General features: G+C 33.4%; 1 protein-coding gene across 1 annotated transcript; it reads right to left on the bottom strand.

The window, feature by feature from the left end:
- Window positions 1-15,075: 15,075 nt before the first annotated feature.
- LOC124364914 (E3 ubiquitin-protein ligase MARCHF2-like) lies at window positions 15,076-69,286 on the bottom strand. Its single transcript, XM_046820721.1, has 5 exons — window positions 68,821-69,286; window positions 49,147-49,312; window positions 39,055-39,218; window positions 30,665-30,882; window positions 15,076-16,110 (listed from the first exon to the last, which is right to left on the bottom strand). The coding sequence occupies exons 1-5, from the start codon at window positions 69,070-69,072 to the stop codon at window positions 15,966-15,968; spliced, it is 945 nt and encodes a 314-aa protein (XP_046676677.1). The 5' UTR covers window positions 69,073-69,286; the 3' UTR covers window positions 15,076-15,965.
- Between the last annotated feature and the right edge of the window lie 2,803 nt (window positions 69,287-72,089).

Below are 72,089 nucleotides of genomic sequence, written 5' to 3'. Positions count from 1 at the left end.
ATCCAGTCCGGACTATCACGATGAAATGAACGCTGAATCGTTTAGAAAATGGTTTAAAAAATTGCTATGCATTTTGGAAGAAGGCTCGATCATCGTTATGGATAATGCTCCATACCACTCAGTACTCGCCGAGAAAATTCCAAATTCATCGTGGAGAAAGGAAGAGATTCAAAATTGGCTGTCTCGAAAAAACATACAATACTGTATGAAAGAAACGAAACCAGAACTTATAATGAGGGTTCTCCCATATAAAACCCAACAAAAAACTTATGAACTCGACGTATTAGCCAATGAAATGGGACATACAGTTGTCAGGCTCCCTCCTTATCACTGCCAGTACAATCCCATTGAAATGGTATGGGCTCAAGTGAAGGGAGATGTAGCACGTAATAATAAGACATTTAAAATAACCGACGTTGAGAAACTTGTTCATGATGCTCTGGACAAAGTGACTAAAGAAGACTGGCAATCAAGAGTTCAGCACGCAGAAGCCTTGCAGCAAGCTGATTTTGAAAAGGAATGTATCCGCACAAGTGTTGTAGATCAAATAATTATAAACTTAGCAGACAATTCTGACACGAGTAGCAGTGAGGCAGAAAGTGAAAATGAAGAAGACTCCGAGGTTTTGGCTACGATGTTGCCGCCTGAGAGCGAATAAATAATATACAAGTGCAAAGGTAAGAATATTATTAAGTCAATCATGCTTTTTAACGTATTTCATTCTAAAATAGTAGGCCTAAAAATTATTTAGTGGAAAATTTGATTATTTCATAATTTAAAAATATAATTGTTCGATAATTTTAAAATTGATTATCTTGTTATATTGTTTTAATTATTTTTAATCAAGGAACACGTCATGCAGTGTCCAATATAAGCAACATGTATATTAATTTTGTGTGTGTTTAGTAATCGTTTAAAATCACTGAAAAGTTGTATGGAAATAAGCAAGTACTTTACTCTGACTAACTGACGGGACGATTTGTTTGTTTTAATCGATAGTTCGTTTGTAATAACATTAATAAACTATACAAGTAATTTAAATATAATATAGCAAACTGTCAACGCATTTTAAATATTGTTTTTCAATTATACTGATAAGTTTTAAATGTTCAGTGTCAGTGTTAGTTGTGACAGCGCAGCGGTTTATCAGCCACAATGCGCCAGCCGTGCCGGGCGGCAGCGGCAGTTGTGTGGCAACGTCGCGCAGGCCAGTCCATTCTATTGGTCGCCGCCAACTGCACTCTCTGGTGGTTCCTTGTATAGATACCAGCCAGAGACTGAACACACTCCTTGTAATGGTTTAGGTCCTTGTCTCAGATATAGTGGTTGTTCATACGTCTTTATTAAGGTAATTTGTCAGAGTTAGGATTTATCTTTGTCAACATCAGTTTCACCAGACTGGAAATATAACATAGATCAATCTCTTCCAAAATTGAACAAGTGAAAATTTTGTCAATAGTAAATCTGAAAAATGTAGTTATTATTAGTAATTTTGTAATCATTGTAAACCTGTATCATAAAAAAATTAAAAAATAAATAAAGCAATACCATGTTGTACAAACACATTTTCTTTGATATAATGGACACTACTAAGAAGATAAAGTTCATAAGAACTAATCAAGAGTATGTTTAGTAAAATAACCTATAAAATATGTTTCTTGTATTTTTACAAGAATAATTAAAAATACTTAATATACAATATACATTATAAGCAGTCATATTAAACAGAACTCACCTTTCATAGGAAACTGTAAATGTAGGCCTTGGCAAAAATGAATCAGAAAAGGGCATCTAACCTCACAAAACCTTCACAAAAACAAACTATGTGCTCACTAAATTCATAAAACTGTCAGGGAACTAGTAACATCAACATTACATTCTAAAATTTAAAATGACCAGTAATATAATTAGACTACTCTGCGACTGATTAATCATATTCTATTGACGACCGCCTTACATGGACAGACCACATGGACTGTCTGTGCAAAAGTTGAGCACAGCATTATATGTACAAAAAGTACATGTGACACAGCAACAGCTAAGACTGCTTACCACGCCCTATACAAAAGTCACCTTCGTTATGGGATTGCTGCCTGGGGAGGCACCTCAGCGAATAATATGCAAAGTCTCCTAGTTCATCAGAAGAGAGCGATCAGAATCTTTAGCAACCTCCAGCAAAGGGAATCCTGCAGGCATCCGTTTAAAGATCGGATAATTCTTACTGTTGTCAATCTCTGCATCTTGGAAACTATCACCTCCATATTAAGTCAACTGAAGCAGCAAGAACCAGTGCACATAATCACAATTACAATACTAGGCATGCCACCTACGCAGTACCTACGAAGGAGCAAAGTTATGGAACGCCCTCCCAGACCACCTTAGAGACTGAAAAACAGCAGTTTGTACGAAGACTGAAGAACTGGTTACTGGAGCATCCGTTTACCAACTGAAAGAATTTTATGAATGGACTAATAGCAATGAAAGTCTAACTGTTTTATATTAACTTTACAAAATTTTCCATACTATACTTCCATGACCCTTGTTCTTATCTACGAGATATATGATAATGCACAACAGAATGTAAATAAATAAAAAATAAATAAATATGCACTAATGGGTCAATATTGAGTCTTCTGGTTCATCGCATTGTCTATTTTATCACTTATTTGTTTACAATTGAAATCCCAATAGATTGTTTGTTGACTAATTAAAACATTATTGAATTCTTTTGTACTGGCTTTCTAGTATATTTTTCCTTTTCTTAAACAATTTAATTGGTATGTAAATGTAATATCAAATATGTACAACAACAATATCTTTTATTCAGCTGTGACCTTGAGATTTGAGCTTAATAAGCTAATTGATAAATTACACAGACAGTTAAAAAATAGTAGAATTAAATGCACAATTCTTTCAACAATGGAATGATATCTTTAGGGTGAAAATTCACTGTTTACATGAATATGAAGAATTAAAACAGAAAAATGCTGATCTTAAAATGCAACTTTCGAATACAGATTTTAGAAACAATTCCCTATTAGACGAAATACAGGAATGAGAAAACAATGAATTCGATAGCAGCTTTGAGTTTTCATCCTTTTTTACACTCTACAATTAAACATATAAAACAAAAGAGGGATGAAGTAGATAAGTTATTGTATTTTCTAAACAATACTATCAGGGATAGTGAATCTTTACTAAATAGCCGTAAGCATAAACTCAAGACATCAAATCTCAAAATTCAAGAAGATGAACAGTAATGTAAAAATTAGCTTTTTAGCCTTAATGCGCTAATTCATTATTATGAATAATGATAAAAATTTGTGTCAGGATGAACAGAAAAGTTCCTTAAACAAAATTACTATATTAAGCCCTTCTGTGGTACATCTCATTAAACTTTGAGCTGACCAACCAAGTAACATAACAAATTATTGTAGAACTTCAACCTGAGATGTATGGTTTAGTGTTCTTTTCCCTCATAACGGTGCATGCATGGAGGACAACAGTTGTACACATTAGCCACTTCTTGTTTTGGATATGTCCAAGCCTTCTTGTATCATTTTGATTCTTTAAGTGGTATGAACCACAAAAGTGTTCTAAACCTGAGTAACATAGTCAACAAACATCTTAAGGAACTGGGCATTACTTAAAGTTTTGTGTTCACAAAAACAAACTATGACTGGAATATCTGCAACACTCCATACATAGTTACTTACTGACAATATCATGCATAAGAAGTGTGTTCTCCCTGATGACAATGTACTATTAATACTGATCAAGTGATTTTGAAAAAGAAATGAAATTTTTTTCAATCAATGTTACACCATTTGAAGGAGTTCCTTACTGAACCCAAACTATCTCAAGTAAATGAAAAATAAACTTGAGTTCAAGACATACTCTTGTGTTTAGTGATCAACAAGGTAATCATTTTGATCATAAATATCCTGAGGTGACAGAACCTACCTCTATCGACACTGAAACATATACAGGTCTATGCCTATTTTAGGTTTTTTTACTATGCTATTGACATGAACTAACAATTATCTTAACTTGTTAATCAACACTTTTTGTCCTATAACTGTGATAAATCCTGTTAGTTCAAGATTTTTATTAAAGATGCGAAACTTATTCTGCAACATAATTTTATTTTGATTTAACTGCTGTCTGCTTTTCCTGACGCTGGAGTGGAGTCATCTACTAACACTGCCTACTGCTTTCCTTGAAGCAACACTAAACATCCTTCCACTGCTTTCTAGATAATAGTGCCTACTTCTGACTGATTCATTGTATGAAGTATATTTTCTTCATTTGTACCAACTCTGAGGTGGTGGATCGAGTAGTTGCCGTTGGATTGGTGTAGAAATTCCAATACTTCAATCTTTTTGTCTTATTCCCTACTTGTTTTTTAGCATGGTTATACTTTACTTTCTTCAAACTATTTCCTAAATCTCTAAAAACGCCTCCCGAGCAGAATGATGAAATCTGTTGCTGCTTCTGTTACAAATATGTTAATAATGAGGGCATCGGTTTTGATGGCTCGTATGCCCAATGGGTTTCATCCGGATTGTGTGATACTAAGCAAGACTGAGTACAATCAATTTTCATATGATAATAAACTAAAATGGTACTGTAAAAGCCGATTGTGCGGTACAGACTCAGAATTCATCACAGTTGCCTAATAATACAGTGGAGTTACTGGAAGTCAATGATGTTGTAAAGGTGCATTTTGATAAGTTATCAAAGCAAACATTTTATTTTGATTCTTGTATGGCTGAAGTGGATAGCAGAATATTGTCAGTTGAGGAGTCAGTGATAAATTCTGCAGCTGGATCAATAATTAGACCCAAGAATGTTATCAGTGAGCTGCATGATTGCTTACGTAGGACAAGGAACATGATGGTTTTTAACCTTGCCGCGGGCTCTGGTGTTAGTAGGGATGCGGAGAAATTGCATGATAAAAGATTAATAAGAGGTATTTTTTTTCAGACAGTTTTGTGCTGGAAGACTGTTTGACATTTTTCCATATTGAAAAAGGGTCAAGAAACACTCCACCTCCAATCAAGCTGGTTTTTGAAACAAAATGAATTAGCAATACAGTTCCTAAAAACTTTTGAGCCATATAATAATAATTCTGAACTCCCTAAAATAACTGTAAGTATTGATAAAACTCCTCAGGAGTGGAAGTATCTTAATGAGCTTAGGGAAGAATTGGAATGCCAAAATGCATTCAGGTTCTGAGGTAATAGCTTGAATGTGTTAGACGTATTGGGAGTAATACTGTATAGTTAGTGTTAAACATTGTTCTCTGATTAGAGAAAACTGTAAGTAGATGTCACGATTCTGGCTATTTTCGTACGCTTCATAGAGGCATTTCTTTAAAATAACCAGGTTCTTTAAGTTATTTGAAAGCAGTAAGGAAATTCCTTAGATCCACTTTCTTTCATTGGAGTATGAACCTGGGCAGATGACCTAATCTGTTCACAGAATTCCTTAAACATGTCTTCGACATCACTAGTCGGATAATACAAACAGTCCACCTCACTCAGCACATTGTAAACTACCTGCAATTGACATCTTCGAAAGTCAGGTGCTCTAAAGATAGTAGGATTGGACAATTCCCTATTAAACTGGCATTCTGCATGACAATTAACAAGGTCCAGGGACAAACAATGGACTGAGTCGGAGTATACTTACTTGAACCACTGTTCAGTTGTATGTGGCCCTACCACACGGAAAATCGTTCAACAATGTTAAGGTAGAAATTAAACCTCACATCCAATGTCGTTTGGAAGGAAGTATTGTGAAATTAGATTATCCTTTTTTGTGAACAAGGTTGGAAGTACACGTCAACTAATTAACATTTTTTATGATATGTGACTTTTCATGCAGCATTAAAAATATGAGAACGTATTATCTTGTCTAAGTATGTTACTTCTCATATAATATGTTTTTCCTTTTAAGAGGTAACCAATTACTAACACACGCCCCTCCCCACACTAATTACAATATCAAGTAACACGGGTCTACCAGTATTGTATAACGTTTAAATGTAAACAGATGTTTCAGCCAATTTGATGAACTTCAGATGAAAGTGTCGACAGCTGTTTAGTGCCAGTTAAATTTGGATTAAAAACATAAATACTATTATTTTTTCGGAATTCCAAGATATTGCATGTACTTTTCTATAATCTTTTATCTTTATAAACCTTCCTCGGATTTCCACAAATATTTTACAAAAAAAAACTAGCTGAATTAGTTCAGCTGTTCTCAAGATTAGCATTTAGCAACAAATGTTGTTATTAATTTTTATTGATAAGACTAGTTAAATTTAATATGAGTAATTATTACAGTCACAATAATGATCAACTTTGCTTTAGTTATTATTAGACACATAAACCTTAGTGGATTAAACTGTCATGGAATTTTATTTCAAATGTTTCACTTGATTACAATGTGGGATTATTATTCAGATAAACTTATTGACAACTGATCTTTGTTAGGATCCCAGAAAAGTTATAACAGCTTGACTAGTGAGTTTTTTTATTGAAATTGAAAAGTTGTCTGACTGCAGTGTTCCACTTAGAATTTCTTGGCATTTCATGCCCGTTTTATTAGAGTGAAACCTGCTTGGCTCATTGTTTGAACTAATTTTATATCTGATTGATAAAGCAAGATTTGCACTGTTAGATCATCTACATTTTGTAATATCCTTGCCATTTCAGAAGTTTGCTTCTTAATACAGTGGCGTAGCTGGACAGAGTGGTGCCCCCCCCCCACAGCGTATTGAAATGCGCCCTCCTGTCTGTTCCAGTACCCCCTCCACCTATTCCAACCTACTAATATCTTTCTCTACTTCCTTGTCAAGATACATTTGTTCTCATGATGTATAAACACCAAAAGATTGTTTTGATCGATGTCTAAGATACAACTATTTCTTTATCTATCTATATTTTCTTTATCTTAATGTCTAGACTCACGGCTGGTTGTTATTTGTGAATTAAGTGGATTTTTCATTTTCAGTTTTCATGGTAGGTATGTTGAAACTTATTTCACTACACCAACACTAACAAAACCACTTTCTTACCACATTTTTTCCAGAAGATTTATATTTAGAGTTTCATCTGCTTTAGAAGTAAAAAAATGTATTACATCTAGTAGAAATTTATGTTGCGTTCTCATTTTTGAATTGTAAATTAAGATATGCCCTACATCTGAGGTATTAGAGGCTTTTTTTCCTTTCACTATTTACCAGGGTGCAGATAACTTTTTCTATTGACAGATTTGTCAAGATAGTCAGTATTTGCTTGTCATTTTAAAGTATTTAGTTAAGTCATAAGTTTTTTTTAAGGTGATTTGCCCTCATCTTATCTTCTTCTAGGCTCTGTGAGACAGGTACTTGTACTGGGCCTGCACGAATTGCTCTTCCAGATTTATTGCTTCAGCATTATACTTGTGTTTTACTGAAGAGATGGTTTTACTTTGAGAACGTTTTCTCAAAGAGCTTCATTAAGGGATGCTGTCAATATATAAAGAAAGTAATCAAAGCTTCTTCTGCCAGGGTCGCCTTAAAAACCTGTGACGTCTTGAGTAGCAAGAAGCGTTTTAAAATCCCCAAACTCTCATCATTGTATTGCCAACATGTGGATGAAGTTGGTATAGTCATAGTTGCTTCAAACTCTAAACTGTAAAGTTGTCCAGTGTGATCTGATATAACTGTAGGAATTATCTGAACATTAATATCATCCCTGAAGGCTGTAGATATGCAAACTATATCGATGGAAGAGTTGTGTCACAGGTAATTCTTGTAGGCGGCAGCAAAAGCCTTTTAATATCAAAACTAATCATGAGCTCATTTAGTGTCTGAATTATTAGAAGTTTTTAGGCAATCAACCTTGAAATCTCCAATAAGTTTATGGTATTGAGAAGGTCATGAATCAAAGATGGATGTGAGTGTCTGGAGGGTAAGATAAAAAAACTCCCTTGCCTGGGAGGTTTATAAGCTTCCATCACATACAGTTGTTCCTTCTTTTTAACTTTGATTGCAACTACAGACACTTTAAACACCAAGGGAATGTTAAGATGTTCAATATCTAAGGTACTTACTTCATTGGAGAGACCACTATGCTTGTATACAACTCCTCCCTTTGATGTGTTTATGCTGCTAAATGCAGAAACAATTATGCAGTTCAGAAATATTGTGTTTAAATATTCTCTTTGCTTTGCCCGTGCCCTGTAATTACTAGAATGTCAAGGTGGAGAGAAAGAAGGTGATTAAACTTTTCCATGTTATTCCCCACTCTGTCCACATTTTGATGTAAGATTGTCAAAACTGCTACTTTGCTGAGTAATAGTGGTTTGACTTAAATTCACTTGGTCATGAAAGATTTTCACAAATTTCATCCAACTGCGCATAAGGAGAATCATGGCAGACATCTTCCACCTCCCAAAACTGCTGTAATGTGGTATTGAGTTTGCTACACACAATAAACAGGCACAAATTTGGATACATGATCATCCTAAGCTGTTTTTAGGAAACATTTAGGAACCTAATTAACCCTCCATCAGTCGCTTAAAATTAGAAACACCATCAGACACTCACGGAGGTTTCCTCCAGGTTAGCGAATAATGGGTATCATAGTCGTTTAAAACTGTTTTTATTTGTTTAAATATTCATACTGATTTAATTATAATGTAATATATTCATTTTTAGAAATTAAATAAAAATTACTCTCTTATGTAATGAATTTTCCAAATAAGAAATTCAAAATTTAAAAAAATTTTATTGTATGATAACAAGATGATTTATTTTAAGGAATAATGCAATTAATTGTAAAAATGTTTAACCTATTGTAATAATATAAGGAAATTATCTTAGTTTTTACTTCTTACAAAAACAACTTACTTCAATTCTTGAGATATTATACAATTGTAATGTCAATTATTACTCTAAAATCTAAATGTATTCTTTACTAAAATTTTTTTAAACACTACACAAAGTTTCAAAACATTTTCCTTCTGGTTCTTATAACGACAATGTTCACTCCATAAACAGTACTGAAATGTTCCCTAGCACACAGGTACTGTACTGACAAGTCTCTCGTCTTCATTCTCCATTTCACAAAATTCAAATAAAATATGTTGTAAAACTGAAAAAGAAACCATCACAGGTCACACATTTAGGTGCACACGGATTATTACTCCATAAAAACTAAACACTATAAGGCGCTCACAGAGATTTCGTCCAAGCACTACAAACACAACATCAGGCGCTCACGGAGGAATCGTCCAGTCTCGCACGGAAGTAGACCTCATACTGACAGATTTTGACAAAGATAAGCGGGAGGCTATTGTTTCGCTTCCCCGAAAGATGCTCGTGAAGTACACTGCGGGAAACGACTGCCAACATCAGAAAAGTAGTACTATTTTTAATAATAAAAAATACACGGAGGAAAACTCCGTTTAGCGCCCGATGTAGGGTTAAAAATACAAGATATAACATTTTTGGGACTTTTTGGATGAATAGGCGATACAGTTTATTGTGTCACTACAAGAAGCGGTATATTGAAGATGTGTCTATAGTAACAGGTCTGTAAAACTATCATTGCAAGTGTTTATATAACTTCTAAACCTATTGCACAAACAATACGTTTCCATTGGGGAAAGCCATTTAGAACTAAGGAATTTGAGCAGGTATTAAAAAAACATATCTTTTAAAATGATAAAACATGTATTTATATTTTACAAAAAAATATACTGGACACATAACCGTTATGATACAAAGGCCTCAAAAATTTTTGTTTTACAATATTCACATGATAAAATATATATTACACCACAATCACAAGGAAGCACTTTTAAATTCTGTGAATGGACAATCTTTATTGCACTTTGACACTGCACATCCATAAAACTAAAATCTATAGTCTTTTTTATGTTAATTCATTTATACAAAACTTCCTTTTGATGGAAAAAATGTACAAAATGAGGCATATACATGATGGAGGGTAACTCAAGACAAGGAATATAAATTGTTAAAACAGAAAATAAGGACATCAAGCACACAACATATTTACAGCAATAGAATAAGTATGGAAGAACTAACCACAATACAAAACCAGTCAGTAATGTTTTATATATATTTAGAAACTTCTGAAAGTTCATTACAATTTTATATGATCATATAATGAATGTACAACCAAAGAACGTAATAAGTAGGCATACAACAAATACTTTTTCAATGGCTCAAAATAACTTTTTCCATAACAAATATGTTTAGCCATTTGCAATTATTAATATTATAATAATTGTAGATGCTTCGATCTTATGGGATTTTAATTATTAATTCATTTAAAAATGAAACATTTGTCCACAATTGTTTTTATTTTTTTGAGGCATTTCACTTTAAGTTTGTTTTCAGTTATGTGGGTCTGATTATCCCCACACCCCATTCCTCGAAATAAAATTCCTCACAAAAATAAAATTTTATAGACAATAAGCTTTATTTCTACATTCTTAAAGAATTACAATTGCGTCAAAACAAACGTATTTGTTACTAAGTAACTATTATTACTGAAATATTTGATTTTTAAATAATGAATAGTTATAATTAAGGTTGTTTTTGCATAGAATTGTAAGACAATTTCTAAAAATCGGTTCATGACAAAATAACCATATCAAATGGATCAGCGTTTGAATCCTGGATTAGCTGGTAAGTTTTTCTACAATTCCAAGAAATTTCGTCCGCTATTGCAAGCTAAATAATTTTAAAAAATTCATTAAAAATATGTCATTTGATATTAACATAGTTTTATGTACAGTCTTTTTAGCTAATGATGTTTGTCTCATGCCAGAAGTGTGTTAAAATTAAGAATAATTTAGTTTTTTATTCCATAATGGTTACTAAAAAATCAAATATTCTAGATACCAAAAATGCAATAAATGTAATGTACTTATGGGATTAGTAATAAATTAAAGGCATAGAACTCTTTTACACAAATGAGAAAATATTTTTTCATTGTACAGTCTACAAAAATGAGTTGTAGGAACACTTGTAAATATAATGACAAAAGTAAAAACTACGACTTTTACAACTATAGAACTTGAAATAGCTGCATTCAATATTTAAAGCAACAGTAAGACAAGTATATAATAATTTGGCTTAATAACCTCAAACCATGGCAGCAACATTTGACCTTGTCTCATACTACGTGGCATCACAGTTGTTCAAATATGAAACTCGTAAACACAAACTCAAGTGGTATACAATGGAATAACTTAAATACATGTAGGCTATAATGTATGCATTTGAGAGTTGCTATACAGATTTTGATGTGGAACTTCTGAATAACGTTTGAATAAATGTGAGAATACCATACAATACTGATGGCATTTTAGAAAGGGCGATGTTGGTACCAGTGGTAATAACCGGCAGCTACAGGGTTAAGAGGCAGACGTAATCAATTTGTGTCCTTATTGCTTTGGCGATAGCTGTGCTGAGAAATAACAGTCTTAAATGTTATTGTGTCAGAAGTGCAATAAAAATTGTGTCACCTTCATATTGCTTAATTGGATATGACTGAAGCATTTTACAGAAAGAACCATGTTCCAGTTGCTAACGTCTTAGTAAAAATGTGTGTAGCACATGGGTTTTAACTCTTTTAGTGCTAATAATGTTCTCTTGTACAGACACAAAATTAATAAGCAAGATTTAAGTGAATTTTCCACATTTGCTGCAGGAGCAATTACTCATCAACTAAGGAACTGTAATTGTTTTTGTTATTTAGTTGTGAATGGCAAGAGGTTATTTTTTTTAGTACAGTGGAACTTAAAATAAATCACACTTCAAGAAACAAGTAAAAAAGTTAGATTCACAAACTAAAACTACACAAGTGTCTTAAAACAGAGGCTGACAAATAACTTTAATTTTATGGTGTATTGATATTAATGTTTAATTGCATGTTTAAAGGACTATCTTACTATAAACTTCGAGGGATGTCTGGAAATATCTGATATTTTTACATTAGTAAAAAACTAGGATTGCATCCAAATATTAGTGTCCTTCAAATTACTCTCCATTAGACAAGATGCATTTATCAAACTTCCACTTTGAGAAGCAAACTGCAATGTCCGTCTTCAGAATTACCATTAGCTCAACCGTTAGTCAGTTTGACCCTTGTAACTGTTTAAAATCTGGTTTCTGCGAATGGAGATTTTGATTTCGGGAACAGACAGAGATCGCGTTCAGTGGTCATAATTCCGTACAAATCTTACGTCACTCAAGCTAATGTTTCCTTTGATTTTCATTGAGCTAAATTGGAACAAATTTAACAACCTATTGTTTCAAACCTAAATTCTCAGAATTTCCACAACAATGATTTTTGGTATGTTTAAATCTACAACTAATGCACTGTTAAGCAATTATCCGCTTTGATCAGTACTGTACACATTCAATGTTTGTTAGAGTTTCAATACATGAAGGATGATTAGAACGTGGATCACTTTCAACAGAATCACGGCCATTTAAAAAATGGAAATAGGGACACAGCTTTTCCCTGAACAGTTTGCTGAATTACTTTGAGTTGTCTTTACACAAGTTTTCCCTAGTATGAAACAAAACTTGATGTAAATTCACTGATCTTCACGTTTTGTCATTTTTAAGCTATCCTCCACGCAAACAACAGAACAAAGATAGAGCATGCTGAATCTGATAACAGTAGCTGCCTTAGATAAAGAGCAATCGTCGAATATCAGATACTTTCAGACAACCTTTATAGTATAGTATATAGAATAACTCAAAAAAATTGTAGCGAGGTGGAGGAAAAGTTATGCGTTGGAGGGTAGATGATGGCATACTGATTCTGAGAGATAAAAGACAAGGCACGCATTGCTAAATTCGTGGAAATCAAATAGGCACTGCAATAGTATGATGGGGGGAGACTCCTATAAAATCATGTGACTTACTCAGTCAGTATAGCAATGGCCTGTGAAGCTGTAAATACAATATTCGGTTAACTACATTAACAGGCATTCTATTATAACATTCCATTATAATTTTGCTTAGTTTGCTTTTAAGAATTATAGCTCAACGATTCCAAATTGTAAACGATAAACATAAACATATTATATTTCCCAGTTTAAAGTTTGAATGAACCATCTTCTTTTAACATTAACCATAGTAAAGATTGTAAAGAGACCATAAGAAAATTTCAAATTTTCCGTGTTCACTGACACAAGCTGCTAAAGATTTCAAATTAACACACGAAATAAAAGCCTGCATTTGTCACTGGGCAAAGTAAATTTAATGTCAGTGTGATTGTGATAATTTATTAAATGTTTCCTCGGAATATTTTAATAATCCGAATGTATCGAGCAAACGAATATTTGAATTAACGTTGCCCGCCTATATAGCTAAATTAGACACAGAAAATCAATAATTAAACATACATTAGAGCTCAAAAGCTCTAAAAAAATACTGTAGTTCTATGACTTTTTGAAACCTCCACAAAAATAGTCTGATGACATTTAAGACGGAGTTGTCATATCGCTGACGACTACCACTTGTTACCAATATGACGTGGCAACGTTCATATACCGCTTACTTGATTTACATGATGTCTGCAAAACAGATAAATGAAAACAAATGGTTATGTACGTATATTTGATTATGGTACAGCTATTGATGTTTGTTTATTGAAACAGATGTTTAGAAGGATTAATAATTTTCTATACATTAAAACCAGCAACAGTGTTGGGTGCAGGCTTTAGAGGGGGGATTAATACACATCAGTCTTCATCGGACTATTTTCGTGTAGGCTGCTCTAGTATAATAGCAATTAGCTTTTACTGATTTAACCTACGTTACAAATATCACAAAAATATGCCAATTCGATAATGTTGTATTAAAAATTAACAAACACTCTTGCACACAAAACACTGAATCATTCTTCGTTAACCATATGTTCTAGCAATAACCAGTCTAATCCAGAAAGACAAAGTTTCTAATTTTATTGAAACATTATATTACTTATGTTAGCTATAGAGCCATTAGCGTTAACAACAATGAAAATGGTTTAATTCACGGATTATTCCGTAAAATCCTATTTACCACAACACAATAATTAAATGTATGTCTGACAAAAAGCATTACTACATGACCAGAATGCTTCTTAACTTTACTTTGTTAAATCCATGGCAAGAATGATCCGTTCTCCCATAATAACAAAGTTTTAAGATTTTAAAATCATTGTTTAATCTGGTAAGAAGTGTATGCAGTTACTTACTTCACAAAGACATATTGATTGTCCATGTATAAAGGCACTGTGGGAACAATATAAACATACAAACTACATTAGGACACCCAAAAACATAGGTTACAATATGAATATTATACATTATTCAGCCATGTACTACAGCTTGATTATACTTGACAACTCACAGACAACCTATTAAATGTTTATTAAGCTTACTAAATAATAAAATACATGTTTGTTTTCAAATAGAAACATATTTTTTAAAGTAATTCCTAAAAATCAATATATAATGTTATTTTTTTTATGAAAGATTTACTAAAGGAACTATACAATAAATTCTCAAGTGCAATGTATCATTCTGTACTACTTTATTGAAAGCAGACCATTTTGTTGTATATTCTTTAATAGGAAGACAATGGTGTTTGTGATTTATAGTTAATATTTATGAATTTACAGTTAATCTAGGAATAGCTAGAATTATATTTCTTTATTTATTTAAAAATTGATTTATTTAATTGTTTGAACTTCTTATAAAAACATTTTAGTAATCCTTTAGTAAATAAAAATCAGTCCAATGTTGGATTATATATTGCAATTATTTTAAATTATGAATACATTTCTGTTTGGTTATACAATTAAATAAAAGCCACTGTGTGTGAATTTAAAACTGTTAAAACAATTCACCAAGTTTAAACAACAATAAGTTTCAAAAGGGTAACTTTTTCGTATTTTGAACTGGACTATTTGAACATGTTTAAAAGTTAACTAAAGAAGTTGTTACAATATTGAGATTAAGTTTCAAATCTGGATAGTTCATGGAAAGGTATTTTCACTCATAAAATATATTTATTAAATTAATTCCACTTCACATCAAATTTTCTATGTTTAGTCTAAAAATATGTTTTTAGTTGTTGAACAACTTTACACAGAGCTTATATAGCACTAACACAGCCTGATACTCTCAACTTGCTTATATGTTGAAATAATTAACAAACTAAAATGTATGGCGCAAAATAAAGCAAACTTAATTGAAATGCTTATTTAAACAACATAATTTAAAAGAATGCACAGAGATAATATTTTATGTAATTCATAAATTTCTATAGATACACATAATGCTTAGTTTTAAGTATAATAAATAATAAAAGATCATATTTACAACAAACCGGAAACCTTGAGCAAGCGATTTTAAATCACAGAGAGAAAACACAAGGATAAAATTGTAAAACACAACTCATAATGAATAAAAATATCAAACTTTTTCCGAAATCTCTCCTAGCTTGTATATTTTAGTGTACAAAACAAGCTATGGCAGTTTAGACATCAACTATAAAATGGCTCAATCTGGAACAATCTTAAAGAAAGTTAAACACTTAAAATCTCATAATTATAAAACATTTTACTGTTATAAACAAGAGCTGTTATGCTTTTAGCTTTTATCAGTCAAGAAATGAAAGCTAAAAACTTATTCACCACTATCTAACTGAAATTACATGAAAACCTACAGAGATAATTAAGTTATTTTAATAAGAGCACAAAAATACAGTTAGATGATACTATGGTTCTGGGACACAGATATCTATAACTATAACTCCTGACAGATCAACAAATATCTTATACATTTTTACAACCGAATGACTGGTTTGTCTATAGAGGGTACTACAAGACACTGCCATGCACCATGGTAGATTGAGCATTGTTCCTTAGAGACTGAGGCTATATGTGGGAAGGCAGAGCAGGGGTACGATGGGCATTACATTGTGTTGTGCCGAGCTGACGCCGCCGCCGCGCCTTAGCATGGTCCACCAGGTGTACCGTCTGGTTGCTCATGCGCCACCGGTTCATGCTCTGCCACTGGAATCTATGAGTAAGGTGAAAGTTAGTGCAATACTGAAAGTAATTATATTGCCAGGTAGCAGATATATTAATGGTGCAAATCAAAGTTATAAGGTCTAAATTATTCAACAGACCACACTAGTGCATTGAAGTTCAACAGATCTTAGTTGAGCTGATAAAATATTACATCGTTTTAGAGTAAAACTGTGAAGTAATATATTTGAAATGCAAATTTACTTCAATTTAAAAGGTTTGAGTGACTGTGTGAGTGATGTGGTACCACAACCCATTACAGTTTGGTCATTTTTTGATAAGGGAACAGTCTAGGACCCTTCAATCAGTCCCAAAAAGGACCTTTGCGCTTCCCTTATATTTAACTCTAAAATCGGAGGCTTCTGCAAAACCCAATTAGATTTTTGTGTTCTTCTCTTTTTTAATATCCTTTTGGCTTAAGAGATAAACCCCTAGGAATTGTCCCTGGTTTTGCAAATAGTAGGATAGTACAGCCATAAGTAATCCACTGATTCGTATTAATATAAATAATAATATAATAATATAAATTTTTCGGCCTCAAACATTTGACATTATTGGCGTATCAGAATCATGGCTTAAGCCGAGTGTTTTGTCAGGTGAGGTGGCCCTCTCTGGCTATGTGCTGCTAAGAAATGACAGAATTCTAAAGATTGGTGGCGGTGTTGCGGTTTATGTCAGAGAGGGTCTGAGGTGTAGGCTTTTGTCCGCATCTCCCTCTGAATACTCGGCCAGGCCTGAGTTCATGTTTATTGAAATTGGTTTATCTGTGTCGCATGTCCTATTGATCGGTGTGTGCTATCGGCCTCCCAGAATAGGTCATCTGATAGACTTTGAAAATGCTCTCTTACACCACTTGCCTGGCTACAGTCGAGTCTTGATCATGGGCGACTTTAACACAAACTTACTAAAAAAGACAGATTATAAAAGCCTAGTAAGGCAACTGATAACAATGTTCGACTCTACTAACATGACTATACTGCCACTAGGCCCAACACATCACACTGCCGAGTCAGCCACCCTTCTGGACCTTCTAGTTGTTACTGACCCCTCTGACGTGACGCATCTAGGGCAGCTTCCAATTCCAGCAGTTTCACGTCACGATCTGGTGTACTGTGTTATCAAGGTCAAAGTTCCAAAGCCAAAAGTAAAATTTATTAAATACAGAGATTTTAAAAATATGGACGAAACCTCTTTTATGTATGATGTTTATTCGACCCCATGGCAGAATCTACAGACATTACAATCTGTCGATGACATGGTTGAAGCTTTTAACACCACCATTCTGGGGCTATACGATAAACATGCACCAGTTGTTACCAAACGCATAACAAAGCGGCGCCCAGTGCCTTGGATCACGTGTGAAATTCTTAGCTTGATGGCTCAACGTGATTCCCTGTATAGGAGAGCTCGTCGAGCTAGTGACCCCGTTTTAATAGTTCAATATCGACAAATTAGAAATAGAGTTAAACAACTTCTACGAAATTCCAGGTTGAGATACACGCGTAAACTGTTTGAAAAGAAACAGTCATCTAGCGATTTGTGGCGCAATGTTAGGAAACTTGGTTTGGGCAAAGACCGCGCTTCTCCTCCGATCCAATTACCCTTAAATGATCTTAATGACTATTTTGTTTCATGTTGTCAGACTGTCAATACAAACCAAGTTACGGATTATGCTAAAGAACTTCTAAATATGCTTATCAATCGGCACGAATATGAAAAATTTACTTACAAACCTGTAATACAATCAGACGTTTTGAAAGCCATTCGCCGTATTGGCAGTAATGCTGAAGGGTCTGACGGCATAAAAATTCAATTAATAAAAAACATTCTTTTTGCAACCCTCCCAATAATCACATACATTTTCAACATGTCACTGAGACAGGGTATTTTCCCTTCTCTTTAGAAGTCTGCTATTGTCCGCCCATTGAACAAGACCTCAGTTCCAACATTTTGCCAACACTTCAGACCAATTAGTATTCTGCCTGCTCTATCCAAAGGCCTTGAAAAAATTGTGCACTGCCAGATTACTGATTATTTAACACGAAATAACATTTTAAATCATTTACAATCCGGATTTCGAACAAGACATAGTACTGAAACTGCTTTACTGAAAGTCACTGACGATATACGATTCGCAATGGACCAAAAACTAAGCACAATACTGACACTCTTCAAAGTTTTTCTCAAAGGCTTTTGATTGTGTAAACTACAGACTACTATTGGCTAAATTGAGAATAATTGGTTTTTCAGAAAATGTCCTGCAATGGCTGAGGTCTTGTCTGTCTGGCAGAAGGCAGTGTGTACAAGTAGGTGACATAACATCCGACTGGCTGAGTGTTGAGTCCAGATATATCTCCATGTTAACATACACCAAATCGATGATGGCATTACCACGATCAACTCTGACATAAAAAATGTACTGGACTGGACTAGTAAACACGGACTTAAACTAAACCATGACAAAACTAAACCAATTGTGATATCTTATTACCGCTCTCGATCTTTGATCGATTTTACATCTATACGTAACGTTACAGTGAATGGAACTGTACTACCTTATTACGATAAAGTTAGGAACTTAGGGCTGACAATAAACTGTACTCTTAGCTGGACTGATGCAGTGACAGAGACCTGTAAGAAAGTTTTTGCATCAATGCATTCACTGAAAAAACTGCAGAGGTTTTTGCCTCTTCACATAAAACTGTTGTTGGTTAAAGTACTCATAATGCCTCATTTATCTTACTGTAACAGTGTGATGAACGACATGACTGTGGCTTCGGGTGAAAAACTCCAGAGAACCCAAAATTATTGTATGAGATATGCATTTGATCTCAGGAGAGATGAGCATATAACACCCTATTATATTAATTCAAAGATTTTGAAGTTGAATGACCTCAGATCAATAAAAATCTTAACATTGGTCCATTCAATTTTAAATTCTGGCTTTCCAAATTATTTCTTAAACGATTTCCAATTTGTCTCTCAAAGTGGTGTGGATAGAACTTGCTCTGGTTCGTCTGTGCTCCGCATGCCGTTGCACAGAACTACTGTATATGACAAGTCTTTTGTAGTAACGGCATGTCGTCTGTGGAATTCCCTTCCTCGTACTATAACATCCTTGGAGAGTTGTCCTCGGTTCGTGGCGTCGCTGAGAGAGCACTATCTGGGGCGGATGGTTGGGGCGGGGTCGGCATAGGTCTCTTCGCTGTGGTTGCACTGGCATGAGTAGAGAGTGTGAGTTGTTTCTTATATTCATTATATACAAGTACATGTTATTATTTTGCGTGTGAGTATGTGATTATAAATATGTTTATATACCTTTTTATCGTTATACATTTTTTATTTTATATTCTTAAATAAAGTTGTACTTTTTGTTCATATTGAAAATGTTTACAATACAATATTTAGTTTTATTATTATTTAAAAATAAAAATATTTTGTTCTAGTTTGTATATGAGGTTAAATGGGGCCATGAGGCCCTAATTTTGCCTCAAATAAAGAAATATTTCATTTCATTTCGTATGTCTCAACAAAATCTGCATTCATCAGTTTGGGTTAAGCAATAATTCATTAGATATTTCCGAAGAGAGCTATGACCTATTAGAGTACTTGCTCAGATCTAAGAGAGTAGTCCAACCGTAAGCATATGAAGAGATAAACATTTCTGATGTTCTGAGTACTGAGACCTTCTCTATGTCTCAAATCAGATCCTCTTTTCTCAGGCATTTAAAAGAGCCTTACTGTAGAAGATGGCTAATCCACAGCCTGGTTTGGGCCCTACCAAAAGGCTTTCAGAGCCGATCTTGCCCAGAGTGTCTCCTGTTTCATTCCCTAAAATGCTTTGATAACCCGGCACCCAACCCAGGACAACTTTATTCCTCTTTGCTAGTTCCATCAGAACATTCTTGCACTCCCATAGCACCTCTGAGTCAAAAAGCAGAGAAGTAAAGCACTATTAGAGTTTCATGACTGTCTGATATAGTATTAAAATAATCTGCACCTTTAGGTTTACCCTGTGTGAGCCTTCTTTGTTATTGCTTCAATTGCCAAGACTTCTGCTTGGAGCACAATGGCACATTTTCCTAAGGCCACTGCCAATCTGGCATCTGGCCCGTATACATCAAACTCTGCCCCTGAGTCCAGGAATAAACCATTACTACAAAACTACAGAACACCTTTGGTACAAATCTTCATTGCACTTAATGTGACTGCCTCTATAATCTCCTGTCCCAATAGAGTGTATCCTAGTAATGGTTCAAGTGCCACAGTTGGACAGCAGCTCATTGATCCAGTAATACTAACACTTGCTAGCTTCTGAGGACACTGTAGCCTCTTCGCTGATGTGCTTTTTTCTATTTTCCACCACACAAAACCTTTATATGTAACCATTTGTTTTGTTATAGCTTCCAGATCCAAAATATCATTTTCGAATTTAGTCCCAATTTATATCCAAAGAGTTTTTTACAACCACCAAGAGCTATTGTTGCTTTGGATATAATATTTTCCATGTGTGGATTCCATGTTAGCTTATTGAATATAATAAGTCCTAGATTCTTAGCCACGTTGGAATATATTATTCTAGGACTTACAGAACAGGTGCTTGGGAGTGCCGATGGCCGAGCGGTCTGAGTCGTTGGACTTTGAGTCTGAGTTAGAGATAGCGTAGGTTCGAATCCTGTCTGTGACCGTTGCACTTTTTATCAGTACATTGACCTTGTACTGTATCAACTCTCCCCCTTATTCTCTTTGGTCATCGCCCATAGGCTAGTGGCCCATGAGGACGGACAGAGTAAGGCTTAAAAGGAAATCGGCTTCTCCTTCAAAATAAAAAAAAGGTTGAGGTAACTGAAATTCCTTTTTCTGGTGAAGATTTGTTATATACTTAATGTTAGATGGGTTAATTCACAGACTCTCACAATGACACCAGTTGCTTTCAAGCTCAACTGGAAAGTAAGGTTCATTCATGGTAACTATTCCAGCGATGGGCGAACATCGCAATGAGCTAACTCCTAGCATGCTTCGATACGAAATTATGCCATTTGCAGTGAAATCAATGTAGAGTGCTGTTTTCTGTGCGAATTTAATGTTTTGAAAACAATTGATCAACCTGCCAACTGCGAAATACGATTAGTTTATCCGGTTTTTTACCGCAAGGATTGTTCCAGCCACTGATATTCATTGAAGGTAAGTTAAGTGTATACCCCTAATATTATGTGAATAACAGCAAAGTGCGGAAATGGGTGTGAGCTTTCAAGGATGGACAGGAAAATATCCATGATGGACCACAATCATGCCGGCAATCAGTGATCATGGAAGATTTTGTTATGTATCATTGATGAAAAGATTTGTGAAGATCAGAGATTTATCATTTAAAGATTATCATTGGAATTTCCGACCATAAGTAAAACAACATTGCACTGAATTATCTCTGAAAATTTTGAAACTTCGCAGATTGTGCTCACTTTGGCTACTTACTAAGAAACAGAAAATGAGAAGAATGGATTGTTTCTCTTGAGATTTTGGTCCTACATCAAGAACAATAAATGCAACCACTTATTGCGATACTCTGCTATTATTTGACGTGCAATACAGAATAAACGATGTGTCCTATTGACATCTAGAGTCCCTCTAGTTTCATAGCAATGCAAGACACCACTCTACTATCTAAACCCAAAATCTCATCAGATCGATTGGTTGTGAACAGATAGACCCCTTCTCCTTCCCCCTGTACAGCCCGAACATGGTGTAAGTGACTTTCACTTGTTTCATTACCTAAAAAAGTTTTCCTTCTAAAGCGGTAAGTGCTTCAACACTTATGATAAGGTGAAAAAAGCAGTTAAAGATTGATTTATTCTCCTGCAGATCAGTGGCGTTATAATGAACCTACTACTTCTGGATTGCTAAAATGTTGAAACAGCTGATGGAGCACCTCCTTCTCATAGACATATAACTGTTTATGAAAGAGCAGGTGTTTTATAAAAGATAGATTATTTAGTAAGAGTAAGCATTATGATCCTTCGTGATACGCTATTATTTGGCCATGTGGTGAAAATGGTTTGGCACATAGATATGGGAATTCAAGGTGTGTCAAACTAAAATATGAAAGACTTTTACTATGTGAGAATATGTTTTCTATTGAATTGCAGTCCGAGAAAATAGTCCTGCAGGTGACTTTTTCTGCAGTCCAGAAATAAATGCTGGAAAACTTACTCGGCAACTTTTTGTGGACTATTACTGCCCTACTGAAGGAGGTAGACTGAAGTACAGGGAACAAACTAAATTGCGTATAGAAACACACATTGCGTATAGGCTTAACGGATGCTTTACATGTGAGGACTGAGCATGAAAAATTGAGAGTAGGTAGGATTGTAGTTCTGCCTTCATCTTTTTATTGTGAGTCCAAGAAATATGATGCAGAATTACCAAGATTGCTATGGCATTAGTGAGAAAGTTTGGAAAGCCACACATCTTCATAAACATTTACTTGAAATCTTAAATGGTCTGAAATAACTGATAGTATTCATTCTTGGGAGACACCAAATAATAGGCCAGACATTGTGGTATGAATTTTTCATGCTAAATATGTGAGGAAGAATTGATACAACTAATTTGTAAAGTAGAAATCTTTGGAAAATTAAAAGTGTTTTTGTACACTGCGGAATTTCAAAATGTGGACTGCTCCACATTCACCTGCTTTTAACATTGGAAGATAATTTTAAGTTTAGAAGACATTGACAAAGTTGTATTTGCTGAAATTCCCAACCCTTCAAAATAAACAACTCTATGAATTAGTAAAAGCTCATATAGTACATGGACACTGTGGTCATCTCAATCCTTCCCGTGTTTTGCATACAAGAAGGGAATTGTATGAAAGATTTAAAAAAAGTTCACAAGCCAATTCAAATTACCACTAAATTTAGATGAACATTCTGTATCCAGTTTAAAAGTGAATAGTAAAGAAGCCACCCTTTAATTCGTTCTGCAAAGTTGAATCATCTGGGATGTGGCACAAAATGCCCGCAAACATTCTTTAATGTGTATTAATCGACTATTGAAAGATATAATGGATAATGATGTACCATTTTGTGGGAAAATCATCATCTTAGGAGGAGATTTCCGGCAAGTATTGCCAGTTGTACCTCAAGCATTTAGAGTTGCTACTATACAGAAAAAACTCAATTAAATTTTAAAACTCTATGGTCTCTTTTCAAAGTTCTTAAACTTACCAAAAATATGAGGGTTAACGCCGATGAATGTGAATTTGCTAATTTCCTGCTCAAAATCAGTAATGGTCAATATCCTTCCAATGATGACGGTTTAGTGGGGTTGCCTTTGTCCTTGATTTCAGACTCAGAGATTGTCAGTGACATATATGGTCAAAATTCATCATTCTCTCTTGATGCTTCCTACATTTCAAGCAATGCAATTCTGGCACCTAAGAATGAGCACTGCAATGAGATCAATAAACGGGTTTCAGACCTCCTTCCAGGTTCATTCCAGAACTTACATAATTGTAAATACTTATTATACGGACAAACAATTGACCAAGTCGTAGTTTACTTAACTGAACCAATGTTCAGTCATGGTCAGTTGTATGTGACTCTATCGCATGAGAAATCGATCAAAAACGTTAAGGTAGAAATTAAACCTCAAGGTCGGCTCACATCCAATGTCGTTTGGAAAGAAGTATTGTGAAACTAGATAATCTGTTTTGTTAACGAAGGTTGGAAGTACATGTCAAACTAATTAAAATGTTGTAGATATATGATTTTTCATGCGGCATTAAAAATATGAGAACGGATTTCTTGACTAAGTATGTTATCCCTTATATACTATTTTCTCCTTTAACAATTACGATAGTGCCCCCCCCATACCCCACTAATTACAATATTGAGTAACGCTGCGGAGCAACACGGGTCTACTAGTCTTTATTAAATTTTCTACCATTTGAGCTAACTTTTCCAGTTTCATTGGAATTTTTTGATAGGGATCAATCACTAATGACTTTTCTGCAAGGGAATATCTGTATGTCCTCCAGTTAGTCTATTTAACCTTGCTGAGACATAAATAATTTATACCTTAGAGTGCATGCAATCAAATAATTCAATCTGCAATGAGTCAACATGTTTCAAGTGTGATCTTTTTCGTATTCGGTAACAGTCTTTGGTTTTAATTGAACAGTTCATTATAATGAGTAGGCCAATATTCTGAGTGGTCCCAATTATGTAAACTATATTGACTATTGCGAATAGCCTTTATAAGGATCAATAATAGAAAAACTGGATTGGCGAATAGGCCAGCACTAAATGATAGCCAAAATATTTTGAAAGGTTGATCCACACACTGTATAAACAATATATTTGTTTTGGAAGTTAATATGTGTCAGACAATCATAGTAAATTTTTATCAACTTCTCTGAATGCCCATTAATGAGCCAATGTCCCTCCTCTTTTTGATCGTTCTATTGCATAATATATCAGTAACTTAAACAGACATTACAACCAGAGGGCATACTTGTCTAAAGATGAAAAAGACCTAAGTAGGCCACATATAATTTCCTTTGTTTTGTAAAAATTTAAGTTATTGTTTGAGTACTTTTAGAACAGCATATACAAAGTCTTCAATTTTCCAGAATTAACCCTATTTTCCATAAACAGGTTTATGTGTGTGCAATACCAGTTAAAAATCATTCCTCATAACCACTATTTAGAAAAATAGTTTTCTTCGAAATCTTCTCAGTAATTATTGAATTTATAAATCATGATTGTGGCTCATCTTATAACCCAGGCAAGCAACATGCCACAATCTGCTGTCGAAAGGAATAATTTTGTCAAATTGCATTTTGTATTGATTAGTTATATGCTAAAGTACATATGACCTATTATAAAATAATATATGTTCCCACCTAAAATTTATATTAGGATTTAATCAAGTGGTATCAGCAATTTCAATTAGAGCAAATACTCCAGAGAGGAAACATAGAAGCAAAAGCTGGTTTCAAAATATTGCATTGATTTCAAATAACATACACATAGTGCAATGGCAATGAATGCCATATTTATTCCAAGTGTGACCTGGTTGTATATTGTTATCTTCTTATCATTCTGTGAAAACAACAGTGATGTTTAACTTTAGTTTAACTTGAGCTGGTGAGTTATTTGTTTTTTGCATACCTTTGTATGTATTAAAAGTCATATACTATAATGTTACTAATTTAAAAAAAAAAAAAAAACAAAGCAATGGTATGTTTATTATATAAATATCACATATCTTAAGATTTACAAATATTTATTTTATAAAAGTAACAATTTTTTTAACTTGTAAAACTCACGTATCAACATGAGATTTTTTTTTAGGATAGGTTGAGAAGAATGCTTAACTTCCTATTAACATAAATATATATAGAGATATTAAAAGAGAGATTTGTTTTTTGTTCTTTTCTGTCAAACTCCGTGTTAAAACATAGCTTTACCCCCTCTTTAATCATTAAACTCTGTTACATAAGCCTTAATCTTTTATAATAAAATTTAACTAATTTTTTGTAAATTTGAGATATAACCCTTAGCTCAATTTTTAACAAAAATGTACAGTATATTTCTATGAATACTATGACCTTCCTGTAAACTGCATTCATTAGTCTGGCTTGTTATACATATATATATATATATATATATATATATATATATATTAGTGAACCGGAGGGAGTTCTAAGCATTATGATGGGAACACACTTTCCGGACTGTATCGTATATACGAGGGCTGTTTTTTTTTTCAAGTTCCGTTTGTTTCTCCAAATAACCAGCGTAGTGGCGGGAGGCGGGGCTGCGTGTTGTGCAATTGCGCCGCTCCCCCACTACAACCAACGCCGTTGCCGGCTCCAATCCATCAGTCGTAGCCGAGCTACGGGCGAGTAAAGATGGCCGCTACGATCAATTCTCCCGCCAGTTGTGAGTTGCGAAGTGTGATTCGTTTCCTTCAAGCTGAAGGATGTAGTGCTGCTGAAATCCATCGCAGAATGAGTGTTGTGTATGGTGAACACTGTATGAGTGATAGCGCGATAAGAAAATGGTGTAGGCTATTTGCTGAAGGTCGAACAGACGTCCATGACGAAGGCGGTCAAGGACGCAAGTCGGTCGCTACTGCAAGTTTGGTTGAACGAGTTGACCAAGCGATCCGGGAGAAACGGAGGTTTACAATTGATGAACTTTCTACCGAATTTCCAGCCATTTCAAGGTCTTCCTTGTACAAGATTGTGACCACCGAGCTAGGGTACCGAAAATTGTGTGCCCGTTGGGTACCCAAAATGTTGAGTGAGGATCACAAAACGAAGCGAATGGCGTCAGCCCTAACTTTTCTGACGCGATATGACAACGAGAAAGACAGTTTTTTAAAGTCTATTGTTACTGGGGATGAAACTTGGGTCCTGTATGAAAATCCAGAAACCAAGGAACAATCAAAGCAATGGATGCACACTCACTCCCCTAGCAAGCCCAACAAATTCAAGCAGACTTTGACCAAAAGGAAAACAATGGCTACAGTGTTTTGGGACCAAAAAGGTGTGCTTCTGGTTGAGTTCATGCAACAGGGAACAACGATAACAAAGGAATCATACTGTGAGACTCTACATCGCCTCCGGAGAGCAATACAAAACAAACGGAGAGGAATGCTGTCATCCGGCGTGGTCCTGATCCACGATAATGCACGACCGCATAGTGCCAATGTCACAAAACAACTTCTGCAAAAGTTCAAATGGGAAGTTTTCGACCATCCGCCGTATAGTCCTGACTTGGCGCCCAGTGACTATCACCTCTTTCGAGAAATGAAGGCGTGGTTAGGTGGACGACGCTTCGCTGACAACGAAGAGCTTCAAGCAACTGTAAGGGTCTACCTGAGCTCACTGGCGGCAGACTTCTTCGAGGAGGGTATAGGAAAGCTTGTCTCTCGCTACGACAAGTGCCTCAACATTTTTGGTGACTACGTAGAAAAATAAGTAAGAAATTACGAATCTTTTGGTAATAAAATCATCTTTTTATCTCAATGTGTTTATTATTTATGGCCTATCGGAACTTGAAAAAAAAACAGCCCTCGTATGACAACGATCAATCACTCAGCTGTAGAAAGACTTACAAGGCTTGCCACTCACTCACAATGGAGTTTGGCGTGTCGTGTGATAACCTTCAGAAGGAAGGAGTGGGGAATTAACCCTTTTAGTCCATATAAAGCTCCTGGGGGAGACATAGTGAGACCGGTTGGCTTGCAGCGGGGGTTGGATATTCTCCTTCCTCAGCTGTGCAGATTGTTCAGGACCTCTGTGGCCCTCAGGTTCATTCTACTCTACTGGAGGGTATCCAGAGTAGTATTTATACTGAAGCAGGGGAGGAATAGACTGGATCGACCTAAGTCCTTTAGGCCAACATGTCTGTCCTCCTTTCTTCTCAAAACCATAGAGAAGATGGTTGCTAAGTTGTTTGGGAGGGATCTCTCTTGGAGCCACCTCTTCATTCAAATCAGCATGCCTAAACTCCAGGAAGATCATGCGACTCAGCACTCCATCAACTAGTATGCAAGAATGAGAAGATGCTGACAGCAAAAGAAGTAGCCATAGGTGTCTTTCTGAACATCGAAGGAGCTTTAGACGATATAGGCATTCAGGCGATTGTCATTGTGGTCTCGGAACCTGGTATTGATGGTCAAATAACTGGATAAGCTTTAATCACAGACAGGGTGGTTACTACCACTTGTATGGGAGTAAGCGTCAGTACAAGGACTATGAGGGGCTGTCCCTAGGGTGGCGTCCTTTCTCCTCTCCTGTGAAACCTAGCTGAGAATGACCTACTCGTGTCTTTGCACAGGAGTACGCAGATGACATTGTGATTTTTGTGAGTCACAAGTCACGGAACTGACCAATGCTGCTTTGAAAATGGTGGAGAACTGGTGTGATTGGATGGGCCTTAGTGTCAACCCCATTGAGGCTTCTTTGTTTGCATTTACTAGGAGGCGTTAGTTGGAGGGTATTGGTCCATTCTTACTGAGAGGCCCTTCCATTGAGTTAAAGTTCGAGGTTAAGTACCTGAGCCTGATCTTTGATAGGGTCCTAAACTTGGGACTCCATCTGGAAAGGATTATTGCCAGAGGGAATTGGTCTTTAATGCAATGCAGACATGTGATAGGTCAGTTATGGGAACTCAGGCCGAGGCTTTTGTAATGGCTTTATGACAACGTGGTCAAACCTGCACTAATGTTTGGAGCTGTTGTCTGGTGGCCAAAAATGGAGGCCAAGATGGCTGTAGCTGGTTTGGCTGGCATCCAAAGGATTGCCTTGACTATTACCTCAACCTTGCCCCCTTGGATACTGCCATTCACGCTTTGGCCAGGAGGAATGCCAACTGTCTTCAGCAGTCGGGACTTTAGTCTGCCTGCAACAACCTAGTTTGTAATTATGTGTTAGGTTATAGTTATTTGTTTGAAGAAGAGGTAAGATTGCAGATCTCGACACGTAGTGTTATTGATTTATTGTATCACTGAACGAATGCAAATGTCCGGAAAAATCCTGTTTCAAATTAAGATTTTAACATAAATATAACTGTGTTATTAACCATATATCTGGAGTCATGCTAGAAGTAAAAATAGTTGTGCTGTTATTAGCACTTGAGAAGCTTTTAAGAAATTTCCAAAAATAACTAACTAGACTAACTAGCAGTTGCCCGTGGCTTCCCATGCAATTTACTAAGTTTTGTAGATCAGCACTTCTAGTTCAAGTGAATTATAACTCCGACGTCAATGTTGAGTTTACCTTGTTGCCACTATCAAGAAAATATGCCCATAACTTTATATTTATGGTCATTTTAATTTACTCCGGTCTTGGTAACTTTTTATCCCATGGTTGATTTTACCTTGTTTCCCGATCAAGAAAATTAAAAAATTGTAATAAATCACTAATTTATGAAATTGTTACCGAAAAACTGAAATTCAATACAAAATAAGCGCTGATTGCTGTCCAAAGGTGTTTTTTTTTCTTCACGACAACGCACGACCACACACCGCAAATGTGACGAAACACCTCCAACAAGGATTTGGCTGGTACGTGTTTGACTATCCTCCGTACAGCCCTGACCTCGCTCCTAGCGACTTTCATCTGTTCTTACATCTCAAGTCAATTCCTTGGTGGTCAACACTTCAACAATGACGAAGAGCTGACAGAAAATGTTTCCAACTGGTTGAAGACACAGGCGGCAAACTTCTATGAAGCAGGTATACAAAAACTCGTGCTGCGCTATAACAAATACCTGCAAAATTTCAGCGGTTATGTGGAACAATTGTTGAAGAGTTGTAGAAATTTGTGCAATAAATAATTTTTTGTATCTCTACAGGCTTTAATTTTATTCCCAAACGGAACTTACTTTCCTGGACCTACCTTATAGATTGTTTGGCTTGTTGAAATTTCCCTAGCTAAATGCCTAAGACATTACGATAATTGGTTTGGTGAATACTTGTGCCTAACTTCATAATTATTGTTATATGATGGGTGCATATCAACCAAATTACATCCTTGAGTATTATCACATATCTGTTATCATAGTAACCTACATTATTAAGCAACTAGTGGAACTTATTTATGTTAATACAACTAGTGGAATAAGCATAAAATTTCAACTTATATCTGTTTGGTGGACAAATACATTTTAAGATCAAATTTAATAATTCTAATTTTAAAATATCACATAAACAGTTTTCACTATTGTTTTTTATTTTATTTCTGTATACTGCCAATAGCACACACTTATATTGAGGCCTAAAAACAATGTCCTGTATGAATTTCTACAATAAACCGAGGGAGAAGAAGTTGGCAGTGATTTCTCCTTTGTTATTTTATGGTACACTGGCACTAAATTACAACAGTCCACTTCTTTTAGTTCAGGTAAATATTGCTAGAGTCTTCAGTTCACTATTTTAATGCTGACAGGCGTAACGTAATCACACAGTTTTGGAAACATGTGCCCCAGTCATTCACAAACCCATTCATATCCAGAAATGACAGTTCAGTGGTTAAAACATGTATCAATCTCAAGCATTTTCAATGTTGCTTCGATACAATTGTTTTCTAAAAGTTAAAGATTTATTAGTTTTGTATTCCTCCAATCATTGGAACATATGAATCAAGAATCAAGAATCAGTCTTTATTACCCATAAGGCACAGATTTACATGCATGAGGTATAGTCAAAAAAACAGAAAGCATGTTGTTCACAATTGTCAAAGGAACTATAAAATTGAGATTAAAAGTACACAAAATATGAAAGTTTTGTGGTTGAAATTTACGAAAACAACCTTAATTATTTGGTAAATTAGAACTAAATAACAATGTACAGGCAGTGAGAGAAGTGAAAACCTTAGGTTAATTACTTACAGATTTCAGCAGCAGGAAAGTCAAGAAATTCTTTTACATGATAAAAAGGATTACTTATTAGCCAATTTTGGAGTTTTATTTTAAATTGTTTGGTATTGTTAAATGGTATTGTATATTACAACTACTGCACTACAAACGTACCTGACGGTAGTAAAACCCCAGAGGAAGAAGGTGAAGAGCACTATTAGGCTGAGGAATGCAAGACCAACACCTTCCCATGCCCCTCGCTGCAAGTAAGCCAGGGAGCCCATGCCACATAGGTACACGGAGGTTAGGCAAATGGGAGTGAGCAGGATTAGACAGAGAGCGTCACCACAAAACCCGTGTGGTCCATCACGACTCTGTCTGCTGAACAGCCACTGTAAAATAACACCATATTCACACAATGTAAAATGTCTAAATAATAAGTACCTGTATCCTATGTCCTTAATTGGTATAGTGTGTCTTTAATTAACATTCAATCTATGGATTAAACAAACATTTATATGGTTATAACAAGAATTTCCATTGTTCCGTTTAAAATGTATTGTTTATTTATTAGAAGGCATGTAGAAAGTATGAAAACTTTTAAATAAATTTTATTTAAATCCATTTAGTAGCTTTGGATATTCCATGGTTAATAGACACGACAAGAAGACAATTCTTTATTTTCACATTCATCAAGAAGGAAATGGCGTCAAATACATATCATCTTAAAATTTGTCTCAAGTTTGTTGTCATTAGCTGCCTAGGTCTTCACATTCTCTGCGAGTCGGCTCTCCAATTCAAGAATTCTTTTACTGAGTAAAAGGGTCTTTCTTGTAACCAGGAGTGCAGGCTTTTCTTCAACTTCCTTCCTTCCATTTTCTTCAGCTCATCAGGGAGATTATTGAAGAATTTTGCTGGCATAGGTTGGTTTTGTTTCAGAGAGAGTTAACTTGTGGATCGGCAAAGTAAAGTTATTGGCATGCCTAGTATTGTAAGAGTGAATGTCTTGGTGCTGTTGGACATTATGAGTTGTAGCTATCACAATACACTCTACAATATAAAGGCTGACTACTGTTGATAACCTCCATTCTTTGAATACCCTTCTACAGCTCTCTCGAAATCCCAAGCCGGCCATGATTCTTAGAGCCTTTTTTTGAAGAATGAGAATTCGTTGGAGATTTCTTTCAGTTGAACCACTCCAAACTGCTAAGCCATATCTCATATGGCTTTTAAACAGAGCATGATAGGCTGTTATTGTGGCTTTTGTCGTGCTTATAGCTTTCGTCCTTTTTATGGCATAAATTGCTGAGCTAAGCTTAAGGCATAAGTTATCAATATGATTTAGCCAAGAGAGTTTGTCATTAACAATGATTCCAAGATAATTAGTTGAGCTGACAGATTGAAGATTTGGTAGATCTGAAATGTCATCCTTCTTGTTCCCAAATGAAATTTGTTACGTCTTTGATTAATTGAAAACCAGGTCATTGTTTCTACAGTAGTCCATAGCAATGTTAACAGCAATCTATGAGTTTATTTCTAGATTTTCCACTGAGCTATTGGCAGTTAATAGCATAGAATCGTCAGCATACTACATGACTAAATATTACTGTATGAATGTAAAACCTTAGGAAAATCATTAGTAAATAATATAAAAAGTACAGGCCCCAACACAGATCCTTGCGGTACACCACGGTCCATTGACAGGATCACAGATCTTGAAATTGTAGTAACTCTTTTTATGGTCTGAGTCACTTCTACAACCTGGTGTCTTCCTTCAAGAAATGCTGAGAACCATGAAAGTGCTGTTCCTTGGATTCCTAGATGAAAAAGTTTTCTTATAATCAAGTCATGTCTTAGACAATCAAATGCCTTACTCAAGTCAAGTTGCACTCCCACTATATTATTTCCAGCCTCAATATTGTCAACAATGTGCTCAAACAGATCTACTATTGCAGTCATGGTGGATCGTCCCCTAATAAAACCATGCTGTTTCTCTGTCAAAAGGTTGTTTAGTTGAAGATGCTTAAAAAGTTTAGAGAGTACAATTTTCTCAATAATTTTGGATTCAGTTGGAATCAAAGATATTGGCCTAACATTTTCGATGTGGTGTTCACTGGATTTTTTTGTGAAGAGGGATAACTTTGGAAATTTTCATGCTTGAGGGGAAAGTACCATGCAGAGGAGATAGTTGTGTGATATGAAAGAGCGGTACCGCTACTTCATTTTTACACAATTTTAGAATTTTTGAGGAAGGGGGGAAAGGAATGGGTCCTTTTTTATTATTGGTTCATGCTAGATGAACTTCTTAGAACCATAATGCGACTCCGCATTGGTTTATTACAAATAACTAATCTGTTTGATAATTTTAGTTTTCTTTTCAGTTCATTTTGTAGAGTTGGCAACCAAAGTGGCCTAATCTCGACAGATGGTTGGTCTGCCAATTTAATGTACATTGCCTCTATTAATTTCCTTCTAAAGAAATGTGGCTCCCGATGTATTATGTTGGCTTCATCACAATTCATATGATAGTCTTTGGACCAACAATGGTGTGCATTTTTTTATTTTCCTGTGAGCGGTTATTGGCCTCTGGTCAGTCGTAGGTGGTTGGTCAACGAATGCAGACGTATTGTAACCTGTATTCTGTTGTTCTGTTTTAATAATTATTGTTGTGTTTAGTTTTTTTTATTAAGTGCATGTTTTTAGAGTTAGTGAAGTTGACACACAACATGGTGGTTGTGATTTGTGACTTAGGCGTGTCACAACCTCTGGTATGATTTGTTTATTTTAACCTATTTTGTAATTATGTGTTAGGTTAGTTATTTGCCTGAAGAAGAGATCAGATTGCAGATCTCGAAACGTAGTGTTACTGATTTTTTGTTTCACTGAACAATGGCAAATGTCCGGAAAAATCCTGTTTCCTTCACAATTCTTCCATCGTCAAAAATAAACCTTAAACAAAGAATAAAGGGATAAGTAAAATTCTATTAGTTTTTAAAATTGCTCAGAAATTTTATAACGTAATAAGTTTAATTTGAAGAACTGATCATTTGAATTGTAAATTACTATATGGGAGGTTGGCAAGTTTTAATTGTTTCACTATACACCATAAAATATAATGTGCGTACATAACAAAAATGGTTTTTCATGCATAAATTAAAAAAAAAACAGTACAGCAATCTTTTCAGGTTGTAAAAGTTCTAAAAAGAATCCAGAACAGATCCTTATAAAACTGAATATTTAGTCAATGTGGTTTTGGATTGAAACTTTATTATATTGCTAAATACAAAATATGTTTCCGATAAACATAAAAACTATGTAGAATGTTTTTTTAAATATTGTTAGATGTTTAAGGATAGACAAAGGGTGAAATATTAATCACTTCCAAGAGAAAATCTCTTTCTCATTAAATGTTAATATAATAGAAGTACGCTAAAAAACATATTTTTGCAACATATTTTTAAAGGAAATGTAACATAATGTTTTCAAGTATTAAAAAAATCCTCTCAGGTAATTAATGAAAAAGTTCATGTCAGTGTTAAGGTTAAGGTAACAACTTGAGGGTGAGAGATGGAAAGCTGGTGATATTATGATAGTAATAGAAGCGTATTGTTATGGGTTGCGTCATTCAACAGCTGTTGTCGACAGATGTAGTCAACACAGACGAGGTGCTTAACAGTCACAGATAAATACTAGTCATACATGGAAAACTGAGATAACATACAGTCGTACTGTACAAGGTCGTTTACACAAGGCACTATGCAATGCTACAATTCGTACATGTCTGCTATCACATTACTCATACTTGATTTTCAGCTAATTTGTCACAAACACGATTACTCTTTCAAACAAGGTGGACTGTAACTTTACACCACCCTCAGCTGTTTTTTCCGTCAGTGATAGTAGTTCCAAAAACATTTTGTCATCAGAATTACCATATCAAAACTGAAAGAAGCAAACCATTATTCAATAATATATCTACTCAAAAATCACTATGCATAGCTGCAACAGTAAACTTAAGTGCATTACTTTTCAGTTTGATTTATATAAAGAGTTCAAATACTGTATCTCCTTTATAGAGTTAAACTGCTGTAGCTCTTTAAAATTTTAAATACTGTAGTCACTTTGAAATGAACAAATGCAGTTTTAATTAGTTTAAATACTGTAACTCTTAAAAGTTATATTGCAGCTGTCTAGCAAAGCTCCTTTCCCAAATTATTTTCTCTCTCCTGATGTGAAAATGTAATTTAAGTTATGATACTAAGATTACAAAATATAATATGCTAAACTACAAAAATCAATATCGAGAGAACAGGATTAATGACATAAAGTACTAATTACAGACAAAAATGTGACTTAAATTTGCTGTTGATTGTAAGTCTATCATTTTCAGAACTAAAAGTCAGATTAGTGGCTAGTATCTGTTTTTTTATAATTAAAATATGTGTATGGGGTACAAATCGTATGTTTACTTTCATGTGTACCCCATTATATCCATAGCCTATCATAAAATTACCAAAACTAAAGAGGTAACACCATTATACTCATAGTCTATCTGAAAATTATCAAGAAAAAAACTATAGCTTTGCAAGTTATGGAAAAACCGAATTTTAATTGGTTTGCAAATAATTCGCTCTGCTGCTGATGCAGTCCCTTGGGAAGCGTAATTATTAAATAAATGCAGTGTTTTCCTTTCGGATTACAGCAGATAACTGATCATGAATTCTTGAGTAACAGCAAAATGTAGCATATGAACTTTCATCTAGAAGCGAATTACGATCCTTTAAAAATCTGAATATCACCTAAAAACTGTAGCACAGGGTAAAATCTTCTTGATTCAAAAAACTTCTTGATCCGAAAAAACTTCTTGATTCTTGTACTTCAGAAAATTTAAAGACATTGCTCTTTACACAAACCAACTTTAAAATCATAGCCCAAAATGCTCTCTCGATCTCCATGACTTTTAAACATTGATCTTTCAGAGATTACAAAGTACGCTAATGAACCCAAGGCCCTGTCAGGTTCTTTCAGATATAAGGAAATGCTGGAGAGCAAGGAATCGCTGGGGTTTCATTTCCACTTTGATGAGGACTCTACTCTTCTGGAAAATGATCAAAGAGAGGTTCAAGAAGGAAGAAGGAAGTTTGGGCAGGGGATCTGAATGGGTGGTTTAGTGGATCAGCTGATTTTCATAATGTAGGCTATCCCCGCACGCACTAAAGTGAAGGTGAAATGGTACATTTTTAAAAAGAAGTGCTTCCGTGAGTAATGAGGCTAATCAAACTAAAGAAATGCAAGAAATACAAGTGTTATTTGAAATTTGGGTTCACTTCCCTTGGAATTAAGCCGCTGTGTGTGGTGAAGTATTGTGTGCTGAATGAATGAAACCATTTAAAATATTACGTCATCTGGAAACCAAACACCCCGGACTCAAGGATACACCAGTAAGTTTTCATGAGCAAAAATGTAGCTTTGTTTCTTCCACTACCCTTCTGTAACACCCGATGTAGCCTTTTGGGACCCCCAGGTTGATATAGTGCTTGACTTTCTGATAGAATATGTGGGCATTCACTTTACTTGGATATCCAGAAGTACAACATTACATCAGCTATTAGTTGTTTAGTTGTAATTAATTTCAACAATGTCAGACTGCTTTTACAATAATTTGCAAACATGTTGTCGGAATTACATGTAAGAGATGAAAGCACTGACAATCTGTTACTTGACAAACCTCTTTTAAGTCTGCAAATATTTAACCTTGCCGTGACAGTATATAATAGAAATTTGTAATTTTTTTTAAGAATGATAATTGGTTTTCAACAAAACTGATGGACACTTATAATACAAGAAGAGATGTTGTCAAAATTACTATACACTATACTTAAACTTTGAAACTTATCAACAATCTTGAAATGAACCAAGCTTGTCTTAAGACAATTAAACAAAGATTAATGTACAAAACCTATTATTTTATAAATGAATTTTTTCAGACAATGACTAAAACTCTAATCTCTGATGTTGAAAACATTTATTTTAATTTACCACCATGGTACCATTTACATTTTAAAATTATATTCCAGTTTCTATTAAATTATATTATAAGCTAAAAATAGCAATGGTTAAATATTATTGGCAGTTATTGTTAGAAGGTAATTTTAAGTATTAACAGAATGGCCAGTCTCAATATGCTGTTCTCTATCAAATGAGATATAAAATTTGATTGATTGACCGTGATATTGAGAGTTTTGTTGATGCCGTCAGTAATAAATTAGACATTTCAGTCTTCAGTTATAGCAAAGAAAGGAGAGAGAGTGAACATTTATCTGACAATGAAGATTAATATTTAAATGATGAAGCAATATGTCTACAAAATGACAAGATTAGGCCTTGCCAAAATGAATTTAAACAAAATTCTGTAAGTGATCCAGAACTGCATAAATTTAATTTCACTGATGGTTTAGGTGTTTAAACCCTGTTAATTATAGGTCTGAAAATATATTTTCAGCTAACCTTTACAAATTCCCCATTAATGCAAATCCTGCAGTCAATTAATCAATGCTTAAACTAGAGAATCATTTGCAATTTTCTATTTGCCATGATTGGGTAGACAGGGTGATGGTCAGTGAAAGAAAAGAAACTCCATATTTATACGAAATATGCAGTAAAATACTGGATTACACGCTGGAGTTACTTAAAAAAATATCATACAGAACAAAGGTACAGCATTAGGTACTCTGTGTTAAGGACAAGAGTACAAGTGCAAATATAACCGTAACAGCATATCCAGTTACTTACTACTGCAACAGCCAGAACTGGATAAAATTAAATGCAAATAATCACATACATTTGCGTTATTTTATACCTAGTTTAACTGGTATAAACACTGCGACATTAGTCTTGTACCGCTTTTAGAACAGTGGGGATACTATCAGTGTGTGTCCACTGCAGTCAATGTGTTAATTTAGCGTATCCTATACTTGGAATCTAACATATGCATACATGGATTGAAAAGGGTTAAGCAATATAGGTTGCATAGTTGTGTCACAATAGTAACTAAAGGATAACATACTTTAAGATAGTTACAAAAACTAAATCTACACTACTTCTATGAAAAAGACTTACCTTCCTGAAAACAAATATAAATATTTTAGGATGTACATTGAGGGATAGTTTACATCTTATTTTGTCTAAAGACTAATTTGCGGGAAGATTATAGATTTTTTTTAAAACCACTCTTAGATTTTTTAAAATTTTATTTATATATTTTAAAACATTTAAATATCAATTCTAGAGCTCACATTTAGGACCCTACAAGAATATTAGCGTCCAGAAATTTAGAAAGTCCTGTTAGAAATTTATAATGTTACAACAAATGTTAGTGAACAAATCCTTTTACAGACAAAATCATTAAGGTAAACTTCAGATGTTTGTTGATTTAAACCCGTAAATGTTTTACATTGGCAGATAGGCTTGCCAAAATGTTTACAACCAGTAGAGATAAGAAGTCTGGCTTGTCCTGAATTGTTATCTCATATTGTAACATAAATATTTTGTCGTGGTTTGCAACCAAATGATTCCTGCAAGAAATTACAAATCTTTTGTGTGCAGGATTATATTTTCAGCACAATCAGAGATTGTAAGATGTTTATCTTTTCACGTCATTTTTTTAGCCTCTATTTCTTAACGAATATTAGGAGAAATCAAAACTGTAGTACCATATGAAAACAGGAAATCACAAGTACTGCTGTTGGTAATTGTTGAATGTAGGTTGTTAATGAATAAAATGGGATTGAACACGGATCACTGAGAAAGGCCTGTAATAGAATTAAACGATTTAGCTCATCTCAAACATCCAGTCTCATGAACGTACTATGTTTTAACAGATTTTTCTACTTGTAAAGATAAGAGTTAATCTAAGAATATCATCTTATGTCTATCCTTTCAAGCTTTCTCAACAGAATTTGGTGATTCACAAAATTGAATATCTTTCAGAAATCGATGAACAAACATACAACTGGTAATTTTGAGTCCAGAGCTTGTATAGCGCTTGAATTGAGCGAAAGAATAAATTGATGATTTACCTTTCTAACATCCAAACTGTAAAGGAGAAAGAATTTTGTTTTTGTCAATCAAGATTACAAGCCTTATAAAAAAGCTCTTGAAAAACTGCACTGCCTTGATGTTCTGAGTTAATTATAGCCTACAAAGTACATCATAAGAATTACATTTTTCGTTATCCAGTTGTTATTGACATCCTTTTTTAAAAGAGAAAGTTATTAAACTATTACTGGTAACAATTGCTTTTTACATTATTGTGTTGTCAGACAGTTTATTTATATGAACATTAGGTATTAGCTTGCTTTCCGTTACATTTAAAGCTATAAATATACAACGTTGTAGAGTGTACTTGTGTGTATTATGACACTGCTCATTCTAAAAATTGTAATACTAACCAGAGGGAGTTTTTAATGGTGGTCAACCTTATTAGAAATAGGGTTTGTCCCATCAGGTTCAGGTAATCGTTTCTCTAGTGTACTTCAGCTGGGCAATCAATCAAGTGGACATACCTGAATGATGGGTCGAGGTGTACGTTTGATTTTGAACTGGAACTTGCAGACCTCGCAGCGGTCCAGGTTGGAAGTGGAGAGCCATTTCTCCAGGCAGCAGATGTGGACGACACTCATCGAACCCATGCAGTCACATGGTGATATCAGTTCCTCAATACAGTCACCTGTCATGATCAATGGTATTATTAGTCAGACTTTTTACAAGAACTTGCAGATATCTTGTGTGCTATACAAGAAGATGATTCTAGTATAATTCTAAACAGAATACAGCAGAAGTTATCGGAATTAAAACTTATAAGAAAAAAATACAAACCAGTTAGAAAGTCTCCTCACAAGCCAGTTAAAAAGCCTACTAAGGGCATCATCTTATTAGTAAATAGAGCAATCAGATTTAACACAGATATAAAAGACCTAATGAAGAGAGATTAATTAACTCTGAGCCAAAACCACTATTACTGTAAGGGTTGTTTAAAATGCACACATGAGCTATTCTAATAAGACCTATTGGCTCACCTACATTTGATGTACCCAAATTTTAATGTATGTCTAAGTTGTTATCTGATTCGCTGGGAAAGATTGATTTATAGTAATTAAATAATTTTCTTGTTATCATAAAAACAGTTTAAATACTACTAAATAACAAAATTGGTAGATATATACTAATATACACTACTAAATACTAAATAACATATTGGCCTCATATCAACTTTTTCTTTTAATGGTGACTTATATAAGCAATATAAGAAGACAACAATGGGGTCACCAATGTCCAAGCCACAAGTTGTGGGTTTACTATGTAGGTTGGCTTCATGGTAAAGACTGCTTAAATTCCATACATCTCAATATCAAGTTCACTATAGAAGTTCATCACAACAGATGTGTACCGAATGGACGAAACACATAGGGTTGGATACCGCTCCCAACCCGCTCGTAGTACGAGTAATTAATACTCGATTAGCAAAGTTTACTTATATGTTTAATTCTGACAAATAAACATAAAAGCACCACTTCTAGATGTTAAAAATAAAATAATATATTGCCACGTTGCTGCCAAATAGAGTGATTATTAACTAAATTATATCATAAGGGTGGGCCTAATAGTGCCAATGTTTTCTGGGAATTTTGAATACGAACTTAATAATTATTAAAACTTTAAAATTGACTTCCCTTCACGTTGATGTCGACTCATAAGCGCGGGCGTCAATATCTTGGCTCGACATTGCAGCTGTAGTGGGATAAAGTGAAGATTAGTACAAGAAAACGACGTTACACAAGAATGGGTACAATACCACACATATACAATTCATTAAACCTCTTCAATATTCTGCCACTTTCTAAGAGTCCATGACTGACACAATGTGTAACTTCTGAATAGTTAAAATTACGTCTAACTATTGGAATATATTTTCAGGACTTCTTTAATGATTGTAGGAGTTTGCTATAGTCTGTATTTCTTACCTATATTTATAATTTTAGCTTGTTTTACACTGTAATGATAATTAATTTGTTATTTCAATGACAGGCGATAACAGGTTCAATTTCAATTACCATCTCATTTAGTTTATACAGAAAGATTTTCCCATATTATGCTGTGTGTAGATTTTTTTGCTGTGCTAGTCTTGACCAGAAATTCAGTTTTCCAATTGAGTAAAGGGCTTTCTATGCACTATGGGCAATGTCATTATCTGCTGAATTTCACTAACATCAAGATGAACTAGAACTAGAACATCATTAACTTCAAATTTTTCACTATAAACTTTCAAAATCTGTTCAGCAAGAACTCTAGTCCATAAATAATCAACTGCATTCTATGATTTTAAACATTTGTTTGCGCGTGAAAAGGTAAATTAAGATATACAGGAGCATATTTTGTTATTTTTGTACTATCATCATTTTTCTTGGTATAGCTGTCATAAGATTTCTGTTACTGTTACAGCGGTATCACATCATGGTCTTGATGAATGTCTCTCGCTATCTCCCCTTATTTGTTTTGAGGTCATCTCACGAATCATCAGTTGTCTCATCCAGGTGCATAGATCTCTCTATTCCTTCCAATGGATCAACTTCAAAAGACTTACAAATTTGGAGTTTTCTATTTCTTTTTAAATCAAATCAAATCTCTTTGTTGTTGTAAGGCAACTACATTCAATGACAACATCAAAATTGCTACCTAAGGTATAGTCATATTCACAATTTAATGTTTTTCGAAAACCAGTATTAAGCCTAGTTTGGGTTACAACATAGTATTAGAATTTTGAGTAGGCCCACTTTAACAGTTGTGTAAAAATTTAACATAAGAAATTAAATATTATACAGCTCACAGAAAATTTAACAAGTTATATATGTTTAGCAAACAGCATACTAAAAATTAAATAAAATTAAAAAATAACAAGTTTCATACAATTTGAAGAGAAATAAAGAGATAACAATAATTAAATACAATTAAGATGTTAAATTAGTTAAATAACTTAAAATGTTTACGTTAAAAATTCTTCAACAAGTTAAAATTACCTTACTTTTTGTGAAAAAGGTAGAGTCAAAACAATGTTCTAATACAATATTTTGCAATACTGTATTAAAATTTTAAAATACTCTCCAATGTAAAAAGAACTGTTTTACAAAAAATTATATTAAAAATAATATATATCCATATATATAGCCATTCAGTTATGTATGTTGATGACACTATAATTCTCATAACTAATAAATCAGTCCAGTCCTTGGAAATAGATTCACACATCAGCTATAACTTAGCTCTGAAATATTTTCAAAACAATGATCTTGTTTTTAATGAAATCAAAACAATGCAAATAACTTTTGGCAACAAAAAAGAAAAAGTCTCCTACATTCCGGATCTACAGCCAACCACATCAGTTCAACATCTGGGGGTAAATTTCGATGATAACTTAACATGGTCAACATATATTGATGATGTGTGCAACAAACTGAGTAGAGCTCTTTTTTCAATTAGAAGAACTAAGGCTATCAGCTCATCTGGTATTGTCAAGATTGCCTATCAGGCTCTTTTTGAAACCCATCTTAGATACAGAATTCTTGTTTGGGGTGCTTTCTCAGCAAAGAATCGTGAATGGGTCTTATTATTGCAAAAAAGAGCTCTAAGAATTATGGCTTGTTTAAAACCCCTTGATAGCTGTAGACAGGTATTTAAAGAATGGAAAATACTGACCATTGTAAGTTTATACATACAAGAAACAGTTCTTAACGTAGTTGGAAGGAAGATTAAATGGAACAGGGACCTTCATCACTGTAACACAAGGCGTCGTAACAACTTTACTTTACCCAAACACCACAGGACATATTTTGAGAAAAAAACCATCATATGTGGGGGCTAGATTCTTCAACAGTCTTCCAGACGAAGTAAAGGAAGAAGAATCAATAAAAGTGATGAAGAAGAAACTGCATCAGTATCTGATGAATAGGCTTTTTTACAATGTAAACGAATTTTTAAATTTGACAGATATTTTCTCTTAGATTATTAAAAGTTATTAATATAATAGTAATTTATTGACAATATTGTTGTTGCTGTTTACAAACGTTACACATTTGTTTTTAAATTTTGTTTTTTTTTGTTTCTTTGTTTGTTTTGTATCTGAATGTGACACCATTTCTATATATATATATATATATACACTATATACACTATTAGGATGAAGATTTGTTACATTTAGTACTATTTCCCATATGATTAGGCCATACCTGATAATAAATTGAAAAAAGGCATGGTACGCAGATTTTACATAGTTCTCAGCTACACAGTTCATTATATATCTAATTAAAACTAGATAATCTTTTGGAAATGTATTCAATTTGGGTGTACCATGATAAATTATCATCAATAAATATTCCTAGCAATTTAACTGAAGAAAAAAGCCATTTGACTTATCAAAAGAAGGAGTCTTTCTTGATTACCTAATTGCTGAAATCTAAAAACGGTTGAAAACTAATTGTTACTTCTTAGAGAATTTACACACAATATAATTTTAAACAAATTTAAAATAATTGCTAAATTAAATCAAAATATGGTTGTGCTGCCCTAAACCGGAGAACAGTTGATTACATTTTACAGGCTATTTCAAATAATATTTCACAAGTGCAGGGATCAAGATGGGATATTTCGCTACTTTAAATACCACTCCAGAGGGATTTTCGAAATACGAATAAGTCTATCCCAGGGACCATACAAAAGACCATGTACAGTTTCAGTACAATTGGTTGAATAGTTTACGGGTTGAAGCAAAATAAACATACAAAGTTTATGTAACTTCCACATTTATAATATTAGTAGGATTACAATATATTTCTAAATAATTTTTCATTTTTATGTTAGCAAAATCAGGTCTTAATTCAAAGTCAAAAGTATTCAGGATAACATTTTTAAAATGATCAATTATTTACAGTTAATGCCTAATATAAAAATCAATTTCATATGAATAATAATACTGCTAATCCAGAATAAACCTCTCCTGCACGCAAGACTTAAATCGATGACACAGTGGCACCGTGGACCCCATAACTCGGATCGATTCACACTGCATTATTATCTCCTTTTGACAAATCTTGCCCTCTAACGGCAATATTCTAAATATTACTGTACTGTATTACAATATTACTGTACTGTATTACAATATTACTGTACTGTATTACAATATTACTGTACTATTCTTCTGCTGTAAGGAGGCCACTATTGTATTCTTCTTCTATGTAATAAAATTTTTATTGTTTTTTATTTTAGTTTGTTCTGTGCAAAACATGGCTGGGCCAAGTATTCTGCTTTACTACAGTGAAATATTTGTGTTGATAACAATTCTTGCACAGGAATAAGAAGCAACTGGGCCTGCAAACAGTGCTCTACTATGTTCTGTAAATACCTGTGCTTCTTTGCATATAATCATAAAAAAATGAGTGGATATTATTCAATAACAATCTGGTTCATTTTATAGTTGATATAAAAGTATTTATTTATATTATTACTAATGGATTAATAATTAACAAAACAATAGCAAAACTGGTGGGAGTTGCAGGTGCAGCAAGTCGTGCGTTCTTTGTCAGTACAGCGAGAATTAATATAAGCAGAGTAGGGTTGATAATTATATCAGCGAATTAAATTTTAATGAAGTAAAAGGTTGATAAAAACCATTTCATACAAGAATTCACTTAACAAAGTTTATAACCATTGTAACAACAAAAGGTACTCAATTTAGAAATGTAAATTCAAACATGTGGCCTACTAAATAAGGTGGACTAGTTGCTACCCGGCAGTATAACATCCAGTAAATATTTACACTGTTTTGAAAGATTTGAGATTAGAGATATTTAGTTGATGCTATCCAGTTAATAACAAGAAACCTTTTAATAAATTTACCAAACAAATTTGAAAAATGTCTAAAAATAAAATAAAAATGCTATGAGTTTGTTTCCATAACACTGTATAGTCCAAACTTTTTCCGATTTTCTCCTACTGTGCTTTGTAGTAGACTTTCTTTTATGGTATTATAATATTTATCAGGCGTTGTTATAAATTTATTTTCAATAGACAGTTCAGTTGCTGAATCATCACAAAGCTTGTAAAACAGACTTTTTATGAAACTTTTCACCTAATATTTCTGAATTTTGTTATAAGTACATAGTTTACAGAAATGAAGAGCAGAACTTACTAACAACAGAGAAGATTCGTTGTGTATATTATTAGTATGGGGAAGGAAACAGTACAATCACATTAAATCCCATTCTGCTTTCTTGTTTCTCCAGGTTACTTCTTTCTAAGATTCCAATTATATAATGTATAAGATTTATAATGTATCCAACGTTTCTACATTTACCAGCCATTACAGATACTTCTTTTTGACTGACTGCAGATATAAGATACAAAAATTATGGGTCTTGTCTTTGTATTTACAAGATTTTATTTTAATAACCTGTGAGATCAATCATACATCTTCACTTTATCATATGTATTTTGTCCAATTTTCATATTTTTACTTTTGATTTAAAAATTGCAACTCTTTTACTATTTCAACTCGTAATCTTTTTCCTCCTCTTAATTTTCTATTGGCTTTTCTTCAAATTTCTTCAAAATAAATATCTCAGGTATTTCATGTCTTTTTCATTTTCCTTTCTACTGAAGTAATGTAACGAATCAGAGCTCTCACAGCAAATTTTAACATTTTAATTTAATCAAAGGACTTCTGTCTCCAATTTTATTTCATGAAATTAGTAAAATTTGTACATTTAAAATTAAACTGTTTATTGCATTATTGATGCATTATAGAATTATCCGTTAAACATTAGATAAAATATCAGGTGTCTAATCTTTTTCTCAACCACCACATAATATTTTTTGGTAATATAAATTGTTTCGAAAATCCTGTACCAAACTTGTATTACTCGTACTAAAATATAACTAAATGAATTAATATGGTACAATAACCAATTTTTTTATCATTTAAATAAAGCACATTAAATAGTAACGATTTTCTCTGAAAATAACATTAAAACAGGACTTATTTGACTTGTAAACATATTAATGCCATAGTGTTATAACAGTACCTCAAACTCTGAAGACCTTGATAGTGATGACTGAGCTATCAAAGCCTGATAAGAAGTACTGTATTTATCAGTCTACTTTAGTTTAATTGCCAGAAACAGCAACATAAACATTGACTTCCTGATTAATTTTGTGTTGTTGAACTTGAGGAACTCTAACAATTCCTTACAGGTTAGTGCAGCTGTGATGACCCTCAACATACAGTTGTAAGGCCGACTGGTAACATTGTATATGGTCTCAATCAGCCAACTTTACAATATTCAATTGTCAATAATATATTTTATTTTAATTGAACATAGTATTACTATAGTGGTCTATTTGTAATAATACACTGCAAATATAATGCAGTCAGTTGTATTATGTTAAGTAATGCAGGAATATAATTTAGTACAGCTTATGAACTATATTATCCAGTTATGTCATCAGTAAGCTTGCAAATTTTCCATGTGCACAGGTGCACAGTTAAGTTGTAGAAACAGACAAGAATTTGCTGTGATATGCCATCTAGTGTCTGGGACGATAGTACTTTGAGGGTAGTCAACTTAAACTGTTCCATACTGATGGGAGTAAACTATTGGGTGAGAAAGGTAATTGCCATTATTTGGTGCAGTCATGTCAGTATTTTGTACGCATTATTATTGTTCTTATTGCTCCCCTCTCTCTCTTTCTCTTCCTACAGCTTTAAATTTCTAAATTTTTTGGATAATTAAGTTGTGACATAATTTTTACATTGTTATCTTTTTCAAATATAATGTTCTGTTTCGGTCAATCAAAGAGAGAGTTTAAATTTTATTACAATTTCCGAAACTAATCTAGGCTAGTATCCATCATCATACCAATTGAACCTGTGAAAACTCTAAAATATAAAGTGTGGCATCACAAGTACCACATACAGGGTTGCTACAGGAGTCCAATAATGAAATTCCCTGACTTTTCCCTGATTTCCAGACCAAATTTTTCATTTTTCCCTGACTTTTTTCGACGCAATCCCCAGGGTTTTTGGCAATTAATGGGTGGAAAAAAGTGGTGTTGAGGCTAACAGGGTGGTAAATATAAAAAAGCAAAAAATAAAGTGAATACAGTTTAATACGTACAAAAAGTGACTTAAATGATCTTTTACAACACAGAAGTAAAATACTTAAGAACACTGCACCATAAGTAATTAGTAGCACATAGAAATTACAGAGTTTATTTGTGTAAAGGGATTTTATATTTTCCCCTGACCAACGTCGAAATTCCCTGACTTTTCCCTGATTTCCAGTCCAAATTTATTTTTTTCCCTGACTTTTCCCTGACTTCCCTGACCTGTAGCATCCCTGACATAGCTAATTTGTTTACCTCCGAAACCAGATAAAAGAGCTAATCTAAGATTTGCTATCTTGTTCATCATCATCATCATCATCATCATCGTCAGACGTTTCCGTTCTCACGGGTCGTCGTACACAGCCTCCTCCACTTTAGTCTATCGTTCCAGGTCTCCTCTTCATCCACCTGTATTTTCTGTAGTCCCCTTCTCTCTATGTCTTTTCCACACTTGGTCCTCCCATCTTCCTCTCGGTCTTCCTCTTGGTCTTCTTCCTCCTTCCTCCTTCTCCAGTGCTATTCTAGGCATTCTATTATCTCCCATCCTCTTCACATGCCCCATCCACTGTATTCTTCTTCCTTCCATTGTCTCTTGCAGTGAAACTACCTTCAATCTTTCTCTAGTTATTTCGTTCCTTATTCTATCTCTTCTTGTAGTCTTCTCTATCCCTCTTAAAAATCTCATTTCTGCAGCTTGCAATCTGCTTAAATCATTTTTAGTCCACGTCCACGTCTCTGCTCCATATAATAAAATTGATTGGAAATAAGATTTATACATCAATACTTTTGATTCTTTCCCAATGTTCCAACTCCACACAATCTTCTTTACCATATTGAAAAACTTTCCACTCTTCCATATTCTGTTTCCATATTGCTATCTTGTTACCCACTCAATTTAATGCATAATGCAGCTATACAGCCAAATAAACATTCAATATTATTATTGAAATTAAAAACACATCTCATTTATAAACAGAGTTGTAAAGAAGAAGAGTTTTGTCTTTTTAGAAATTTTAGTATAAGGGTCTTGGGCCTCATAAATTGATTGACTTACACATTGTACTAAGAAAAATCTAATTTTTGTGTAAAGAGTGTACAGTGATGAAAAAGAGTGTAGTACTGTGAAGCATATTAATCATATTCATACGCCATTATTCAGTATAGTAACTAAAGTTATTTTATGAGATTGGCACGTTTTACAAAACACTTGAACATTAATGTGTAACCTGTGATGTTAACTTCCAAACACGCTAAAGTGCAAATGGAAGTTTTTCACCTGTGCAAATGTCTTCATGAGGGTTGCTGACTGGGATGATTAATGAAATGTGGAGCGGCCGAGGATTAGAGCTTATGTATGGCCGTTTAACAGCGAAAGTGGCCATTTCAAACACAAGCTAGGCAGTTCATTGATCTGAAAAACTAATGCACACTTGCAGACACCGAGGAGAGGAAGGGGGTTTTTTGATACCCAGATTAGCAATGGCAATGCAAACTTTAAAGATGAAAAAGCAGGATACAGAAAAACCCGAAGTAGACATTAAAACCATCAATGTAGCCCAGGGGAGAAATAAAGAAAACATTTCTAGAACTGACATTGTTAGATGAAATGATTGAACAAAAATTAATGGTTGTTACACTGATGTTGGATATTAGAAATAAGTGATAAGCACCAAAAATAGACTAACCAGACTAACCAGAAGCCAGTCCTAAACTGGAAAGGGGGTGAAATTATCTATTATTGCATACATTTGGAATAGCCCAAAATAATCAGTAAAGACGGCTTGTGTTAAACCCTAGATGGAGTTTTTCTTGTTTGTAGACCTTAGACAAAGTTTATCAAGTGCGTGTGCGTGTGTGTGTGTGTGTGTGTGTGTGTGTGTGTGTGTGTGTGTGTGTGTGTGTGTAGAATGTATATCTACCCCAATAGCCAATAGTTTACTTTTTAGTGAATTTTAATACATGCAAAAAAGGTTTTTTTTCTATCTAATTATAATATGTTATGTGGAACTTAATGATGCATACAACAGAGACAATAAGTAATTGTGTTTAAATATTACAAATTTTTGCCTAATCGTTGTTTAGTTTTCAGTTGGTATGGGAGGAAGTTGTAGAACTAATGTTGAAAACATATTATATCAGATTTTACCCAGAAAACTTATTTGTTTCAGACTATATTAAATGTCATAACTACTGTGATACTTACCAATTTTCACGTTATTTGTTGTACATGCATCTATTTTGCATAGTAAACTTATGAATTTATAAACATAAAAGAAGTAATCTATTAAAACTGAAGCTCAAAACTGTTGAATAAAATACAAGTTAGTATCGAATTGATATTATTGACAAATTTATGTACTACAATAATTAATAACATTGTATAGATTGTAGGCCTAAAATATTGAGTAATTGCAAACTGGCATAGCTGATTTATTACATCTCACCTTCTAAGCAGATTCTACAAATTGAACCAGAAGCAGAACTCGAAATACTTTTATTCATAGGTGAACTTGCAGCCAGCAGCGACATAGGATATGGGCCCATTGCTGAGGTTCTTACAACCATCACATCATCTGGAATATTGTCAGCCAAGGTCAGCTCCCCCTGAAACTATCAGGCACAAAATAAAACCAGCACAGACATGGTGTGTACTGCATATTACCATTGAGTGTCCAGCTTTAAACAGGAGGAGGGAATTATGTTGCTTCCCAGGAACTCTGGAGAGTGACAAAGAAAGAAATATTAAAAAGTATTTCATATATTTGCAAACTGTCTGCTTAATCTCTAACATTTAATCATTCCAAATACCAGAATTAAGACTAGTTTATTGTTACTTTTAATGAACCAGATCTCTATAAAGTTACTCCCAAAAATTATTTTGTTAATTAGTATGTAAGTGTTCTTCACATGTACAATTGTTTATTTATATATTTTTGTTAGAGCTTTTGTTTTACCCAAAGCACAAAAAAAGCAGCACAGTAAAAATTGAGAACTATCGCCCAATATCATTGCTATCAGCCTTTCTAAAGTATTTTAAAACATAGCTCCTACAAGACTTAAGGTGATCCATGTTGTAAACTATGTAATTGACCACTTGAAATACCTAAAATATGTATCAGCCTTACTTCTAGACTACAGCAAGGCCTTTTACTGCCTTAACCATAAATAAACAGTGTTGCTAGTTTCTAAACTAGCATCTCTTGGATTGAGAGGAAAAGTAATTGAATGGGTAAAAAGCTACTTAGAGAACCGCTTACAAAATGTAGAAATAGAAAAAAGCAATCGAAACTTTCCTAACCCATCGATCAAATTCACTACCAGTAACAATAGGTGTGTCACATGGATCAATAAAATAAGTACTGGGATTCACGTTATGAGAAGAATTAAATTATCTAAATGCAGCGAAGACAGTCTATTAATCACTTGTAGAGTATAACTCATCTTAGATATGGCTAGTAGTCCGGGGAGGAACAAATGAAGATAACCTAAAGCGAATTCTTGTCCTTCAAAAGAGAGCCATAATGGTGCTGGCAGATCTTGGTCTAATGGTCAGCTGCGGAAAATCGTTTAAATCTCTCAGGATACTAACAGTCATTGCACTCTGTATAATAAATGCTGTTCTACATATTAACAAGATGGACCAACCAACAGGAAGTAGTGTACATACACACAACACCAGACATGCATTACAATACGTCCTAACCCTTCATCACACAGCACTGTATGAAAAGAAACCATCCTACATTGTACACAAACTCCACAATGCTCTTCCACAGTCACTTCAATGTTTTGACGGCAAAAAGCTGAAAAAGAAACTAAGAGACCGGCTTGCAGACCACCCTGTATATGCCACGGCAAAATTCGTATGTTTTTATTCAGCATGTATATTTTGGTTCAGCTCAAGGATTTCTAAAATACTTTATAAACCTTGATTTAACAGTTTTATATTGTTTACAATAGTAAAAGTAAAACAAATTCTCTTAGGTGTTACAGAATAATTAGATAATAATACTTTTTACACTATTGATTACTTCCTCTCTCTCTCTCTCTCTCTCTCTCTCTCTCTCTCTCTCTCTCTATATATATATATATATATATATATATATATATATATATATATATATATATATATATATATACAGGGTGATTCAAAACTAAACGGCAATCTCTCGAGAGCTTATTCTATAGCTAAAAACAAGTAAAAAAGTTCATATAACCATATGCCCGGAAACGCTTTGTTAGCGAGTTACGCCTAGTGAAAGATTTCGCCCGGATTTCAGAACCCTTGGTGAAGTCAGGCCGTATAAAAATGGTAAAGGTAGTTACAAAGATACAAATACGATTGTTTTTTATGTTTTTATATCTGACAAATTTATTAAAATTCGTCCCAGAGCTGTAAATGCAATACTTTCAGAGATATCTTACGTAAAACACAAGAATTGGTGCAAAGAAATAACACATTTTTGTGTTTAACGTAAGATTACTTCCATAAATATTAAATAAAGGTCATTTTTTTCTTAAACAGATTTGTAGAACATTTAATTCTGAAAAGATTCATGTGAATTACTTAGGAAAAAAATTAATAATAGGTATTGAAATTTAGCTTTATTTAAAAATAAAACAGACGCACAAAAATGCATATTCTTATCTGCATAAAATATTAACTAATGTTTAGGTTGTGAGTAACAGCTGATCATTTATTCAACACTTTTTATCGTCATATTTTCTTTGCAAAGGTTGGCTATATCAGCTGATCAAAAATTAAGTTCATGAAGTAATATTTGAATAACCTTTATGGAGGTTTTTGTATTGTGGCGTGTGAAGATTGTATTTTGTGAGATCCTGTGATTATTTGGAAATATTTTATACAAGTGTATAAAATATTTTATTAAATATTTTTATAAAAGTGTATGTAATTATCTTAGTAAATAATGGCAGATAATGTAAATGGTATGTATTCGTTTGAAGAGTATACGGACATGATACTGATTTACGGCAAAGTTAACAAGAATGGTTTAGCTGCAGTTCAGGAATATCGTGATACTTTTCCACATCGAAGAACACCTGATCGCAAAACATTTGAAGCTGTGGAGAGACGACTTAGAGAAACTGGTAGCTTTAAACCGAAGCGAATAGATACTGGTCGTCAACGTAGCGCAAGGAACTATAATAATGAACAAGCAATAATAAATGCTGTAGAATTATCACCAACCACAAGCACCAGACGATTATCACGTCAGTTAAATATTTGCCAGTCAAGCGTATGGCGGACACTTCATGAAGCACAGTTGTACCCATTCCATATAACACGTGTTCAAGACTTATTACCGCAAGATCTTAATAAACGGAAGATGTTCTGCCGCTGGTTAAGAAGAAATTGTTTACGACATCAGTATTTTCTTCGGCGTATTCTCGTTACTGATGAATCCTGTTTTACTAGAAATGGAATTGTAAATTTTCGTAATACCCATACTTGGGCGTACGACAACCCACATGAAACTGCGACGAGGCATTTTCAACATACATTTTCAGTCAATGTATGGCTTGGTGTTCTGGGTGATAATTTGATTGGTCCATTTTTCCTCCCTAATCGACTTAATGGAGTAGCGTACTTAAATTTTTTAAGAACAAACCTGCCTACCCTCTTGGAAGATATTCCTGTTCAAAACAGAATAAATGCATGGTTTATGCACGACGGAGCACCTCCACATTTTTCTAATGATGTGAAAAACTATTTAAATGATACATACGGTAGACAATGGATTGGTCGAAATGGACCAGTAAAAGGGCCACCACGTTCTCCTGACCTCACGCCAGCAGACTTTTTCTTAAGGGGTTGGATGAAGTCAATTGTTCATTCAAAACGGATTAACACCATAGAGGAGTTACGTAATCGCATTACAGAGGCGGCAGAAACTATCAAGAATGCTCCAAACGTTATGAAACGCGCTAGATAAGAGTGGATTTGTCGTGTGAAAACGTGCATTGCTAACAACGGAGGACACTTTGAGCAACTATTATAGGTGATTATTACAGTTTTATAAAGGTAAATACATTTTATGTTAATGTTCAGTCTAGAATAAATGATCAGCTGTTACTCACAACCTAAACATTAGTTAATATTTTATGCAGATAAGAATATGCATTTTTGTGCGTCTGTTTTATTTTTAAATAAAGCTAAATTTCAATACCTATTATTAATTTTTTTCCTAAGTAATTCACATGAATCTTTTCAGAATTAAATGTTCTACAAATCTGTTTAAGAAAAAAAATGACCTTTATTTAACATTTATGGAAGTAATCTTACGTTAAACACAAAAATGTGTTATTTCTTTGCACCAATTCTTGTGTTTTACGTAAGATATCTCTGAAAGCATTGCATTTACAGCTCTGGGACGAATTTTAATAAATTTGTCAGATATAAAAACATAAAAAACAATCGTATTTGTATCTTTGTAACTACCTTTACCATTTTTATACGGCCTGACTTCACCAAGGGTTCTGAAATCCGGGCGAAATCTTTCGCTAGGCGTAACTCGCTAACGAAGCGTTTCCGGGCATATGGTTATATGAACTTTTTTACTTGTTTTTAGTTTTAGTATATATATATATATATATATATATATATATATATATATATGTACACAAGGTGAGTCTGACCACCCGTGCAGTATTTACAGCTGTCTTAATAACTGACTTCCACACTTTTTCTATCTCTTTTCTCCATAATTTGGCCTCTCCGAATCCGTTAAAATTATTTTCAATTTTTTTAAATGCCCCTAAAGGGCCCAATTTGGGGGGTAGGGGTGCTTTTTGGGGAATTTTCAAATGTAAACATGGGTCATGTGATACATAAATTTAAAGGTCTAATTACACTGAACATTTTGGCGCAAATAAAAGTTAATTATCTTTAACCGTATGTACAGAGTGTACCAAAACATTTCGAAATAGGACTTTAAAATAAAGTACTATGTTACCCTACCTACAATACGGAACAGCTCCAGATTTTTTTCCTAACTTGCTATTGACCTATTTTTCAATGAAATATGTGGTACGGGCATTTTTCACTGGATTTTCTAAATTTCAAAAATATTCAAAATTTAAGAATACAAAAAATCCTAACACTCAAAATTTTAAATAGCAACATATAATACATTTTATATCATATAAAAGGTCTTTTTAAAACAAACATTTTTTGTATTTAATTTTTTTCCTATCTCTTACTTTTCAAAATGGCAGCCGAAAAACTGAATTACGTATATGTCTGTTTACAAAATGTAACAAATTATTTTTATTTGAACAAACAGGTTTTTGTAATTAAATAACCAGGAATTGTTATGAAATCAGACCAAAATTCAACATGTTTTAATTTTCCAATGTGGCCCAATATATTTGTCGTAGTTTCCAAGTTTATCTTTTAAAGATAACAATGATTCATGTATCCATAATCTCAATGTAGTCTTGGACCAGAAAGGTACTTTGTACCACCCTCAACAGGCTTATCACTTGCGGTATGCTGGCTAGACATCTTTATCTGACAAATGTGATAAGGCTACCATTAGTCAGTTCATTGGTGTCTGCTGTTAAGGACAGCTTGTGGTTTTTCGAAATCCCGTACACAAATGCAGAGGCATTCGATATGCTAATGGTGTTAGGCGAATGTTTTCAAAACTATGTGGCTTCTGCGAGGGTGTATGCCGAACAGTTTCCAAATAGAGAACCTCAGTCATGAATGGCCTTTCAAAGACTTGCTATTCGAGTTTGTGAAACAGGACTGGTACAGCCTGACAGCAATAAGGGAAAAACACTTGCAAGGCCTTTAAGAAGTGATAGGGCACCAGAAGTATTGGCGGAAGTATAAACTAAACCCAAATGATTCTTCCAGAAGAATAGCTATTGATTCTGGTATGAGCCAAAGTTCAGTGGTGAGGATCCTGAAAGACAATAAAATGCATCCCTACAAGATGTCCCTGCACCAAGAACTTCATGGTGATGATGGCATTCAAAGAGTGAATTTTCGTTTGTGGGCAAGAGAAAAGTTGCTACAAAATGAACATTTTTTTCGCAATTTACTATGGTGTGACGAAGCTACATTTCGGAGAACCGGCGAAGTAAACCGTCACAACATGAGGTTCTGGGCTCATGAGAACCCCCACTGAATACGAGAGGTACTGGACTGTGAATAATTGGTGTGGTATTGTTGGTAGGAGAATTGTAGGTCCTTTTTTATTTGAAGGACACCTAAATGGAGAGACTTATAACAATTTTTTAATTAATCACTTGCCTAACTTATTAATAGATGTACCCGACGAAGTTGTTGGCAATATGTGGTTTATGCATGACGGTGCTCCGGCTCACTACTCGCACAACGTGCGACAAACGCTTGATGAACAATATCCTGGAAGATGGATTAGAAGAGGTGGTCCAGTTAACTACCCACCAAGATCCCCTGATTTGACCTGTAAGGACTTTTACTTATGGGGTAGGCTGAAAGACTTAGTTTATGTTTTACGACCGACAACACCCGAAGATATGATGCAGCGAATCCGGAATGCTATAAATTCAATCAGCCACGAAGAAGTGTTGCGAGCTGTAGATAGCTTAAGTTCCAGATTAGAACTGTGTTTAGCAAATGACAGACTACAATTCGAGCACCTGTACTAGCAAAATCAATGAAAGGTAAGATTATGGCTAGTTCAGAGGTCATTCAGAGCTATTAAGCAAATTAAAAATTATAGGACATATTTTGATTTCATATCATTTAAAAATAATTTGTTACATTTTGTAAACAGACATACGTAATTCAGTTTTTCGGCTGCCATTTTGAAACAGTAAAAGATAGGAAAAAAGTTAAATACAAAAAATGTTTGTTTTAAAAAGACCTTTTATTTGATATAAAATTTATTATATGTTGCTATTTAAGAATTTTGAGTGTTAGGATTTTTTTATAATTCTTAAATTTTGAATATTTTTGAAATTTAGAAAATCCAGTGAAAAATGCCCGTACCACATATTTCATTGAAAAATAGGTCAATAGCAAGTTAGGAAAAAAATCTGGAGCTGTTCCGTATTGTAGGTAGGGTAACACAGTACTTTACTTTAAAGCCCTATTTCAAAACGTTTTGGTACACTCTGTACATACGGTTAAAGATAATTAACTTTTATTTGCGCCAAATGTTCAGTGTAATTAGACCTTTAAATTTATGTATCACATGACCCATGTTTACATTTGAAAATTCCCCAAAAAGCACCCCTACCCCCCAAATTGGGCCCTTTAGGGGCATTTTAAAAATTGAAAATAATTTTAACGGATTCGGAGAGGCCAGAGAAAAAAGATAGAAAGAGTGTGGAAGTCAGTTATTAAGACAGCTGTAAATACTGCACGGGTGGTCAGACTCACCCTGTATATATATATATATACTGTATGCAGAAAATAAAATAAATGCGCAGAGGCTTCTTTAAACAATAAAAGAAAAAGACTTCACATAAATTCTTTAATATATTTTCGTCTAATATTCTCGTTTTCAATAAGGATACAAAATGTGTATATAAGCTATTAGTAACATAATTAAAAGTAAATAAATATAAGTCAACTTATAAATAATTAAAAAGTAATTATTAATAAGTAAAAGATATGTTTACTTTTAATTATTAGCTTATATACACTTTTTGTATCCTTTTTGAAAACGACAATATTAGTCGAAATATTAAAGGATTTATGTGAAGTCTTTTTCTTTTATTGTATATATATATATATACATATATATATATATATATATATATATATATATATATATATATATATATATATATATATATATATCAAAAATGTTTAAAACCTATATTGCACATGTCAAAATTACTGGTTTTAACAAAGATTTCTTGAATTATTACATCATGCAGATAATCAGAAAATTATGGCCCCCCCACAGCTTGAATGTGCCAGATAAATAAAAGTAAATATTGTCACATGTGCACTCTGATTGTTCATTTACAGAAATCAAAAACCATGGTTAGAAGAAAGATGATGTTAAGATATTACAGACAGTACAAATGGCAGCTTATAGAAACAAAAACAAACAAAGTATGTCTTTATCAATATTTTGCCATAAGAACTACTGGTAAGAGAATAGACAGTTTCATTAAGTTAGAAGCCTTAAACTTATAACAATATTGCACTAAGAACTCAAATATGCTTCTTACAATGAGAATATTATGGGTATATAGGCCTACATTCCCAAGCCCAGTTATGTGCTTTATTGATAACAATCATCCCAGTTAAAATATTGACTTTCTTCCCTTTTTTAAGTACTCTGCATGACTTAGCCTCTATGCATATCTGTCCGCCATATTTGTTCAAACTATTATACAATCTACATATAACGATTATTTTCAAATAAACACAACCAAGAGAAAGAAATATGATGCAGAATATGTTTTATTCAATTAATTTCATAAAAATGTGGACCTTTAATACATATTTTTCCCTAAACACAATCACAAAAGTACTAGGAATAGAAATAACGGGAATTGAAAAATATCATTACACTTGATTAAAGACTATGTAAATTCCAGCTCGACATCCTATTCAACAGTATTATCAGTGACAGATGTAAACAATATAAATCGAATATCTTAATAGCAGCGGTCAAACTATATAACAGCCTACCGGAAAGCATCAGAAATATAAACACTATTAAGTTCAAGGAAGCCATATGGTCCAGACTTTCTGTACAAGTAGGCCTATCTATGCACTCAAGGAACTTGAAGATGACCCACTGTTCTAGTCCTGCCACCATAAACCTTTGTAAATAGTGTATATAGTTTTAAATACTTGACAAAATTGTTCTGAACAAATTGCAAAACAGTTTTTAAACAAAATTGACACAGTCTATCTGGTTTTATCAGTCACAGACAAAGACATCAATATCATATTGGCCATGTCTGTGTGCTTCTACTTGATGCGCGGATGTCCTTTCCTGAGTAGCTTCAATGAATCACAAAGATATAATACTGCACCCACTCCATACAGATATCAGAATGTCACAGATTATAAAGCAATAGGTAGCTGGTGAGCAGCAAACTTCTTGCAAACTGCCGCCCTCTTTGTAACATGCAGAAAAATATTGTTACTAATAATCTCATTACCTGTTGTTTTTTAAACTGCTTCTAAAAATCTGTTGTCATGAAATTACATTACTCTGAAAACAATATAAAGTAGTTTTTTGTGCAGATTATTTATTTCCCCTAAAATATTGCCACTCTCAAAAATGTTTCCATATGGTCTACATCTAAATCTGGCTAGTCTACATGTATATGGCTAGTATGTATGTCTAGTGGTAGCAAAGTATTGCAGATTGCTCTACATAAAACACAAGTTTAGTTTGATTAATCTGTGTATACCAGTGCCCTAACTCTAATCAATTACACTCTCCCTTAATTTCAGCCCTCTTGTTTATACTGATGATAAAAAAAGAGATTTTGTTTCAAATTTGAGTATGTTTATTTACAATTATAGAAATATTGAGTTTATTTTGAGTGTTATGAAACAAAGATTACAATTATTGTAATTCAATATTTTTTAGTCCATATCTCTTATATGGTTTAAATTATTGATGTATTGACCTAGCTAGATAAGAAATGTTTTATCATGCCAGGCATAGTGACTAGCAAGAGTAGACCAGCCTACTTACTCTTATCATGAAACATGGACAATCGGCCTTCATTAACTCATTTGTTAACTAAAGTCAGCATCAGTATTTTTTATTGATAATGAAATGGAAATTCCATGGTTAAAATAGAGTTTGAAGACAAAATCAGCAAGATATAATTTTAAATTTATGTCAAAGAAAATTTCAACGATTTTAACAAATCCAGCTTTGGGATTCTCAACTCAATTTATGGAAAGTAAATGTTTCTGAGATCACCTGTTGCATATTGTGTTTGTGAACTTCATTGGAAGTTCTAGAAAACGGTTACTTTTTAATTACAGAATAATGTGCAATCATATTATAGAAAAATTTGTGCTTCATGACCTTCCCAACAGTTATCATCAGTTTTAATATCAATGTGAAAATAATTTCACTTAAAACATAGCCAGGTACGAAAAGTAGGCTAGAATCAAATGTTTGTACATTTATGAGAACCAAAATGCATAAAGTACTCCTGCAGTAAAGTATTCAAATACATCTTTGATGAGAACATAGTTCTTAGATATATATTATATTGGATAACATTACTATAAAATTGAACGTTTCATGAATATAACATGATTCTACTATAATTATAATAATGAAATGCTGTTATTATATACCAAATGTACTTTTGTATTTTATAACATTTATGTGAACGGTGGTTTATGAACGCCTACCCTCGCAAGCGGGTGTGCAGTTCCTCAACAGACTGCCCAATTCAATTAAACATGCCCCAACGCCTAAGGCGTTAAAGACTCGCCTCAAACGCTTCTTGGTATCTCAGGCATTCTATAATGCGGGTGAGTTTTTGGCATTTAACTGGGAGACCGCCCAATTAGAAGACTGACTCTGCTGTGCTAAGTGGACTACATTGGCGAAGAATGAAAGAGGCGTGATTGTAAAATTGTAAGTATGAATGTGTATTGTGTGTATGAATGCCTGGAATTTTAGAAACCCCGTATTGACGTTTACCATACAATGTATATACAATGTCGCTGCAATAAAAAAGATTTTGATTTTTGATTTTGATTTAGTGTTATTTTTCACTTATATTACGGTTAAGTTAATACAACAGTTTTTAATTTAATGTTCTTTATAAAAGGTTAATATAATGCAACAGTTGAGCTTAACCCAAAGGCTAAGTAATTTTTCTACTAGGGAATTAAGTATTTCTTGGGGCAAATTGTCAATTTCATTTTTTACATGACAAACATAGAGCATGTCTTTATAATTTTTATTTAGCTTTGCTCGCTTTCCGAGGCAAAATGTGTTTTATATTAAAACATTTTGTTTCCTATACTTACAACTTATAAATATAAAACCAGTTTAGTTATGTAAAATATTTATCAATCTAGTTATTGATTAATAAAATTGATTAATTAGAGAAACTCACTAGTCTTGGTTTATGTGGGATACTGTGGAATGCAGTTAAACTGTAGAATCACTTATAGTAATATAATTATTTTATACTAATAATTTGCAACACTGATAATATTCACTTAATGCAATATGAATAGATATTGTCTTGTTGAAAGTGATTTTAACTTATCTACTAATTAAAATTCAGTAAGCTAAAAGTATTCACAGTTTAAAACGTGACAATAAATGTAACATTTAAATTATTTAGTTCAAATGTAATTCAACAATTTTAATTTACATAGTATATTGTACCCTGAGCCGAGCCACTATGATTCAATTTTAAAGGAACTGATTGTTATCTTGGTATTGCTTAATACTGATTAATCATCAGGAGTAACAAAATGATACGATATCAACATAGAAACATACTATAACATTTATAAGCCTCGACTATGTTTCCAGTGAAAATGCTGTTTTTTATAGGTACCTAAGTCAAAAACAGTTGGGATAGGCTATGTTTATCTTTGTATGTTTCTGTCAGGATGCATATCACTACAGCAGAGCAGCCTGCACAAAAATAGTCTGATGGCATCTGGCGTGTTTTGATCCCTCCTCTACTCTCTACACTCTACGCTGGATGAGTTTTAGATGTACACAAAATTGCATTTCCAACTCTACATCTGATGTAAAAACAAACATCATGAGGTGTCACTATAAGCAAACTTATGTATATTTTAATGGAATAAGATAAATAAAAAAGCATTTTTGTCTCTGGCCTCAGATCTACCCCTCCACCAACCCCCAATATGACCTCCCAAATTTTGAATATTCCTATGAGAAATCTATTCCAGCAAAATTTGTTATTAATTGAAAAAACCTGCCAAATTTTGGTGGATATTAAGTATGCCGCGCTTGATCAGTGGTGTAATGCAGATGTCAAAGACAACATTACTATCTTACTTTTGTTACAGATTACAGACTGTTATAAAGCCCTCATCTGAGTTTTTTTAAACAGAAGTAGGGTACTCAGAACTGGGTATGCATATATGTTTTTGATTAGGGCAACAAGGTAAACTCGAGAATGGTGTGGGAAATATAATTAATTCAAATCAGAAGTACTCATACACGTGTAAAGCCTAAAATAAAAATGATGCACAATTTCGCTTAACATCTAAAGCTCTTGATCATGAACACTGCAATAATATCTAAAATAAGTCTCTGTTTCAAAATTGCGTAAAGCTCCGCCATTTGTTACATTATAAGGGCATTAACTGAAAAGCCAAGGACTTTGACTTTAGGGTTCCTTCACAATGGACTAAAATAGTTCAACTGTTAGTGAAATTGTTAGAGCTAATCTATATAAAAATTATAGAAGTTTAGAAAGAAGTTTGAGTTTTTTCACAGTTACTTATTAAAAATGTATCAGTCATCAACTTCATAGTCCCAAAAACTGCTACTTAATTTAAATGGATCACAAAGTTAATATCTTTCTGTGATTACCACTTATCTCAGAAAAGTTAAGAATGTCACTCAAGAGAAATATGCCCACTCCCTGTTTATCATTAGAAAATTTTACTTAATACCGCAGATAACTGCACGTTCTTTGTAACTATTAGCAATGGACCAATGGAAAAAACCCAGAAGGGCAAAAACTGATACAAAATGTATGAATACTTTAGTGATGTAAAATTCCCAGGAATTTAAAATCGAGGAAATATTCATAGGGAAAATTGCCAGCAGTATTCTCAACATTTATTTCCCAGGAATTTATGATTAATTAGCAAGATAGATAAAAAAACTGTAAATTAATAGGTAGAAGCAGTAATTATATGGTTAAATCAAACTCAAAAACCTACATGTATTTTTAAATAAAAGTACTGGGAATTTATAATTTCCCATTTAAACTCATTGTAATTAAATTACCCTTAGGAGATAAACAATGGTTTATGATCAACTTAATTAGTTTTTTATAATAATTGTATTATTTGAGCATTCCTACCATATTTTAAATGATAAAAAATTGTTGGATAAAGGTTTATGTTTTTGGATCTGGACTTGGCTCCTTGTTAGAATTAAAATTTTAGTTTTCAATGTTTTAAAGATCAAACAATTAAGTAAATATTATATTAAATTTTAATTCCCCAATTGTTTATTAAAACATTAATGTGCTAGATGGTATGGCAATATTGGCAATTATTGGCCTAACAATTACAATTTGTAAAACTGAAAAAACATAAAAAACTGTGAATTTATAAAATATAGGTAATTTTTTAATATTTCAGACCCAGGATGTTTAAACATGAGTTCCAATAAAAAAATGCTTACTTGTTAAAAAAAATGCTTCGTGAATATATGCTAGAGTTTTTAATAATGGTTTAGGTATCAAAATTCATTTAGTTCTACAATTCCCAGGATATTGTTTACACAGGAAATTGATGCATGGAATAATTATAGGATTAAAATTCATGAATTTACTTAGTTAACATAGTTTTAAGGTTCTTTAACTGTTAATTAAATATTAAAACATCAAAATCTAGAAATTTTCATGAATTCCCAATTTTGTAGGAATTTTTCCCGGGCCAAAGAAATATTCCCAGCAATATTCTTATTTCATAGGTTTCCTCTCACTGGGAATATTCCAAGCCCATATCACTATGAACACTTTACACAGAGGATGATGAGTATTAATAAAGAATAAAGTATCATTAGTAATATATTTACAATTTACAAAAAATTGGCAAACAATCCTGGCAAGAACAAGAAAGTATAACTTTTTCAGGTAATGATGTTAGCCCTGACTTGTGGAATATGCAAAACGATTTTTCTACAAATTATGCACACTTTAAAAGAAGCAGACAGCGACAAGGAAGTGTGTTTAAATATCCAAGAAATCGTTATAAATAAGAAAGTATGAAAACCTATTTGGATGAACAAGTTGTAAAGAGAACAGTTTTAGAATATTATGATAAAGGTTATTTTCCCATCCCCTAAATTTATTGACTGTATTAAAACATAAAATAAACTACAATAAATCTGAAAATTATGTATTCACAATCTTGAAATCATTTCATTTTAGATATAGAAAGTCTAATGACAGCCATACAGATTTTAATGAAACATTATGACAATGATCTGAGTAGAGCGAGTTTCATGAGGGAAATTTACTCATTAAGGATTTTATGATATTTACTTGGCTTGTAGTATAATTAGATGAAACCTGGATCTCAGAAACTCATAAAAAAGTAAACGGTAAGATTTTCATATGAATGGAGGGTTAAAAGTACCAACAGGAAAAATTGGCTAGCTAATAATTGTGCATGCCGGATCTCCTGCAAAAGGCTTCATTCCTGATGAAAAGATCTTGCCATTCCATAATTAAACACAAGAATCCACAATCAAACTGGAGAAAATCTACATTAATAAATAGGTTTATCAAATAATATACGCTAACCACACGATTCAACAATAACAAAATCTGAACTTCTCTCGATGAAAGAAATAAAGACAGAAAAAAATTCTCATTATCTTGATTATATTGCCAATTAAATAGGTAACACAGTTGTTTGCTTGCCACCTTATCACTTTGGCCAAAATTGTATAATATCACTGCCAATATAATCCTATTGAGTTGATATCCGGGCTAAAATAAACAACACAACTTCAAACTGGCTGAAATAGATTGAGGCAATAACCACTATTGAAGCAATAAAAATACAACTGAAGAATCGGCCCAACTTAAAGTCATTGGCTACATAGAATTTCCAAGAAGCTTACTTAGAGTGTTCCAAGGAAAATCATCAACTTATTATGATAAACCTGAATGACAGAGCAGTTTCAATAGTGATGAATGTAATGACGAAATATTAAGAATCAATGATGAATAATATAGCTTGTACTCACATTCTTGTAATATGTTTAATGTGATCTTTTTAAACTACCACTTAAAGGCATTTTCTTTTATTATGTGCATTTTTATATTATGTAATACCAATAAAAATAAGTTCAATGATGTTCATTGCATTTTATGTTCAATTCTATCACTGTTATAAAAATGATAGACATCTGCTAGTATTTTCCTCTTGAATTGCAGGCTCCAAAACCCACATTGGTAGTCAAGGGTATTATTTTTAATCAGTATTACACTGTGCCTATCATCCCACGTGATTCAAGCACAGTATAATGATGATCCAATTACCCTGTGGCCATCATTGTGGGTTTCAGTGGTGTTCACAATTTTTTTATAATATTTACTTAAACCCTTCACAATATTTGTTGTTTTATCAACAGAAAAGTGCTTAGTCCATAAAGAACTATAGAAAAAACTCGTAAAAGAAACTACTAGTAAACGAACGAGCTGATAGTAATGCCTCTGGCCATCAGCAAGGGGCAGCACCGAATGGAACGTAAAACATCTCTAGCTCAAGATAGTACCAATCAGTAAAATATAAAATTCCAAAAGGCTGATTACCAATGCTTGAGAGCTAAAAACCACCTTGAACCATATTATTCTGCGTATCAGGGCAATGACAGACAATGGTCACTAGAGGTGTAAAGGATTTAATTTCTCATTACAAAGTAAAAGAAAATAAGGCATCTTTACTGTCCATTCTGATGCAATGATAGTAGTATACTGTAAAGTTCACTCATGACACAGACTTTTACATTAAAAAATGCATAAAAACAATACTCACAAAAAGACCAAGTAATCCAGTAAATACAGTAACTATTCAACCAAATCTAACTATTCAAGTAAAGCAACATCGAGAAGTTGTGTAATAGCAAACAAGACCTAAATAATAAAGGAAAAATGAAGAATAAACATCATCATGGAAATAGAAAATGTGGCCAAAATTATGAAAAAAAGAAAAAAGTTTTGAAAAAGTCTTTAGTTTCCTCCAAATGCAATTGGTAAACCTATTCATCCCACTCAAATTTTCGTATGAATGTTGATGACCCTGTTATCCCTTCCTCTTGTACCGATGTTATCCTCTACCACCCAGAAACCCCGATTCCTCCCGGTCCCCTTGATCAATAGACTAATTGAGATATAGGCTAAACTAAAATTACAATTAGAATTTCAACAATATAGCAATTAGGCCTAGTGTCTAATTTTAGTGTTAGAGCACTTTAAAAATTTGTGTAATATATGGTTTGCGATCGCATAAAAATACTTTCTGGAAATAAAAGTTTTAACCCTTTCAGTGCCAACGTCCGGGCTTTAAAAACATGCATAAATTGCTAACGTCTGGTTCACTGGACATTAAAAAAAAAATATAATTCATTATATTTTTACGTGTATTTTGTATCAATTCGAGTAAAAAATAAACATACTTTCTCTTAGGATTAGATATGATGCAAAAACACAGGTGATCAATCAGTAACAACGAAAAAAGTTTACGATCAAGTTGACGCGTTGTCAATGACGTAGACGAGAAGTTTTGCTTTCATTGTTTTTAGTTTAATGTTTCGTTGTTAGAATGTTCTGGTTATGTTTACATTTTTATAGCCAAATTGTGTGTGTGTGTGTGTAATTTAGGTGTGTATTGAAGTATCATGAATGTCTCTAGGTCTCCACTGAGGTAGACTTTAATATGCAGCCTATACTCTTTGTTCGGTTGTTTTTATTGAATGGTTTCATTGTTTTTATTCAAATGAATAATTCAATATTGTAATTTATTTAACAAAACATATGATTCCTACTTATTAGTTACAATCATTTGTCATGTAAACAATAAACAGCAAGAAGTAACTAATTTGTTGAGACTTTGAAAATGACGATGAATATGAGGAAATTATGTGATAAATTTCTAGATATACATGTGTTTGGCTCCTGCCTTCACAAAAGCGGTTTCTCACTGCTATCCACGCAATCTATAAATATTGTAACTTATTTTTAATGTGTAGGTTTAGATCACAGTTGGTTTTGTTATTTTGTAATAATGTTACTGTTAAATTGATGTTATTAAAAATTGTAATGTATTATTCTTGTTGTAAATTTATTATAATTCTTGTTTCATAGCCTACGATTAATATATAATAATGAATTTGGATAATATATCGAATAGATCGATAATAACAATCCAATAATGATAGTAGGCCGCTTATTAAAGTCTTCCCCCCCCCACTGAATGAAAATACTCTTATATAAGTAATGGAGGAGGAAGAGTACCTAAATGACAACTTGGTGACATATTTCTTTTGGCATTTAAATATGGCTAGGCCTATCACTCATAAGAAAAGTAGTAAAATAGTAAATAAAATGGACATATGCAAATCAAAGTATGTATTTCAGTTCCTCATAAAAAAGTGAGCAGCGTTATAAAAACTTGTAATACTTTTATTTTGCACAATTGCCTAATTTTATAAAACTTTGTGGATATGTTTAAAATAAAGTGTTCATTTAATGTGATTGACTTTATTGAATGTGGGAATATTTTTAGATAGTTATTTGAGTATCAAACCTAAAAATTGAAAAATAAAGAACAATTTTTAGGTTTTATTGTTAGCCTATTATTTTTTGTGTTTCTAGTAGCATAAAAAGTTTTTGAGTATATTTAGTGTTAAAAAACACATTTGTGTAGAAGACACAACAAAAATTAGATAAAAACTTACCAATAAATAACAAAGTTATGACATTTTATAACACCTAACTGTGCACAGATTGCTAAAACTAGCACGGCACTTTTGGAGGCTAGACTTTAATAAGTGGCCTACACTCATTATTCGATTGTTTTGATCAAACGCTTCGATTCTTGGTGGCCTACACTCGTCGTTCGATTTTTTTGATCATGTGTTTTTAACGTGATTATTATAACTATTGCAATAAATTAAATTTAACACATTTTTTTAACTTAATAATTAATAACGTTTAATGAAAACTATAAACAACAATCAGCACCTTACTGAGAATTTGAACAACGTGAAAATGGCATTTAATATGAGGAAATTGTGTGAGATATCATTACATAGTGACGATATTTGTTTTAAGTGGCTGCAAGATGTGGGTTTGGCTCCTAGAAACCCATCTTGTGATATCTGCATTAGTGAGATGAAGACTCGTGTCAGAGGTGTGAACATGGTGGTGTTAGGTGCCAAAAAAGAGGTGAAAATGCTAATACTGTCACGAACAAAGCTTTTGCCAACACTTTCTTTGAAGGTTCTAAGGTTGGAATGAGAAATATAGTTACTCTCATGTACTATTTCTTTATGAACCAGACAAATTATGACTTTTTGATGTTGGAATGTAGTGACGAAAAGTATAATGTGTCGAGCAAAACTATTTGTGACTGGCTTTCTTTTTGCAGAGAAGTATGTTTTATTTGGCTCGATGATAAGTTTGACAGGGAGGACAAGTTGGGTGGCCCTGGGGTTGTAGTAGAAGTTGATGAGTACAAAATAGGCAAAAGAAAAAGTACAACCGTGGGAGATTAGTTAAAGGAATTTGAGTGTTAGGATTGGTAGAAACTGTACCTGAAGGGAATAGAAGAGAGCATAAATACAGACTCAAGGTCTGTCCTGACAACAAGATAGACACGGAAACTCTGATACCTTTGATATTATAGCATGAAACCATAATAGTCACAGACTTGTGGACGTCTCACTTTAATTTAACTGATCATGGATTTGTACATTTTACCGTAAACCATTCTGAAAACTTCATTGATCCATTGACCGGCGCAAATACCCAAACTATTGAAAGTTCTAGGCAAGCAGTAAAAAGAAGTCTAAGAAGTGGAATACCGGTAAACTGTCTGGCAGACCATTTCTGTGAATTTTTGTACCGCAGGGATGTACGTCTATCTGGAGAGAATCCTTTCATTCATTTTTACAAGCAGTTGCTCACTGCTATCCGGGAAAATAAATACTGCATTGTAAAGTTTATCTAAATGTTTTGTTATGTCTTATGTTATTTTTTAATTCAAAGGTACGTATTATTTTTTTTGGTTAATGAATTATATTTCTTGTTACTTATCCGGGCAAGAAAATACTGTAAAGATGATCTAATATGTTTTTAAAAGTGTTGTTATGTTTGCTTTATTGTTTAAAACAGTTTTATGTTAATGTTACATTTAGTTTATTAAAAGTCGTACTATTCTTGTGGCTAAAGAATTATAATTCTTGTTGCTTGCGATTAACAATGATATCTGAATTTCAGTCACAAATATCGAAGTTTAAAATATATAGAAACGTTTGATCAAAACAATTGAATGACGAATGTAGGCCGCTTCTTAAAGTCTACACCTTTTGGATAACACCTTCAAAAATACCTTTGCATTATTGACTAACATTCCAAAAAAATGTTTGGCACTGAAACGGTTAAGAAATTGTTTAAAGTGGCTTTAGATCATTTTAGGTAACGTAGCTGAAGTGAACATTAGGGTAGAGCACAGTAAGAAGAGCCTACTTTTTATATCGATATTACTAAACAATATTTCATAAGTAGATCTATCAATATAATTAACAGATAATTAATTTACTGTTAATTATCTGATAGGTAACTAAAATCATCTGTACCAAAGTAAACATGTGTTAGGATTGTAAACATGATAAGTTACCTGATGGTTACAATCTAAACAAGATAAGTGACTTTGTTTGAATAAAAACTTATAGCTAACTTAAGAAAACCAAATAGGCTAGCATTGAGAGACAATAATCTTTGATGTTTTAAATGTGTTGTTTTGTTGTCATTTCTTCATTATTTACATGAGACTCCACCTCACACTGCCTATTTCAGTATTGGAATATTTTTTTATAAACAGCCTAAACTTGGTAATAAACCATAAACTTTGCTAGCAAAAATGGAAACTTATATAGCATGAACTCTGTAAGGTTAGCTATGAGTTTCTAAGCTAACTGTTCTACTTGGTGTCAATATTTATTTAGAAATATACTAAAGATTTATAATTTAGTATTTTTAGATATAAAAAAACAAATGTATTTTTGGCCTATGAGATAAACTACTATAACATATAAAGTTCAATAGCATATTTCATTATAAAATACAAATTAATTTATTAAGAATGTAGTGATATGATAAACCATAAACAAAATAATATGTTTAATTACCTGCATGTTATCACCAAACTGTACTGAATTGCTGCTAGCTGATTGTTCTTGTAATTTTATGGTTGGATCACTTTTACTACTTTTACTGTCAGCACATACACTAGAAAAGCAATCGTTTAGGTGAATATTAACATCATCTCTTAAATCAGGATTGTACGGGTTTGCTGAAGTTGCAGACACATCATCCATGCCAGTCTCCTCATGACCATTATCATGTAAAGGAAGTTTTGACATTGTCCTAATTTGTGACATAACCTGATCTTACAAGAACTGACATGCCAATAAACGCAAATATTATTGTTTGAATTCACCACCTTTTTACACTCACTTAAATACCTAAAACTACACTAACTAAATAACGTCGTACGTGTAAAAACCATTCTTTTGTTCAAAATAACACACACATGTACTCACAAACAATATTCACAAGTGACAGACAGACAGTGCAATCGCTCTAACTGCACAAAGAAAACAAAACACAGACGACAAACCAATTTCAACAGCTGTCTCAAAAGAATCCAGAGAGGTCAAAAGTAGTAAAATTTTTACTGTAAGATAAACATTCTTTAAAATACTGTTTGATACTTTTGGAAAATATATGTATTTTATGGCTGATTGAATAATGAACTTAGAATTTGGAAATTTTGTACGGTAGCACGTGTATTATTTTTAACTACAGATGTCAACTTATTATTATTCCAACAAGTCATAACATAAAATACACGCACTGCTATAATTTTTATTAAGCTTGCTCTTTGCTTGCAAGCTTCTCTTTACATACATAGCAAAATATAGAATACATAAATTATTTTATGTTATATTTTAAAGGCGTATTATTAGCATCGGTAGCGTACTATTTTCTATTTTCAGCAGAAAAATGTTTTTAGTACTTTGATATTATCCGGAAGAGTACTTAGTACTGTTTTTGAAAGAGTTTTTCTTACAGGGGACCTAAAACATTACATTATTAGATACAATAGACTTACCTCGGCTTACTGTGAAAATTACATGTCATTATGACGATCAGTTCTTGTTTTCTGTCTCCCAAAAGGAAGCTGTGTCGGCTGAAAGGATGCCATACACTTTGTCCCTATATTCATTTCTTGTTATTACGCGATATAAGTAGGTTTAGCTTAGATTATCATAAATACGTTAACTAGTATTACCAAAATTAAAGAAAACCTTACAAGCCCAAGATCTTCCATCTTTTAAGTACGTGATCCGAGGTCGGGAAAGAACAGATCGGAAATGCTTCTTGCCATCAGTGCGGGCTGCGGTGGTGATTTCGATTCCACCCCGCACTTCTGTCAAAAAGAAGAAAAACGTCCCTTGAGATTGTACCTAAATACAATCCCAGATCACTTGAACGCTAGTTAACGTTTTATATTAATAATATGTACGTATACAGCATATTCACCTACATATTCAAGAATTGGTAAATACAGACAGAGTGGCATCGGCTTATTTTGTGAGACAGAAAACAAGGACCGATCGTCATACTGGCAGTTAATTTTCACAGGGAGTTAAATAAGGTCTGTTATTTCCAGTAATGTATTTTCTTACGTCCCCGATAGTAAAAATTCTTCCAAAAATAATGTTCTATGGATAATACCAAATTACAGTGTTTTGACAGTTTTTCGTCGTTTAGTAAGGGAGTATGATCGTCCAAATACGGGAAGAATATTAATTCAAATGTGGAAAGAACATGTCTTTTTTATTACTCAAACTTTTTATATTACTCTCGATGCAATAGTAGGCAATTTTTACGTATGGTAAATTGGTCGTATTTACATGAAGAATCGATCTCATGTTTTAAGTTATATTTATCTAATGTAATTATTATGTGTATTTGATTTTTAACTAAAATATATTTGGCTGCACATTCTATGGTACCACAAAAGTTATAGATGAGTAGATACTTTCGTTGACAGAACATTTGGAATTTTTACATACTATTGTAACTTTATTTAATTTACGAGGTATATTTTTTGTTCGCAAATCTTCACCAGCAGACGGTGTTGCCGCAGCCCGCCCTGAGAACAAGAAGCATCCATGATCAGAATTTTGATGTATTACCGTACCTGTTACATACTATCTCGAGGTTAGCACCGCAAGGTACTGCTACATTCTGCACTGATAATTGGAAGCGATCGTAATCATAGAGTATAAAAGAAAATTAAATAATGTCCACACTTTCAACAATTGTTATTTTATTTAATAATTACCCCCCGAGGGACTTTATTCATTCCTCCCAGCAGATTTAGTAATGCCATAATCGAATGAATAATGCATCATGAAGTGCAATTGATAACGAATAGACTTGAAAAAATCTATTCTTCCCCTTTATGGTCTGTTGTTCTTCCCGGTTTTGAATGACCAATTTTCCTGCAGCCAAATGAGAAAAAATTAAAAGGCATACTCATATGATGAAAATAAAAATAAGTGTATTTTAAAATTGTCAATATATGCCATTAAAATAACAGGTTTTTGATCGGATTAGTGGTATATTCTAAAGATCACCAGATATTGACCTACATTGGATCAATTACGTGGACAACATCAGAAAAATTTCAACACTAGTCACTTAACTATAAAACAGAAAATTTCCCTTATAGCCTACAAGTAGCAAAAATAACATACTTCTCTCTGTTTAAATCCCACCATCAATAAGGTCTACATGGCTGGGGAGGAACTTGTGCAACAAATATTCAACGAATACTTATCATACAAAAGAAATGTATTAGGACACTGGCTAGCCTCCAACTCTTGATAGCTGTAGATACGATTTCAAATTTCTGAAGATCAAATTCAAGAAGTGATAATGTATGCTGATGGGGATCTTCAAAGGAACACTGATGTACACCCTTCCAAAACCAGAAATGCTTCACTCTAAAACCTCCCAGCTCATACACATGAACGAAGCTCTACAACCTGCTACCACCCTACCTGCTGTCCAAAAGAGGAAAGGAACTGACGACAGCTCTACATGAATTGCTTCTAGATCAACTGTAGACTCGTTATAAAATCCGGGCTAAGTGCCAAAATATTCAAAAGTTTTTATTGTCAAAATGTGGGCTATGTGCCTATCACTACCTAGTAAAAACCGGGTTATGTTCTGTTGACATTAGAAGTAGTTCAAATAATCGATACAAGAATGAGTGCCGGTCGAAGTCCACCTGCTTGCTTACAAAATCCGGGCTACGTGCCACAGCTGTTTTTACGTTCCTGCACGTGGTTTATTCTCAGTTTGAGGTTATCCTTTCATTTAG

This window comes from Homalodisca vitripennis, chromosome 6, assembly GCF_021130785.1.
Source record: "Homalodisca vitripennis isolate AUS2020 chromosome 6, UT_GWSS_2.1, whole genome shotgun sequence".
In the NCBI taxonomy this organism is placed as follows: Eukaryota; Metazoa; Arthropoda; class Insecta; order Hemiptera; family Cicadellidae; genus Homalodisca; species Homalodisca vitripennis.
Note: the sequence above shows the minus strand (reverse complement) of the source record. Positions and strands in the feature narration are given on the sequence as shown.

Bases quoted from the DNA above. Each gene is read 5' to 3' on its own strand.
- LOC124364914 (XM_046820721.1), bottom strand. From the start codon at position 69,072: ATGTCACAAATTAGGACAATGTCAAAACTTCCTTTACATGATAATGGT. The intron at 49,313-68,820 runs GTAATTAAACAT...TGTGCCTGATAG, and splicing joins AGTTTGGTGATAACATGCAG to TTTCAGGGGGAGCTGACCTT. The intron at 30,883-39,054 runs GTATGTCCACTT...GTTATTTTACAG, and splicing joins CACCTCGACCCATCATTCAG to TGGCTGTTCAGCAGACAGAG.